Below are 72089 nucleotides of genomic sequence, written 5' to 3'. Positions count from 1 at the left end.
GCTAGAATTTATAGGGGAGAATATAAAGTCACTAGGGTATATAGTTTAGAGTTTAGAGTATATAGAGTTTAATAATACTATGTCCCCGGGTCTGAATGTAAGAAGCTTGGAAGTTGCCATTCCACCCTAATGAAAAGTGAAGAGATGAGCAGACTGAAAAAAAATGACTCTTTTTGGATCCATTAGGAAGGCGAGGACACAGAGAAAACCACTGGCCCCAAGTCTGGAGAGAGACAGTTGAACACAGAGTCATGGCTTACTACAGCAGAGACTCATGAGCAAAAACCACAGTGGGGACTAGTCAGAGGTAGGAACACCTGAAGTGTAATTAACAAATTGCTTTAGGTTTATTGCAGGCAATTCTGAGAGTTGCAAACTCCAGGGAGACCCAGTCATAAAGCTGTCCCCAAAATATTGTGAGATTTACCTCCAGGAGCTTGACCACGTTCCACCGTAAATATCTGAGAAAAATCTCCTATCTCCTTCCAGCAGAAGAGAAAAAGAAAATATGAAACACACAAGAGCACTCTGTTCTTTTTAACAAGGCCTGCCTTCAGTGGAAACTAGTTAACCAGAATCTAACCTGCTCAGGTGCTAACATACTTAGAAGAAGGTAAATACTCAAGTCTGGCCAGCTCTAACCTTCCACATATGAGAAAGAAGATACCCAACTGCAGCCCACTCTAGCGATGTCCCATCCAAGGGAGTGAAAACAAACAAACAAAAACAAAAACAAAAAACATAAACACACTGTGGGGACAGAGCCCAGAAAGCAGTTTCCAGGCTCTCGGCCTCATATAGAAAGGTGCTGGCTCAGGTAGTAAATGGCCATCAACCGTGATTGGATGGCCATCAGCTGTGGCTTGTTGGCTGTCAGCTGTAACCAGGGAGCCATTGCCCACTAATATAACTGCCGTGACTATGCTAGCAGAAAACGGGAGCTAGCAAGAAGATGGGGGCTGACCCTGCAAGCAGTGCAGTGAGGGTTGCTAACAGTGTGGATCCTGCTTCCTGTGTCTCCAACCCAGCTGCCAGCAAGAATATAGTGGTATGATTCCCCTACCTATTGCTCCGTGGGTGTTCCTTTTTGGCCTCACCATATCCTGTGTTCTTATGTGGGGAGCGGGACCAGAGACCCCACATAACACCCCTCACGACACATGGCGTAGTTGGCAGGATCCCCCACGTGATAAATGGCGCAGCGAGCAGGGTCTCCCACACGACACACACATGCACATACACACATAAAACTGAGAAACATTTGTGAAGTTCACAGTCCAGAGCCACAGGCTCACTAAGACACCGAGACCTAATCATAAGACTATAGAATGTTTCCTTTCCCCCAACACCACACACCACATTACTAAAGGTGTATTTACAACAGTCACCTTTTCCGGGTATATCATGCATGGCTATCAACAAAAAAAACTTACAAGGTATACCAAAAGGCCAAAAATAAAATAAAATAAAATAAATTAAAAAAAAATCAATTTAAAGAGTCAAAGCAAGTATCAGAGCCAGACATGGCAAGGATGTTGGAAATATCAGACTAGAAATTTAAAACAACAATGAATAATATGCCAATGATTCTAATGGATAAAGACACAGCAGGCAAGAACAGATGGGCAATATAAGCAGGGAGATGTAGATCCTAGTATAGGACAAAAAGAAATGCTAGAAAAGAAGGAAGAAATAGAAACCACTGTAGCAGAAATGAAGACTGCTTTTGATGGGATGTTTGTAAACTGGACACAACTTTGGAAAGAATCTCTGAGAGGATATATCAGTATCATCCTGAAAATCAAAAACCAAAGAAAACAATAACAAAATAATCATAACAGAATATGCAAGAATGTTGGGACAACTACCAAAGGTGTAATATGCATGTAAGAAGGGAAAGAAGAAGAGAAAGAAACAAAAGAAATATTTGAAACAATAATGACCAATAATTTCTCCAAATTAACAGCACACACCAAACTACAGATCCAATAATCTCAGAGACACCAGGCAGCATAAATATCAAAAAAAACAATGCCTAAACATATTATTTTCAGGCTATAGAAAAACCAAAGATAAAGAAAAAATCCCTGAAAGAAGCCAAAGAGGAAAACCCTACCTATAGAGAACCAAAGGTAAAAATTACATTCCATATGTAATTTTACTAATAATTGTCACCCCAATAAACTTTAATTAAAGGAAAAAAGTTGTAAAAAAAAAATACAATCTACTTCTCAGATACTACGCAAGCAGGAAATGAGTGAAGTAGGTGTTAGAACAACTGGACTTCCACGTGCAAAACTAAACAAAACAAAACAAAAAAAATGAATCTGGAGGCAGATCTTACTGCCTTCACAGAAATTAACTCCAAAAGGATCACAGAAGTAAATGTAAGATGCAAAATTATAAAATTCCCAGATCATGTCGGAGAAAACTTTGATGACTTTGGGTATGACAGTGGCTTTTGTGATACAACACCCAAGATATGGTCTATGAAAAAAAAATGATAAACTGAAATTTGTTAAAAGAGAAAGTTATCTGTGGAAAACAGTGTCAAGAAAATGAGAAGCCCATCTACTGACTAGGAGAAAATATTTATAAAAGACACATCTGATAAAGGACTGTTACCAAAATATAAATAGTTCTCTTATAACTCAACAATAAGATAGCAAATGCCCTGATTAAAATATGGACCGAAGTCCTTAACAGACACCTTACATACGAGGATATACAGATAGTCAATAAGCATACGAAAAAAATGTTCCTCATTATATGTTATTGGGACATACAAATTTAAACAATGAGATACTACTACACACCTATTAAAGTGGCCAAAATCCAAAACAGTGATATCACCAAAAGCAGATGAGGATGTGGAGCAACAGGAACTCTCATTCACTGCTGGAGGGAATGCAAAATGATACAGCCACTGTGGAAGACAGTTTAGCAGCTTCTTACTAAACTAAACATACTCTTACCATACGATCTAACAATCGTGTTCCTTGGTATTTATCCAAAGGAGTTAAAAACTTATATTCACCCAAAAACCTGCACATGAATGTCTATAGCAACTTTATTTATAATTGCCAAACTTGGAAGTGATCAGTATGACCTTTAGTGCCCTGTTTCCCCGAAAATAAGATCTAGCTGGACAATCAGCTCCAATGAGTCTTTTGGAGCAAAAACTAATATAAGACCTGGTATTATGTTATATCATATTATATTATTATATTATATGTATTATATTATGTAAGACTGGGTCTTATAATAAAATAAGACCAGGTCTTATGTTAATTTTTGCTCCAAAAGATGCATAGAGCTGATTGCCTGGCTAGACCTTATTTTCAGGGAAACATGGTAGGTAAATGAATGGATAAACAAATTGTGGTACGTTCAGATAATGGAACATTATTCAGTGGTAAAAAGAAATGAGCTATCAAGCTATGAAAAGATGTGGAGGAAACAATGAATGTTATTAAGTGACAAAAGAAAAAAACAACACTTCATAAATCTAAATGTCTCCATGTAATATAGAGACAGTTAAAAGATCTGCGAAATACTGAGGGTTGCTAGATGGGACAGGGGTGTGGATGAGGGAGAAGGTGAGGGGATTAGAAAGCACAAAGTGGTAGCTATAATATTGCCACGGGGATATGAAAGACAGTTTGGGGAATATAATCAATAACGTTGTAAAGATTTTGTAGGGTGTCAGATGGGCTCTTGTCTTATTAAGGAGACCACTTCATGGACAGCATAGGTGCTTGACCATTGCAGTGTACACTAAAAGCAGAAGCTGAGTAATATTGAATGCCAACTATAATTATATATACATATATATAATTTTATATATAAATAATATATATATTATATATTATATGTTATATATTATATATATTATATATAATTAGTATTATATATAGTATAATAGTATAATATATATACTATATTATATATAGTATAATATATAGTATAATATATAATATTATACTGTTATATATAATATATATAGTATATAATATATATTATATATATATAGTATAATAATATAATAATATATATTATATATAGTATAATATATATAATATTATACTGTTATATATAATATATAATATATATTATAATATATAATATAATATATATAGTATAATAGTATAATATATATTATATTATATATAATTATACATATATACATGTATATATATATACATATATATATATATACACATGGGATATGGAGTATAGCATAAGGAATAGAGTCAATGAAATTGTAACAGCTGTATACGAAGTCAGAGGGGTAGTAGATGGGGGGAGGAGGGTTATCACTTTGTGAGGGGTGTAATTGTCTAACTCTTACATTGTTTTGTACACCTGAAACTAAAAAAAATAAAGTTAAAGTACTAAAAAAAAGAAAAATCCATGACTGCCAGGGTTGGGGGTTAGGGAGAAAGGGCATGTTAATAGGCAGAGCACAAAAGATGTTTAGGGCAGTGAAAATACTCGGTATGATATAATAATAATGGATACATGTCATTATACTTTTGTCCAAACTCAAAATGTACAATACCAAGAGTAAGCACTAACATAAATTATGAACTTTGGGTGATAATGATGTACCTATGAAGGTTCATCAGTTTTAACAATTCATCCCTCTGGTGAGGGATGTGGACAATGAAAGAGACTGTGCATGTGTGGGGGCAAGGGGCAAATGGGAAATCTCTATACCTTCCCCTCAGTTTTGCTAGGGACCTTAAACGTCTCTAAAAAAATATAAAGTTTTCATTAAAAAATTAAAACAAAACAAAACAAAAAAACATTTTAAAAAATAGTGGAAAATAAAGACAGAAAGTTTAGGTTCCAGCATTTTGCAGAGCACATTAAAGATCAGGTTACTGTGTTTTATTCGGTTTTGCAGGGTTCTGACCTAGGAAGTCAATTGTCAAAGCACTAATTACAAAACACTGCATTCTTCTAGAAACAGTGTCTCATTTTCATACAGAATAAGAGAAGACTCACATAACTTTCTCATTTGGTAAGATAACTTAGAACCCCCACCCCCCAGGAGACAGATTCTGAGAAATGGAGCAAGTCAGCAGCTGGGAAAGTTCACTGTGAAAGCAGAACAGTTCATCAAAAGTAAATGTCCACACAGTGCCATGTGAAAGGAATTATTCCAAAGGACAGAAACTAACAGATTTACCCATAGGACAATCGAGTGGGAGGATATGGAAGCCAAGACAAGAACATTGTATAGAAAAGCATATGGTTAGCATAAGGAAAACTGATGTCAGAGCCAAAGCTCGCGTGCTCATATTTACCACGGGACTCGGAAGGGGATTGATAATACCAATGCCAATGCCTGGTTTTTGTCTAGAGAGGAGGAAATAGAAAGTTGATTATTATAACCAGATTCTTAACCCCTTCCAAATCCATAGACCACTGTCTCTCCTCCAACCCCATTTACTGACGAAAGTAAAGGGGTTTCTAATCCACTCCCTGACTGTGTAAGAAATCCACGATATGGCAGGAGACATTAGGCAATATTGAAAAGGGCCACTGAAAAATGAGAAATCCTTGATTAAGGACAGAGATTCAATAGGAATTATATACAAAATACCAAAAAGAGGAGCCAGAATCTTGGACTGAGAGATGTTGGATGGTATCAAGAAGTAAGCACAAGACCCCAAGGGCGGCTATTTAGACATGTTGAGGTTACTTAAACTAGACCACACAGGCTGCCTGTGTGCATCCGGAAGTACAGTAGGTGGAGGGGAATCAGGTGTTTAGATTTCATTGTTTTCTGTTTCTGTCCTACCAGACTTGGACAAGTTAAAGAGTTCCCAGGTTACGTGTAACCTAGGTAAATGTACATCTCCCCCTAAGACCTGATGGTGCAGGTGCAATGGCCATCATGCATCCAGAACTCTGATCAGTCAGGAGCAGAGTCCTATTGAGTCCTATTAATTCCTTGACCCATGTGGGTGACCACAGTGGCAAGAGCTACTGCCTCTAGAAGAGTTAACAGTACAGAGACAGGGGTATTGAGAATCACTCAGATTCCACTCTGGACACTGATGATGCAGAAGATAAATTTCCAAATCAGAGAACGGGATTCCATATTTCAGACTTTTTCAGGTCTAAAAGGACAAAACAATAATACCTGAAAAGTCGAACACAGAAAATAAAATATGCCATAGTTTATTTAGCATGACTGATCACATCAATGATATTTCCATATCTTATAATCTGAGGCAGAACCATTCATATGTGAAAGACTTTATAGGTTACATCTCTGCTCATACAATTGCACTTTGTGTGTAAAGTTAATGGAGCTCAGAGCTATTGAACCCCAAAGGAAAGGAAATATAGGAACGTTAACTGGAAATGATGTACCAAATAATATGCTTACTGTTGTACATAAATTAATTTATACTCCAAAAGCAGTAGCAAAATCACATATACCTTACATCATGTATGTGAACACTAGCATATTTTAATTTATATTATCTATTAGAAAGATTAAGATGAGTAAATAAGCTTATTGGCAAATTGTATTTATTTGTTAACGTAACAATATTTTCTAGAACTAAAGCCAAATAAATATGAAAAAGAAGGTTTTTGATGATGAAAATACTACACTTAAATGCGCATATTAGAAGAATATAAAATACACATGATTTCTAAGCAGGATATGATTTAAGTGCCTCTTTAAAAATCACCTTCCGTCTTCCTATAAATTGAATATTCTCTCCTGACATTTTAATACACTCCTATCTTCAGGTCTTGGAACATTCTTCATCCATTTCTAGATCAAGTGTTTTCCATCTTCAAAGCATTTATTCTGTCACCACTGAATACGGAATTAAAAGAGATTTTAGTTACTTGCCTTCCACAATATTCAAACTTATCACGTTCAGTGAAATATGGCTTAAAATTTATGAACAACTTAGTAAATTAGAAGGAATGACAAGACAAAGTTGAGATGATTGACATTTTTGCTTTAATTTTCTAGAAATCAACAAAATAAATACATTATTTTGACATGGACATCAGTAAGTTTAATCATTTATGTGCAATCTAAATGTATAGAAGTAATATAAGTATTAGTTTTTCTTAGAAAAGAAAACAAAACTAATTGATGTTTTTCTGAATAGGCTGTGATAAGGAAACATTGCTGTTTTCCATTTGACATAGCAAAGGACACTTTAGCTGGGGTACACACTTTCTTTACCTCGATTTTGTGGCAACCTCTTAAATGGCCCAGAAATTTGTAAGACCCTTTTTAATGTTATCTTTAAAGTTCTTTCTGAGAAGTAGCCAGAGTAAAGGCTCTTCATTTAGAGAAAATAAATGACTCTGTCATTATAATGCCATTCTAAACTAACGCAATGTGCAAGTTAAAAATGAAATATTTAAGAGGTTAAAAGTAATATTTTAGTTCTTGTTTGTTTTACATGCTAAGAGATATATATGCACTTTAAATGCAGGTATTTCAAATGAATGTTACATCAGATGAAAGTAAAATCTCCACAAAAGCATAATATTTGTGGGTTGGAGACTATAAGGATTATGAACTCAGAGACTCACATACAACTACGAATAGGCTCTAATAGGTTTAGTTCAGAAAGTATCCATTCTGATTTCCTATTTCTCCAACATTTTATGGTCTAAATTTTTCCCTCCCAAAGACAAAGTATAATCACTGAATTTCCATTTTAAGGTTTTAAAGCTGATTCTCATTAGTTACGATGCCATGATTTCAAATGTGAGGATAAGGGTACCTGCTCTGAAGAGATTACAGACTAACAAAAGAAGCTGTGACACAATTAATTTCAAGTCACTGTCAATTACATTGAACCATACACAGTTCCCAATATACCGTTTTACCTACAAATACTGTAAATATGTACGGTTCAACCTAGGATTTTGCCAAAATAGAGTGATTAAAGTGCTACAGAATCATACAAAGAAGTAGTAAAAAACCGTTGTTGGTCCCAAAAGTTATGTGAATGTTTAGTGTAATAAAATGCCATATTAAGCTATGAATATCAAAATTTTGATGGATGGAAGAAAGTTAAACATGTTTTAGAAGTTTCTTAGAATTATTTTTATTATAACATTCTGGTAGTTTAAAATGTAAATCTAGAAATTCTAGGATCTTTCTTAAATGTGTGCACTCATTTGAATTTTTTTTCCTCTGAAAACCTTATTCTATATCCATTTAGAGAAGCCAGTTCAGTGTTTCCTAATCAGAGTAAAGACCATAACAAACCAGTACTCCAGAACTTGCTAATGACTATTAAATATATAATTTAATAAGAATTCTAAAGAGATAGATTTTAGCTGATTAAGCAAAATCCTCCAAAAATATACCTCCACCACTGGAATGAGAAGTAATTATATAATTTAATTTTAACTGAATTATAATGAGTAATATCTATTGAATTATTTATTTTTACTTAATACTCTAGACATTCTTTCATCAGTCAACTCAAAAAATATAACTAAAAGTAATTATTACCCAGGTCAAAATGTATTTCTTAATATCTGAAGTATAAATCTTAATTCTTTCCATAGTTTTCCTTAGTTAAAAACAATTACCATTTCCAAATGCCATCATTGCCAGTAGCTGTAGCCCTCCATATATCAATTCTATAGTTCAAATTCTGACCATCAACTCTTTTTCCCTAGGTCATTCCTTTCTAGTACCCTGACTCCAACTATCCTTTATCCCCTGAAATGTATTAATTCTAACACTTTTTCAGTGTACCCATCTTATAGTTTGTGGTCAGCCAGTGGTCATAATTATTCCCTTGAGTCTCTTGTTCCTCTTTCCATCATACTATGAACATTGCATCAAGCTCTCTGCTTTCATAGCACCTCTACACTGAAGTTGAACGTAGAAGGGAAAAAGGTATTACCACAGAAACCAGTCTCACTTTGAATACATGACCACAAACCACAGTGCTGCCAGAAAAACATTCAATTTATCGCTAGTCCATTTACTCTGTCATTCTTTTAAATGACTATTTATAACCTTCTTTTCACTTGTACCATATTTCCTCTTCCATTTTCACTCTCAGATAAGGACTTTGTTTCCAAGTTCACTAAGAAATTTAACCAATAAGAAAAAATGTTCTTCAAATGCACACTACCGCATCACCCACCTACCAACATTCTCACCCATTTACTCCTATGAAAAGTCAATCCCTCCATTTTTGCACCATATCCCATCATCTTTTACGTCTTTTAACTTCTCCCTTACCAGACTGAAAAAGAACATAGATAAAGGGGACTACTTAGTAAGATAGAAGCAAAGTCTGCTAATCTTTAGAGAACGACAGATTTCCCAAAACTAGAAAGAAAATATTCTTTGAGAATTACAATTCCTATGTAAAGTTTACCAGCATCATTCCTCAGAGAACTTTGAAGAGGTCACGTAACTTCAGAGAGAAATTTCTATGTAGTGGCTATCCTCAGGCTCCAAATTATACTCAGGCTCCAAATTTCTATGTAGTGGCTATACTCAGGCTCCAAATTATACTCAGGCTCCAAATTTCTATGTAGTGGCTATACTCAGCCTCCAAGATTAGTATGTATATTTTGAAGTTTTCTCCTTCAAATGTATTCTATGATCTTAGGAAAATAAGCATCTCAGAAAAAAACTACGAGAAACTGAAAATTAGTGGCTTATCTCTCATTTTTCTGGTCATCTTCTAAGTCTTTTGGATTCTTATACAACTCTAAGTAGATGGAGAGACCACTTCAAATCCAAATTTGAAATTCTCACATCCCTAACAGGTGGAATTTCACAGTCAGATTTAATTTTATTTAGAAAAAATAATTTAAACCAATGTGACATTTCTTGAACTAAGAGGTGGTGATTTAAAATTTATACCTGGTACACATATGGGACAATTTCCAGGATTGTTGAAAATTTTCATGTACCACGTAATGACATCTCAGACAGAATAAAAACCTTAGAGTTAGAGCTAACTGATTTAAAACAACAGCCATGACCTGAAAGAATCTACAGTGTAAAGATGAATTGAACTCTCAAAAGTCACTGGAGAGTTGATGAATATAAGTAGACTGTAATGAGTGCAAGTTTGCAAAAATATGTCAAAATGCTTTAAAATCCTGGAGACGACCAGGATGACAACAGACAAAAATTTCAGAAAGGGAAAGAGTATGAATACTTTCTTGCTGGAGTTTTTTTGACAATATTCATTTCTGTACAATTCCTTATAAAGAAAGTTTAAAAATGATCTTTTGCCCTCCTGTTTCAGACAATGGATCTAAACAACTTGAATCTTCCAGATTTAACAGAAGGCACGCAATACTTAGTCTTGACTCACTCTGGTGAAAAGATTGCCTCTATTTCTCTAATTAGGGACTAACCAACAAGTTTTGGACAGGTGGTAAGGAGTTGTTTTGCCTATCTAAAAAAAGTCACTATCCCCATGTAAGAATGTATTTTAAAAATGAAATGGCTGCCTCAGAAATGGCTGAACACAGAAGGTGTTCAGGATAACCCAGAATATCGACCAGCTCAGCAAACGTTAATACACACACACAAGACAGTTTAAAGTCATTAACCATCCCAATTACCCTGGCCTTCTAAAATCAGTGACCCAAGACAGACTGATAAACTACATTGTACCACCATCTTGAACCAGCTAACCCCTAATCTCTTCCCCAATCCTTCCAGCAGCATCCAGGAAACCATTATCCATACGACCTTGGATGCTTTTGTGGGTAAGTAGAGCCCAGAGAATGCTGGGATTATTCAGAGATCCTAGTTCAGGGCCAAACTTTCCCCAAATTTTAGTTTGGTGTGGTTTTTCCATAAATACATATTTTCCAAATAAAAACAAATGCATCTTGTAAAACTGACTCACAATCTTGACAAGCACATGCGATAAAGAAGTTATAACTATTTTTGAGATTTTATGTACTATTTAGGATTGTATATATATATACCTCTGAGCCTGCCACAGGGACAAATATTGGGCCAAATCTTCTTACAGTTTCTCTAATCTGTTTTTATTTGTATCAACTATATGCTACTTTCTCATAAATGTCATCATTATATTTATTCAGTGTTATATCTGAATATTTTTTAAAATATAGAAAATGAAAAAATGTGCTATTTTAATAACTAAATATGTATTAACTATGCTGAATTTGCATGTTATGTACTGTGTAATGAACATTCAAGGTACAATCTGAAGGATGAGAGAGAAAAAAAAGAAGAGGAAAGAAATCTTTGAAGTAGCTTAAACAAACAAACAAAAATTCCTTTTCAAAGGATAAATGTTTTTACAGAAAGCAGTGAGGTCAACAGTTGAGTATTTCATTCATTAATTTCTTTATATATAATTTTTTTCATCCTATATTAAATAACTACTTATAAATTTCCCTTTGCTCTCCCCATGCTAAGGTAAGCCTTGAGAAGGTCATGATGAATACCATAGTAAGATAACTTATTTTGGGGTAAAATGGGGTGAAAGGTACAGCAGCACTGCAGATCTTGGTGAATGCTAGGTTGGCTGAAGGATTTAACCACTGTTTTGAACACTTAATTGGAGTTTAGTAGATCATTTTGATTTGATTATTTATCTAGATGACAGTGGAGAATTTTGGGAGAACATTGATATGGAAGGATATGAGGAGAATAAAAAAAAAGTAAAAAGTAAGTCCATTTTGTTAGTGTTTAATTGCAGAGGATATTACAAAAACAAGAGAACAAAATCCTAAACATGGAATAACGTAATGAACTCTTAATAATGATATCAGATAAAAATATGTTTATAAAGTTATAAGCAGGCAACTAAATAAATCATCTCATGTTTAACAAATTAGTATCTTTGAAAACACCAATTTCATTTTCAACTTGGCAAGGCAGTTTTACAGCTGTCAATGAATAACTGAGGAAAATCTCACCAACAAGAGTCATTGCTTGGAAAAGAGAAATTCCAGAGGAATAATAGAAGGCTTACTTAGAGAAAAAAATAATAATGTCACTGTCTTTAAACACATATTTAGATTTCTCAGTTGCATTTCTGTCTGCATGAATAAAATGACTGGTTCAAAGATTCCCATAAAGAGTTTATATAGATTCTTAATATTAAACAAACAAACAAACAAACAAACAAACATCTTTACTGTGTTTTCAGTGAGCAAAGGAAGCCAAGAAACCCAACTGAAAATATTTTATAATTACCTAAAATTTATATGATTGGAAGTCACATTTTCCAAAACTGTGCTCACATTTGATCATTACAATTTGTTAGATTTCAAGATCTTGGGAAAAGCAACAATACTGTTTTTTAAGCTTAATCTATGAAAGACCCCATAGCACTGTTAATATCACAGATTCTGCAGTCAGGTTGCCAGGATTCAAATTCTGGTGCTTCCACACTGACTTTATGATCTAGTAATTGTGCCTCAGTTTCTTATCTATAAACTGGGGGTGCTAATCATACTCCCCATGTCCTATGGTTGTTGGAAAGAGAAAATGTAAATATATTTAGCATAGTGCTTGTCAGTGTTAGATCTTACTACAAATGACCAACTCCTTCATGGTCCCACTCTGGAGAGAACATTGATGATCATTAAAATGATAATAACTAAAGAAATGGTAATTCAAAAGTGAAGGAGACAAAAAGAAGGGGAACAGATGGTGGAAAGAAACAATGGAAAATGGAAAAAGGGGAATGAGAACTAAGGAAGGGAGAGTTTATGTTTAAGAGGATGGAATAAGAAAAAGAGAGAAAAGAGAGCATAACATTTTCAGGAAAGAAAAAAGTGATGGAGACATTAATGACATAACACACTCAGCATTTACTCTAGCCCTTTCCATTAGAATTTGTATAGGCAGATCATGGCTACCCAGCACTTTAGATACAAAGTTCTAATTCAGCTAAAGTTCAATATAGTGATTGAACTAAATGCATAATACGATTAATTGCATAACTGACAACTAATGCTCAAAGTATAAGATAAATCATTCCTTTCCCCAGAAGTCAGGTGGACTATTTAATGGTGATTACTAGACAAGATTTTCTAACAATCTATATAAAGGAAAGCTATTGTTCCTGAGCTGTGTCATACATTTTAAAGGATTGTTCACTAATTTTCTTCTTTCACTCTACTCAAGTAGCGATTAGAAATCAATCCATGCCATAAAAGTCCCCAGAGGTAAAACCTGGATCATGAAGTTCTTCTATAGGTAGAGGTCATCAGTGATAGCTGAAGTATCCAAAGAAACATCATAAAGATATTCTGGAAGTTGAATTATAACATATAAAGCAGAATTAGGAAGGATTTTAGCTATTTCATTTTTAAGTTCTGTGGTGTGATAAGTCTGCTGCAGACATATGTGCTTTTACTAATACTGAGATTTATCAATGATGGCAAAGAATGACTAGAAGCTTCGGTTTGTGATCTATTAGTTCTTTCAACCAACTTCAAGCATCAATCGATAATTCAAGGTAATTCCAAATTAAGTCCTGAATGCCCTTTCAATGGTGTTAAGTGGAATATTATCTATGTATTACTCAGGCTCTATAGTTTCCAAGTCCTGTAACAAGGAAAAGCATTGAAGCATCCATCCTTCATAATATTAGCACAAACCTTGTTCTTCAGAATAACATTATCTCCTGGTTCATTGTAAAAAATGAAAACACCTGAATACAAAACACAAATATGTGCAAAATTTCAAATATTGCAAAAAGAACAAAATTTTATAACAGTGGTATAAGTGATGTTAGAGCAACTGCTAGAATCACAGGCAAAACTACAGACATGACGATCAGGCTGATTTAAACCAGTAAACAATTGAAGAAGAGAAAATCAACAAGGTGCTTCACATGATAATGCGGCGAATTTTAAAGCATAAAAAGTGGCTCTTGTAAAAATGGTGACACTCTAGCATATTTTTGTAAAATTGATCCTTTTTATGAAGATGTTGCAAAAGCCGAAGCTGAATGTAAGCTATCATGTGGTGCTCCCATACCACTGTTTTGACTAAATGTAAAAATATAATGCTTAAGCAATTCTATATTTAAAAATTAATTATTAATTTAACTTGTAGCCCAATTTTTTTCTAAATGTAGAATAAAGTTACTTATAATGTTAGTTTTATTTCTCAGGATAAAGCCTCATTCACGTATCACCCCTCTCCTCTAGAATTACTATGAAATTTTGGCCTTATTATAGGAGATACACTTTTGTCAGTGATTTTATGCTGTTTCCTTGTATAACAAGGACTAAATATATATATGTATTATGCTAAGAATTTTGGTTATGCTAAGAATTTCTGGCTTTACCTCCCTGACAGCTTCTTACATTTAATTCTGAACACAAGAGGGTTTCTTTTCTGCAAGATACTAGAGGAATTCAGAAATTCAGCAGATTACCTAGTATTCAGCTTTCCAGAGAATACAATAATGATTTAAAATAGGAAAACATAAAAAAAGTCCATGTACCTCATGTCAGAACAAAGAGCTGTTCTGTATTAAAGAAATGTGTTTCTAAAACATGATTTTTTTTTGCCCTGAACCTCCTAATGTGTGACGAATGCCAAGAAACCAATAAAAGAAAGTAGTGCCATTACGTTTATTACCCAATATGCCAATGATAAGGTGAATTTTGGAGTTAGTGGAGGAAATATGGCAATTTCTGAGGTGTAGAACATTAATATTAGACTGTTTAAATAACTATTCAAGCATGGAAATCATTGTATATATATGGGTGCTTAAATTCATGTTATGCATGCTCAAGTGTGAGTCCAAGACTACTGAAGATATCTGGGTGAGTATGGCTATAAGGAAAGTATTTTAATAATAGTGGTTTCTGTATCCTTTCCACTTATATTCTAGCATTCTATTTGTGATTGGAAGCTCTCTCTTTTAGTCTCTGAGGTAATGATATACTCTGGCTTTTTTTTTTTTTTAAGATCTGTTACTTTTCAAATTATTTAAAGTTGTTACTCCATGAATCAACGTTTTTTCTTTTTCTTTTTTTTTTTTTCTGACTAGAATCTCCTCATTTCAGTATACCATGTTTGGACAGTTTGTGCAGGGCCTGCTATAGTTGCAAGGCCACCTTTCTTTCAAATACTATTTGTTCAATAGCAACAAGGATAAAATGGCCTCAAAAGTGTTCAAAGCATCTAACAGATTAAGGTCACACATTCAACTCTGCCATCTCTTTAGAGAACTTGTGATCATCAGGCTTGGCCAAAATACCTTAATAATTCATCAGAACTCTTAAAGTGACTAAGAGTTAATGAACATTTAAGATGTCTCTGCTAGCACCGTGCTAAACACTTTGCAGCATACACAGCTACAGAGGAGAAAACAAATTAGCCTGGATGAGTTGTAAGGCAAGATGATTAACGGAAAATAAATTGTATCTATGCTTTTTGTCCAGTGTAAGAATTAGTTTCAACACACACCCAACAACAATTTGATCTACTCTTCTTTCCAAAAACAGTAGTAGAAACAGAACAAAAACAGAACGCGGAGACAGGGAGAGATAGACATAAAAATGGAAAGAGAACTCTGTTAGATACGTCTGTGGCCTACACAATTGTAGATAAAATGTGGATGAACAATTAAATTGTATTCTTATATCAGAATCTTTGGCAAACAACTGGAAAGTACTGCCTAAGGCATTTGGAGAATTAAATAAATGATTTTTAAAATTAAAATAAATGATTTTTAAAAATCAGCTCACATAGTTCAGGAATACCAGCTAAAAGTATCTGGAATCATGAATTAATGAGAAGTCAATGGTTGGATCCACCAATAGGATCAATCAGCTTTAACCATGTGTACTCTTTTTGGTTCTCAGCTTAGAAATTAAGTTTTAAGAAGAGAGAACCTATTTGTCTTTCTCCATCTGACTTATTTCACTTAGCATAATGTTCTCTATGTCCATGCATATAGTTGCAAATAGTAAGATTTCATTCTTCTTTATGGTTGACTAATACTCCATTGTATTACCAAAGACAATTACCATATGATCTCACTTGTGTGGAAACTAAAGAACAGAATAAATGAGCAAACTAATCAGAAACAGTCTCAGAGATATAGAGAAAAAAACTGGTGGTTGCTAGATGGGAGGGGGGTGGAGTGAGGAAGAAGGTGAGAGGATTAGAAAGCACAAATTGGTAGCCACAATATTGCCACAAGGATATCAAAGACAGATTGGGGAATATAATCAATAATGTAAAGATGTTGTAGGGTGTCAAATGAGCACTTGTCTTATTAGGGAGACCACTTCATAGATGGTGCATATGCCTGACCACTACACTGTACACCTGAAGCTGAATTATATTGAATGTCAATTATAATTTATATATATATATATATATATATATATATATATATATATATATATATATATATAGTAAGCATATACATGTGGAGTACAACATAGGGAATAGAATCAGTGGAACTGTAACAGCTATATACGATGTCAGAGGGGTAGTAGATTGGGGGAGGAGGGTTACCACTTTGTGAGGGGTATAAATGTCTATTACATTATTTTGTACACCTGAAACTAATTTAAAAAGAAGAAGAGAGACTGTAGCTAGCTTGGATCATGGGACTTTTGCCTGGAGAAGGGCAGGCCTCTTGATTAACATTCAAACTGCATCGTATCCAATGGATAAGTCTCCCAAAGCAAAATGACTGTCCTCTTATCAGTAGGAGGAGGGAAAGATGTTGAAAATGCAAACCAACAAATGTCAACAATATACTTCTGTACAAATTGAGACAGGCAGAAGAAAAAGTAAACAAATTCTGGATAATTTACGAAATCTGGTCAGAACTAGGGAAGAATAATCCTCTTAGACAAGAAAGAGAGATGGGGGGAAATAATTTCACTAATTTCTTAGAGAGAACAAATTAAAAATCCATTACTAAACAATTTTATTAATTTTGTAAAGTCAGATGTTAAAGGATCTTCTCCAGACATGTTTATATTTCTGGAGTTGGTTTATACCACGGATTAATGCAGCAAAAACTCCGATGCCTGATGCTGATAAACCAGATACATTAGATCACTTATAGCCTCTTTGTGTATCTCAGCTTCTTTCTGCCTGGCTGGGCTATCCGTGGTTTGTTCAACTGTGATCACCCAGCACTGTGACCTAAAGAAGATGAAAGAGCTCTCACATTACTCAACTAGGTAGAATTAGGGTGTGAACCCTTATGTTTTCTGTTTCCAAGTTCAATTGTTCCACTGAACGAAAAAGGCCTCCTCTTTACTGAGGTAGAAGAAAGTGACATGATCATAGAATAAACTCCAATAGAGGAATTCCATTGTCAATTTCCTCTGGCAAAGGAAGAAGCAATTAGAGGACGTGCTTGACAACCAGAATAGGAAACTCAAAATACAGCCCCAGTACAGCTGCTCTTTTTGTTGTTGTTTTGTTGTGTTTTGTGTGTGTGTGTGTGTGTGTGTGTGTGTGTGTGCTTTACTATTTGAATCCTAGCAACAACATTCTGCTAAATGTATGTTAATTGTACAGTTTGTGAGACCATCAAAGGAGACATTATGTTTCTGAGAGTATTGTTGGGTGGGTAGGCTGATCATATTAAATTGCTTTTCAAGCATAAACCTAATTTCAGTTTTCTAAAATATACTATTTCCTTCTTGTATTTAAAATTTCGAGATATTTTTGAATACACTAAGCAACACTATAGTCATTACTGTTCCTAGAACCCAGCAATTTACTCCTAGCAGAGTACTCTTAGTGCTGAACCATATTTCCATCTTCACACTAACAAGAGAACACTGGCCAGAAGCAAAGGGAGTACAAGGAAATAGCACATTGTTCCCAATGGAACACATAGCTCTAAATGTTAGAACTCAAAAGGCGCTTGTATTAGTGCTAAAAGAAATGTCAAGTTTTTTTTCACAAAAAGGTTTGCTAATTTTTTTTTTTTTTTTTTTTTTACAAAGACCATACTTTAAAATTAATATAGGGCTCGGATTCACAAAAAGCATTGCTTTGAGTCACAGGAATCCGGTTTACTGATCATCAGGAAACACAATGCCTGGGAGAGCATGGCCTCTGGACTCAGATAAATGGGCATACATCTCAGCTCTGCCCATTCATACTCACTGTGACTCTGGACATGCTACTGAACTTCCCAAAACCTCAGCTTTCTAATCTATATAATGGAAACCATAGGAAGATGTGTATGATGAAATATTTTATGCTTATAAAATGCTTAGCACACTGTCTGAAATACATTAAGCATCCACAAATCATTAGTTATTATTTGGTACATTGCTGAACCTGTCTGAGGTTATTATTTTATCTATCCATAAATCACAAATAGTAATCTATGTTTTCAGTGCTAGAGTGCTATTGGGGTCAAATGAGATAATATATACAAAATTCTTCTAAAATATGAAATACCATTTAAGCATAGATTATAATAGTGAAATCTTAAATAAAATAGTAAAATATTTTTTTTAATTAAAGTTTATGGGGGTGAACGTGGTTAGTAAAGTTACATGGATTTCAAATATACAATTCTGTAATACATCATCTATATATCACATTGTATGTATGCCACCCAGAGTCAGTTCTCCTTCCATCACCATATATTTGAAGTCTTAAAAGTAAACAAAGAGACCCCTGATCTTTCCTAAATTACCTCCTCTATAACAAAGACAGAAAATATTATTGTAACAGAAACAAAGAAAGAATACATAACAAATAGGTATGAAATTGGACCCCCTGTATTTGTGGTCTACCAATCTGAACTGTCACCAAGTCAGTAACCCATAAAATAAATCAACCCTTTTAACTATGAGAAATCAAGGACATAGTAGGTACATGTCTATCTTCAGAGTTTGGGAGAAAACACAGGTAAACCCTCCCTCCCAACAACAACTGAAATGATCAAAAATGAAATCAGTCTTTTTTAGAAAAGCCTGAAGCTATGAGATTGTATATGTGCTAAGTATATTACATTACAAGGATATGTATCATAATGATGTAAACAGAGTGTCTCTGAATCCAAGTTAGAATGGGACGTTTCTCAAAATGAAACAAGTTTGTACAATATCACTACTTAAAATGAAATCAATATGACATCCTCACAGAAGGGCTGTGTTTTACATGGAGGATAGAAAGTAGATGAAAAAAGATAAAGATAAATTGGTGTCAATGCAGCACTAATACATAGTAAACATGTCTCTGACCTGTGGGCAGTTATTGCATCAAGCTTCCCTAGGCTGATGGAAAGAGTCCTTCATAGTATCTCATTCTTTTGTAAATTCTTTCAAACTAACCTATTTCATTTACCTACCAGAAGTGACCAATAGAATTTTGATTAGTCAGGTATTGCTTAAGTGCCAAGTGAAAATAATTCATTCTTATCTATACATCTCACATGTATGTGTAGGTAGCTTATGAAGTTTATTAGTTATGGATCAACTTTGTGATAATTAAGTCACCTGGATTTTTATTGCAAATAACAAATGACTCACACCTGTGAGAAATGACCACAGGCAGCTGGGTTGCTTCTCTCTGTATATGTATATTTCTTTGCTGCAGTGTCTTAGTTCAACTAACTCCCTCATTGTATAGGTGCAAATAAATCCAACGCGCATGGACAGTTATTGTACCATTAGTAGTAGAAGAGTTAGAGATAAAGCAGAGGCTTGTTCTTTTCAATTACACCATTATATAAATAGCAAAAAAGAAAAAAAAAAGGAGGAAGGAAAGGAGGGGAGTGGAGGGAAGGAGGAAAAAGAGAATAGGAGAGAGAGAGAAAAAAAAAAGAAAACTGGGCTTTCACATTGAAATAAAATGTTTTTTTCCATGCCTTACTAAGAAAAAAGCAAATAGCTGACATTTCCATGGTCAAAGCAGTCATAATCTTCAATCCCTCTTCAGCTTTTATTTCAATCTTCTTGCATGATTTTGTGCTGGAGTACCATTTTTTTTTTTCAATATTTTATTCAAACTATATACAAATATATTTGAATAACTTGTTCCTTGGAAATGAATCATTCAGAACATTGAGATAAAGGCAAGAATACTGGCATTTCTTTTCTATAATGTCTCACACAGGTAGCGAGGCTGTTAGAAATATTCAGATAAGTAGAAGTAATAAATTGTAAAAAAAAAAAAAAAAAAAAGTAATGGATAAAGAGAAAAGGATGAAGTATGGGAAAATATCCTAACAGATATGCTTCACTTTTGTAGGTACATGTGGCAGACCAGACAGCCCTAGAGTGACTCCCAATGGCCCATGCCTTTATATAATTCCTTCCCTTTAAGTGCAGATGGGACGGTGATTCACTGCTAACCAATAAAATGTAGCAAAGGTGCCCTCCCATTATTATTGTATGTGTGTGTATAAATATAAACATAAATATAAATAATATAAATATAAATATAAATATATAGTATAAATAAAAATATAAAATAAATATAATCTGTTATACATAAATTATTATAAATTATAAATATTTATTAGTTGTACCACAGAACCTATAAAATAATAATTCTGTCTTATTTTAAGCTACCAATTTTGTGGTGTGTTATTACATAACCATAGAAAACTACTACAGTTCTTTTCAATGGCAGGTTAGCCTAGTAATTCTCATAAATTTTCCCTGAGGTTATAGGATGGAACCAAATACTCCCCAAATAAAAGCCTAGGTACACCGGTGTTAACTATTCAATTCTGAGCAAGTTCTATAGTATTGGTAAGCCTCAGTTTTCTCATGTACAAAAATGGCAACGATAATAACTACCTTACAGCTTTGGTGTGAGGACACCAAATAATAAATATAAAATGCATGGTGTGTAACAGGCATTCAAAAAATAGTAGCTTAATAAATAGTGTTAACTTGGCTTGTTGGTTTGGGCCATGAGAGCCGAACATATTCCACAGAATTACTTTCAGAGAGGATGTTGTTGTCTCCCTAGGCATGGTGGTGAACACTGAGACACATAGTTTGCACTCTCTCCCCCGGCTGGTGATTTTGCCTATTACGTGGGCAAGAGGCAGTTTGAGTTGAGAAGTAAGATTCAGGCCATGGAACTGAGCAAGTATCTGCAGGCTGCAAAGATTCAAACACATATTCTGAGTTTAATCACATTCTGCCCTAACCCACAAAATAACTGGTCACATATAGTAAAAGAAAATTGTGTTGCCAGTAAATATCTTTTTCCATGAGAAAAAAAAAAAAAATTACAATCACTTGAAGGCTTAGAGTCCTCAGTTTAGTCTGGTAAAATTATTTAGCAGATCTCAGCACTAATTATAGTAATTTAGTCTCTCCCACATAAGTAGGTTTCTGGGGGAACTTTAATTAAAGGAGAGTAAGGCTATACAAATACTTTGAATTCACTGTTTGTATCTTTTTTTCAGTTTTTCATATCTGTTTCCATTTGGTTTAGTTCAAGAGTAACTGGGTTTTAAACACTAAAGTGGGCTCTCATTATTGCTAAAAATCAAGAGGATTACTGTACAATAATAAATGTCATAAAGAACAGGCCATACCCTGGAGGAAATTTCTCCACGTGAGACTAATAAAAATCACAATTCTTCACCACCTGAAATTGCACATTACCAAGAGCAGGGTGGTACAAATATCAAAGTTCTGACTCAGGGGGGAAAAATCATTTTTTAATAGCCACATAAGAGAATGGAAGTAGGACTTTAATATATTGTAATTTCAGCCAATGTGTTATGATACACATATATATATGTACATGTATATATATATATATATATATATATATATATATATATATATATATGGTCTGGATTGATAAAACATTACAGCATATTACTTGAAGACGGAACCTTCCATTTCTATTTCACTAGTTTTCTCCTCTAAATACACGGCAAACATTTTCACCAAGGAAAACAGTCTCTGGGGGCAGAAGAAGTTATGAGTGCTATGAACTATTCCCTTTGTGCACTCTTAATTCTGAAAGCTACATGGCAGCTAGGATAACCAGAAATAACCTCATGTCCATATATTTAGTTTTACATCAGAAAGTGAAGACATTACTGGGCTGCAAAAAATTATTCATGAACTAACACCAACACAAACATTAACATTCTGAATCTTAAGGCCTCGGTCCACTAGGAAAACAATGAAAATGTTTTTGATTGCTCTTCTTATTAAAATTTACTAAGGGTTAAATGCTCTGTGTATTTTCAACAAAAAATTATTTTTCAACTGTTCTGAAAGTTAATATTAGCGAGTATGAGGAATTCAAAATACGTGTCAATAAAATCAATGGTATATTTCTTGTTTCCAGCTACATTCCCATAATTGTAAATGACAGAGCCACACATTTCAATGTACTTCATAATTAAAACTGTAATTACCACCAAATAGAAAATTATAAGAATAGATTTTATAAGCACAATAAATATCACTATACACATAAAGATCTTTAGAATAAAATCAGTAATTTTGTTTATCTTTTAGAGCTTAGAAAAGTATTACCAATATTAAAATATTAGGCACTTTCGACAGATGCTAAAGATTTCTGAAATTAATATATAGACATATAATTAAGTTAATTCATTTTGTTTATGTTAGCAAAAGGAAAAGATTCAAAGCCTAGTTTGTTTCATCAAAGCAAATTCATAAGGACTTCAAAGAATATTGGAAAACAATTGATAACGATTTGTTAAAGCTTTCTGTTTTAGTAGGCATCTTGGAATTCTCTCAAATATAAGTCTCACAGCAGTCTTCAAAAAGTATCAATCAAGATTAGGATGTAGTGAGAGGTTTATATGGAAAAAAAAAATTCTGCTACTAAGTTACACCCATGTCAAAAACAAGGATTTCTAAATGTTAGAGACTCAAAATGCCCAGAGTTCATGTTCATTAAGAAAATAACATTATCACAGTGCTTCAATGGTGCAAAAAAAGCTTATCTTTTTATGCTAGCCATATCTCTCTTTTTCCAGCAATGTATATATTAAGCAATAATCTATGTCTCAGGCTCTGCTTCAGAGTCTCACTCCTCTTCCAAAGATAACTATGGTCCAACCACAGTATCCTATTTGCAAGTCCCTGAATGTAACCTGTACTTGTCTGCTGCTGGCTTTCATCCCTGCCTTTCCTTAACCTAGAATATTTTTTTCAAATACCCTCTTTTCTCACATCCCTATCTGGCCTATATAAATGCTGTTCATTCTTCAAAATACATATAGCAAAAATTATATTTCCCCTCTGAAGTGTTCAGTCACCACAAGCAGGAATTAATCACACCTTCCTTGGAGCTCCTTAGAATTGTGTTTATACTTAACTTTTGACACCTGTCACTTCATGAATTTTGTTATGGTAATTTTGGAACACATTTTCTTCCCCACTAGATTGTAAAATTATTTAGGTCAGGAATAACACCTTAGTAAACATTGGTTGAATTTAATTTAAACCCTAATGTTCTGCATAAAATGCACAAAAATTAAAAGACTTGTTTGGCTCTTATTAACGTATAATAAGTTCTTCCCCAACTTCATCATTATTCCCAGCAGTCAGTGAACTCTAAGGTGCTGTTCATCAACATGGGTTCTTAATAAATGTTTTCGATGAGCTTTCCTTTAATTTGAGATTGCCTACACAGTACACAAAAGCTTTGGAACTTTTTTTATATCTTCCTGGAATCCTGATACCGTCATAGTAAATGGTTTTCTTCACTACCTCTCAATTAAAATAATTAAAATTTTAATAACCCTGTCTAGACCAGTGGTTATCACCTTTTCAGCAAACAGAGAACCTTTTACAATACCAAAAAAATGTCAAGAATCTCTACTTCATATTTTTGTCTGCTGCTGTTTTCCAGCACTGAGAACAATGCCCAGCTCTTTAGTGTTCTTCTAGCTGATTTCTTTTAGTCCCCTAGTCCAATGTTTCTTAGACCGCAGGGAAATCGTCAATCAATGTACACTACCACTTGTTCACTGTCCTTCCCTTCCACACCCTCCATGCTCTCACTTCCCTCCTCACTGAGCTCAGATTCTATGATGCATCATTCTATGTCTCTCTTCCACACACTCAACTCACTCCATCTCACTAGCCTGGCTAAATCAGAAGCCTGATTAAACCCAACTCTTCTCATATGCTATCTCTGCCTCTGAGCAGGTGAAAGTGGCCGCAGAAAGACACTTCTCACTCCTCACTTCTCTATGCTGATAACCTACATCTTGAAACCAGAGAGCCATCCTGCTCCATTGGTCTCAACAGATGAGCTGGCTTCATATTTCACTGAGATCTTGTACTTGCTCCCCGCAAATTTGCCAAATAACCTCCATGTTCAATCTCACCCTCAGCGTACCCCTCTGTTTCACTGGATGGATTATCTGTGCCTCAACCTAGGGCCTATAACACAAGAGAAAGTAGACTCAGAAAGGCTTAGGAACATGTCCATGTGAAGGGCCTAGCATTTGAATTTAGGCATTCTGGTGCTCATAAATTTCCAAAATAGATGTTTATTTGCTTGGATGGCATAATGATACACAGCATTAGAAGCAAAATTAGTTAGATGAGCTTGGGTTCAAATTATGACTGTATCATTTTACTGGTTCCTTGACCTTTGTCATATAATTTTTTTATTAATAACATTATTAATAACAAGTTCTCAAACTCTACATTATGTCATCTATAAAATGGAGGTAATAATGCCAGTGTTACAAATAAGTGCTAGGACATTAGTGAGCATGTAGTAGGTACCCCATAAATGTCTTCCTCTTCCATTTATATATAGAGGGTGAATGTTATTCTCATACTGCTTTATCTTTCCCACAGAGTAAAATATGTGGCAAAATGCCATAACTACACATTGTACATCAGAAAACAAAAAAAATAAACAGAAGAACATTGACTAAAAGATGCGTATTTGTATTTCTCTCATTGCATTTTGAAATTGTAAATTTTATTGGGAATTACTATCTTAACCCCATCTAAGCTATGAGAATAGATTGTAAAATAGTTAATTTTATAGGACAAGGTAGATACACCAGAAGTAGTGCACCAAGTAACTCATGATGGGAAGTCTGGAATTGCTTCCCTTATTTCCTATCATTGCTTCAAATGTCAACACAAGCTTACAATAGTTTGTGCCTCATGTTTACTTCACTGTTCTTACTTAATTGTATAGTCATGGTTTGCAAAGCAGCCTATTCCTCCCTCCCCGGTTAGTAATTACTATAAATGGCTCCTTCAAATCTTGGCAAAGATAAAAGATGGGAACAAAGGCCCCCCACAGTGACACTTGAAAAGTTGTCCATTTAAAAATGTTGTCAATCTTTCAAATCCTGATGCCAGAGTTACCATATTGTGACAGGCAACTTTAGAAGAGAGAATAAATCTTCCCAGCTACTATTCTTTCTGCAAGTTGCAGATGTAGTTCCTACTCAAATTACAGCCTTCATTCTTGCTTAATTTTCACTGTCCTAATAATTCATCACAGTAGGCTTCATCTCAATATGACAGCAAAAAAGGGGCACCTTTGCCGGTGCTCAACAAATTCATATTTGAGGGAAGAATTTATTCAGAATAAATGACAATAAAATACAAGCCCAGATTGCTATCTAATGTTAAAATATAGCTATATAGAGAAAATCAAAGAAGGCTGCTTCAGATAAAATCCTACATTATCTATGATTAGCATTTAATTTTTCAATTCCAGATAATTTACCATTACTAAAATGGCTATGATTGAAGCTGACCTCAGTGCACCTCTCACTCACTAAGAGCACAAACAAATATATAATTTAAATAAATAAATCAAATACCCTCCTACTGATAGAAGTTGAAAGTTAATGGTTAAATGACAGTGAATGATATTATATTTTTTTAAAAAAAATAGCCCATCCAGTCTGCACTCTAGTGTAATAAATGAAGAGATGAAGGCTAGGAACAATGAAAGAAAATTTAGAATATTAATTTGAATTCAACTTTCATTGATACATTTTTTTCCTTTAGCCTGAATAAATAAACTCTGTGTACAGGGACAAATGAAATAAAAGAAAATCAAAGATGTGAAAGAGGAAAAGCACAAGACTGAGAGCACACATTTCACTTCCTTTGGCATCTGTCAGACTTTCTAAGGACATGCCTTTGTATACAACTGTTAAGTGCAGACATGTCCCCCAAATGCTATTTCTTATATCAGGGTGGAGAGACCCTGAAAGCTGTGCATTTATTATTTCAATTGATGATTACTCTAAACATCATATATAAGCTTTGTTTTCCATTTGTCTAATGAAGGGGTAGCAAACACAAATAAATTCAGGTGCCAGACAAAAAATATAAATTTAGAATTCAGAACAGTAGGCACTTTGAGGAATAGAAAAGGGCATAATTTTTGAAAAAGCATTCAAATTAAAATATATATATTAAGCACACCAACAGATAAATCTCCCTTACTCACCAGCTTTTGACCCCTCATCTACATTACACTAATTTTGTCCTCTACTATGAAAGCTCAGAAGAGCATCACATTCAGGAGCAATTATAACCAGCAAAGAGCAGGAGGGGTCAATGATAGCTGTTGGGATTTTCTGCTGGTCATTTCTTAAGATGGAGTAAGTCTAAAGAGGCATGTACAAAGGCAGAGATGCCAAATGCAATGAAAACACAGACCTGTAAAGACATAAGTTAATCCTCAACTTACATAGGACGATAGCATTCTCATTTCAGCCTCTGAATAATAGATGTGGCAGTCACCTTTTGCTGATTATCACTGAGTTCCAATAGATTACTTCTGTGGCCTCAGGAGTTCCTAGAGTTCCTTAATTAAGATGGGTGCTCCAAGAATGCCTGTAAGTCCTCCAGAACTACTAAACAAACAAGTTGAACTAATTTTGGATAAACACAATAAACCACACATGGATATTCAAATATTAAAACTTGCTTACACAGGACCCAGTAGTTCAGACTGCTTTACCATTTCTAGCTGCAAGGGAAATTCACGATTTTCATCATTTGAAAGTGATCTCTCAGCACAATGTCAACTCATATATTTCCAAGTTCTTTCCCAGGATGTTGAAATCTGCCTAACTTGTTCATTGACTTGTGTATGTTGCCTTATTGTGCTTGTTCATAAATTATCAAACAGCTGGGAAGAGGCTGTAGATCTTGGCACAGCAAGGTATGTTCTCATAACTAGTTAGGAAAGGTTAAAAAAGTAATTCCTGCTAAAGGACTCCAGTATATAATAAATTAAATTTTAAAAAGAATAAATCTTGTTTAGGACTTGATTTCAACTTTCTGTTTCTTACAGTAGAAACGGGTACCTGCTTCACCCATGTGATCTGGTCATACTCAGTCATGACACACCAAGTTTTGACTAATTTAGGATTGCTTTGTAGCTCTAGAGTTGGGCAAATTTCACCCAAAACATTTCTTTTTTAAAGCATAAACTTTGGAAACAAAAAAAATCAAAAGCTAATCTCTGTGTTTATTATGAACCCGATCAGAAATAAATATCCATGTGTTTACTAGATTGCTTCTTCAATTTGTGGCCAGCTCAACTCAATATAAAATGAAGTAAAATAGAATCATTTTTTTGAAAAAAATCATTCTTTTGAAAAACATATATATATATATATGTTTAGATAAGAAGTAATGATGCAAACCTTTCTCCCTAAAAGGAGAAAAACATCAAGAAAACAAGAAAACAATATTCTAAATATAAGAATAAGACAGAGAAATAGACTTTTGGAATTATCTCAAATGATTCAATTAAAATTGCCTAAAGCCATCTGTACCACAGGAAAATATTTGGTCTTTGTCTCTGGTTCCTGGCACAGAATTCCTAAAACTCTTAGAATTTCATGAGTAACAAAGGTGATAGGTTTTTATTCTCTTGTTTGAATGAGGTGGCGCTTGCCTGGACTTCTAGGTAGCTTTAGGATGGAGCCTGGTCACCAGAAAGACCAGGCCTTGATTAGAAGTTTGGAACTTTCAGTCCACCCCCCAACTAAAAGGTGCACCCATTGAGATGCTAAGAGGGTAGTTCTCCCAAAAGGGACATAGAAATTCTGTGTACAAACATCCTTTCCTCACAACTCACCTATGAATCTCTTCTACTTGGCGGCTCCTGAGTTGTATCGTTTAGAAAAAAAACCAGAAAATATAAGTATCCTCCTGAGTTCTGTGACCTATGAAGGGGTTGTGGAAAGCCCCAGTCTATAGCCCATTTGTCATAAGTACAGGTGGCCCAGGACTTACAACTGGCATCTGAAGTGGGGGCATCTTGTAGCACTGAGCTCTAAATAATGGGGTCTGCTGTTAACTCCAGGGAGACATTATCAGAATTGAATTGAATTGTTTGACATCCAGTCAGTGTCACAGATTTGGAGAAGTAGTATTGGAAAAGACATACGTATTTGGTATCGGGAGGAAAAGGAAAACCTCTCATTTGGTATCAGATGTGGTATGAGTAAAAACAGATGAATTCAGTAAAGTGTTTCAAGTTTTAGTGCTCTGTCCATTTTCACCAAAGATGATAAAAAATGACTACAAGTTCCAGAGAACTCACTGTTTCCCTTTCACTTGCTTCCATAAAGTAAACTTATTTCTTTTTATTGAAAAGCAAAGCCCATCACTACCATCCCATAGCTTTCTGCTATGTTTGCTCTATCAAGATAGCATAGTTTATTAAACTAATTCTCCAGTAAAAATATATTTATGGAATCATATATTCTAATGTTTTGTAATGCACTTGGGACAGATAAATGAGTATGACTTATCCTACTGAATTGAAGTTTATTTTTATTTGTTTCTCAACCCTTGTTTCTTTATGTCACCTTTTTGTTATTTTTACTTACATTATTGTTCTTTTTGTTACCATTGTTCCTCTTTTTACTGTTTTTAATAATTCAGATATCCAATTGTTTAAAGGGTGGCTATCAGGAAGAAAGAAAAAGGGTTTTAAAGAAAATAATCAAATTGAAAAGGAAAGCTTTTAAAAATTTGTCTGGAGTTGAACTGATCAGGGATGAAATATTTTACACACATTATAGAATGCCATCAAAATTCTAGGTGTAGACTTACCTTTTTGACACCGAAAACCTGAAGATGATCCATGTTAATTGGTCTCCTCACTCCAAACCTCTCTCACAGGGTTCTGTATTGTGCTCTCTTGGCCTCATCTCTAAAACCTCTTAAGAGTAGCAATCAGTTAACTCAAAGTCCTAGGATGTTCCACTTCCACCTTGGCCCTAAATTCTCTAGGCCTCTTATATTTCAAGTGTGTAAAGTGGACAATACTCTATCCTTATTTACAACACATCTTCAAAAGGTCTGGTAATTAATAACCTCATAGATAATTCAGAATTCGTTTTAAAAGGCCACTGGGTTAAATGCACCATCCACAGCTACAGAGTAAGGCAAGGACCAATACAGTGCTGGATCTTTAGTGAGATTTTATTAAGACTTTTGGAGAGGAAGGAGTCATGACCTTATAAACTAAAAGGGCAAGTTATTTTATATATAAATAAAAGTTATACACACACACACACACACACACACACACACACACATATTTCAAACAACATCCTGAAGATGATGCCCTAATGGCTTCTTGAATGAATCACATAGACGTGGCTGAAGAAACAAGGGCCATACAGAAAGAAGGGCCACAGAGTATTTCAATTGCATATAACTTGACTAAGGTCCTAGATTCTGTGCAAGATATAAAGGGAATAAATACTGAAAAATACATGAAAAAAATAAGCATAAATCCATATATAAATGATTGAATACACAAATAAGTGAGAGATGAGATAATTTTCCTATACGGAAGAATTCCAAATTTTTTACATAGTCTCTGCCATCAAGGAGGTGAAACATAACTCCCCACTCCGGAAGCATGAACTACACGTAGTGACTTCCCTCCAAAGAGTGCAACATGGAAAGAGGGAAAGAGTAAATATACAGAGGAGAAACCTGACTAACACTCTCAGCCTGGTAATCAAGGGCAGCATCAATGGTAAAAAGTCCTGTTGACCGTAAGCAATCTTGATATTTTGTGATGAAAATGGTGCTTTAGCCTCTGTGGTGTTCTTCCCAACAACACACACTACTAATCATGAGAAAAACATCACACAAATCCCCACGAGGGACATCCTACAAAATGCCTGACTTGTTCTCCTCAAATCTATCAATGTCTTTATGAATGAGGAAAGTGAGAAATCGTCACACCTGTGACAGCTTTACTTAATAGTCATGCATCAATGTTAGCTCAGTTGTTACAAATATGCCACATTATAACGTTAGATGATAATAATGAAAACTAGTGTGGGGTATATGGGAATTCTGTACTATCCTCACAATTTTTTTCTGTAAAACTAAGTTATTCTAAAGTAAAAAGCAAATTCTAAAGTAAAGTCTTTACTTTTTTCTAAAGTAAAAAGTATTCTAAAGTAAAAAGCTTATTAAACTATAAAAATGCATAATCTTTGCTTCCAGGTAGCTAATGGTAAGGAATAGAAACATTGGAAAGAAATGTCTCTTCGTTGACCAGAGAAAACTATTTCCGCCATGGTCATGATTACAGAGAACATAATGTTATAGTGTAGACAATAAGGTATCTAAAAACTTGACAAAGCTGCTCATCTGATTTAGTACTATGCCAGGTCTCTGCTCATCCCCAGTGGTACACATTGGTCTAAACGCTGAATTGTTCTTATATCACTTACTCAAGAATTAAAATTTAAAAGATCAATTGCAATTCCTCGTCTTTCCAAGTTGTGCTCTCAGTTAAGAGAATGGAAACTTTATATACCATAATTTATTTTGGGTAGTTACATCATATCTTTAAGTTTGCTCTTGGGATTTTCTGGTCATAAACATTGCAAAAACAAAATGACTCTCTATATCCATTCAGTTGAGCTGTCATAAACAAAAAAAGTCTTCAAGTACAAAATGAGAAAAGTAATGTGTTGGGAAACCTATCATTCTCCCCTCCATTCATTTTCCCAAATTGGATTTAGTATCAATAAATTCAGTAACATGATATTTCTTGTAAAAGCAATAGTAGATTTCTACAATTGAAGAGGTTTTTACTGCAGTTTGGGTAACTTGTTAATGATGCTGCAACTTTACCCTAAATTTAAGTTACTGCAGCTTTTTTCTTTCCAAAAGTTTGCATGTGTCTTATTTCATTTGTAGTTCTGAGCCATACTAAGATTTATTCTTGGTCTCTATAATGGTAAATTGGATGCTAGCTGTATAAAATTCATTGATTAGTGTTATCCATTATGTTAGCTATGTAACAAATTACCCTAAAATTTAGCCGCTTCAATCAGAAACACTTATTATCTTGAAGCTTTTATGGGTCAGCAATTTAGCCACCGGGCAGCTGGGAAGTTCTGACTCAGAGTCTCTCATGAGGCTGACAGCAAGTGTTAAGCCAGGGCTGCATTCTACCTTAAGGCTTGATTGGGGAAGCTACTTCCAAGCTCCCCTCACATAGCTCTTGGCAGCACTCAGAAGCTCCATTTTCAAGCCCGCTTATGTGGGACTCTTCACAGCACTCCTTCAAAATAAGGCAGCTGGCTTCCCAAAGTGAGAGATCAAAGAGCAAGTGAGAGTGAGAGAGAAAGCTGAAAATAGAGCCATGATATCTCATAACATAATCTTGGAAGTGGCAACCCATCGTCTTTATTGAAATCGACTCAGTAAGTCCAGCCCACACTCAGGCGGAGGGCATTACACAAAGACAGAACCCTAGAAAGCAAGGATTATCAGGGGCCATCTTAAAAGCTGCTTACCACAGCTGACAACTAACATTTTCCACTTTCTTCTGAAAATGTTATAAAAGCAATAAGGAGAACACAACTAAAATGGAACCAAACGAAACATGCCAACTTCCGTTTATCACAAAACTGAGAAACAAATAAGGCATATATTGCAAAGTACCTATAAGAGCTACCAGAATCGGCAGTGATCTTCCAAAAACTACAAGGAAGTAGACTGGATACATGAAGAAAATGGTAGGGAATGTAGAGATTGCAGGAATAATGAGTATGACCATATAATTTATCACCCAAGCCAGAACAAATTTGCTGTAATTTTACTCATTGTGAGAAATTTATATTTAAAGTGCATGAGAGACCATAATTCATTTTTCATACTGGCAAAATTATCTAAATTTGATAAGTAGCATTTTTACACACCATTGGTAAAGTTCAAATTGGCTATGCCAATTGGCTATACAACTGCTATGTAGTGTATTATTTGAATATCTATTAAAATTATAAAGATATATACTCTCTGACTCAGTATTTCCACCTCTGAAAATTTACGTTTTGGATATCCTACACCAATATCATGTTATTTATTGCAACATTACCTGTAAAGCAAACGTTTGGAAACCATATCGATATCCACCAATAGATAACTAGTTAAGTAAAGTAAGAAAGATACCAACAATGAAATCTGAGGAAACTGTTACATAAGAAGAAAATATACAGAATGAGGGTGCTGTTTGTGTACTGATATGTGAAGATGTCCGAGATGTACTTTTTTAAGTAAAAAAAGCAAAGTCCAGATCAGTATTTATAGTATATTATATTTGTGCAAAAAAGAAAGATGCGTTAGTTTTATATTGTTGCCATAACAAATGAATGTGAATATAGCAATACAACACAACACACATTGTCTTTCAGTGTTGTAGCTCAAATCTGACTCAAGATTCACTAGGCTAACATCAAGGCATCAACAGGTTTCGTTCCTCTCTGGAGGCTCCAGAGGGAAGTCTGTTTTCTTGCTCATTCTGGTGGTTGGCAAAAGTCAATTTCCTGCACTTATAAGATTGGTGTCTTATATATGGCTGCCTGTCACCTGAAAGCCATTTCCAGATTCTGGAGGCTGCTGGGTTTCTATGCTCCTTCCTCTGTAATCAAAACCAGTAACGATAGGTGAAGTCCCTGTCACACTTTGCATCTCTGCTGCCTTCTCTTCCCTGGTTGCCTCTGTGATGACTTTTCTGCCTCCCTCTTCTGTTTCTAAGGGCCATGTAATTATATTGGGCACACCAGAATAATCCAGGATACTCTTCCTGTTTTAAAATTTGTAGCCTTACTTCTATCTTTAAAGACCCTTTGGTCTGGCTGGGTAAAATAACACACTTAGGCATCTAAGCATTAGAGTCTGGCCATCGCTGGGCTGGGAGGCATAGGAAATATTTATTCAAGTTTGTTATATAGACAACAAAACTATGGAAAGATACTTAAGAAAATAAGAACAATAGTAATGTGAGAGGGGCTGTTGGGAAATGAACAGATAGAAATGAGAAACGTGTTGGGCAAATCGATACATATATTTTCATATATGCTTAGAACCATGTGACTAAACTATTCATTTAAAAATTAAAGAAAAAGTAAATGAGCATCTAATGAAATGGTGAAAAATATGTAAACACACACTATTAAAGTTTTAACCTTCTCTCCCTGACTATATAATTAATTCTCATTCTAGGCCCCCAGAGCTGAGCAATCTGATTTATACTTTGCTTTAGAGAGACTGGCAAGGATCTCAGTGTGATCTGCATTATTACTTCCTGTGATCTCACAAAGGGACAGCCTCCACATTTTACAAAGTATCTCATTATCCTTTTCAATTGATTTTTTTTAAATGTTATTCATACTGGTTTTCTTTTCTTTTTTTTCTAAATTCCACAGGTCTGTTTTCTTTGGTTATCCAGAAAATACTCTGCCACTAAACTTTGTTAGAGAATTTAATTTACCAACCTCTTCAATTCAGGTAATATGTGAACAGTCTTAGGAATTAATACTCATTTTGCAATTTGCCTTTGATCTGAACCTCTTTAAATTGATTTCATTTTCCATGCTACATAGTGATTTAGATTCCTCTTGATTGCTATATCCATAATCATCTGGGTTCACACATTTTTAGTTGCTATAAAACTGTTACTGAAACACTCTTTTAAGCCTATTGTACAGGGCAGTATTTTAAAATGCACTTTCTTCTAAAAGCCTAAATTTGCCCTAATTTGATTCTTACAATCTCTCTACTGACCAACTCCATCATCCTTCAGTTTGATCAATTCCAGCAATACCTTACGTAAAAATGTGAAAATGCCTGTGTCTGCCCTTCAACTCATCAAATGAGTCTTCCGGATAAATTGGAAGCTGGGATGGTCTTGAGAGTCACAAAATTGAATCATCTACATACATGAATCACTTTACAATTTTATCATTCAAGATGAATGGATCATATTTACTGTGAATTTGGTAGTGATTTTATTACACTATGGAATTTGAGTAAGAATGGAATAGTTCTATCTCACTTTTATGCTGCTATTTCCAGAACACCCTGACAAATGTTTTGCTACATCTTAAGGAGCTGAACACCTAGCACAATGTGCAATAAGTAAATAGTACTAATGCAAACACACACACACACACACACACACACACACACACACACACACACACCTTTAAGTAGAAACTGTGCCAAATTGGGCTTTTAACAAAGTTATCAGTTTTGTATTTAAGCCACTGAAGACAAAACAGACAACCAACAATATGCATAAATTGAAAGGCTGTTACACAACACACACTTGAAAATATTATATTTACATGGCAACCAGCTTATTATATTTACATGAACAGCTGGCGCAGGTTCACTAAAATCTTAAAAACAGATGGACATGAAGAAAGAACTAGTAATTAACAAAGCTATATGTTGATTAAATCAGCATGTGGTTAATTTTAATGATTGCTGAACTTTATAAAGAATGGTGAGACTTTTCAAAAATCATCTCTCTTTAACTGACATGTCAATTGACCAGTGATAACTACTCTGTTCATTAACATGCTCCTTTAATATTGTTACCACAAAACCCTGACTGCATGAGGCATATTCATAGATGGTAAAATTCAAAACAAGATTTGATTGCCTCTGAAGCCCTCTGGTTCTTATATCTACAGAGGGGAGCTGAGCAGCAATGTTATTATCATTTGGGAATAATCACACACAGAGATGTATATTATTTGAGCACTGTTTCCATGTGCTGAATCATTTCAGTAGGCTCCTGCTGCCCTTCACCCATCCTTAAGTCACACTCACTGTGTACTGCTCTGAGCTCTCCAAATAGGTACCCTTTGGTTGCCAAGCAACCACAGATTTTCTGCAAGTGCCTATGCCATGTGTACTTAAACTGCAGTTGGCCTTTTTTCTTTAACTTTTCAAAGTTTAGAAAAATAAAAATATGACAGATAAGTAGAGCTATGTCTGTTTTGAAGGAGGGCACTGAGAAGTCAGACAGCCCTAAAAAGAGCAGAACCCCTTTTGAGATTATACATATGTATATGTATATATGTATATGTATATGTGTGTATATATATATATATATATATATGTATATGTATATGTTTTTCCATCCCTTTTAAAACGCCTTTAAAGATATATTATATTAACAAATTAGCTAATTCATCAAATAAGTGAAAATAAACTCTTTTTCCGAAGATAGCAGATATTTTACATCTAACACCAATTGAGTGGTGGTTTTCTCTCAAGCATTATAGATCTTCAATGTAGACATATATAATGTCCATTCTGCCAGTCAGCTTACAATCTACAAGCTCTAACTATGGTTCTGTTCTCCAGATGGAGTTTTTTTAGGGTGAATGACCTTGATTTCCAGGAACGGTTATTGAAAACTTGCTCACTAGTTGCTTTTAACACCAATTTAGGAAGAGAGGATGAATTTTAGAGAACAGATCAGTCATAGCTATGTCAGAGAATGAATTTTGTGGAAAGCTTTAAAGAAAAGACTGAGGACTTAATCAACATTCAAGAAACAATACATCTCACTATAAATTAAGTTTATCTTATTTAAAATCAAATTTCTATACACATTTTCCCCTTTATACATTTTTGTGTTTTCAGGACAAAAATACGAGATTTGAGTTTTATCTTTTATCTTCCTAATGGGGTTCAGGCAAGTATCCTAAAAGATGGCACTTGATATATTGATTATTTTAAGCTGAAGGAATTTGAGAAAACAGCAGAAGCAGAACAGTCACTCAGAGAGAGACCCCCCACCACCCTTCTTCCCTGAAACATGTCATAAAACCCTCATATAAGAGGTGCCCTTCCTATACCCAGAGAAAATGAGTACTCTTATCTCTAAAGACAAAGGAATACAAAGAATCCAAACAAACAGGCCTTCCACAATTTCCCCTCATTTACCACACTTGGCTCATATTCTTTGACCTATTACATTTCTCCACAACTGTCTGCTCTTCATCAAAACTAGCATTGCTAACACTCAGGTTTAACTGTTTTTATCTTCATTTCCTTTTGAACTCCCATGTCATGTAAAACTTAAATAAATATAGATGATGTATTACAGAATCGTACACCTGAAATCTAAGTAACTTTACTAACAATTGTCACCCCAATAAACTTTAATTATCAATCAATCAATCAATCAACCAATCAATCACTGAATAAGTATGTTTTTCTTTGGCTAATCTGTCTTCATCAGTTTCATTTTCAGACCCACCCAGGGATCCAAAGACAGTCAAGGAAACTTTGTCTTGCCCTGCAAGGTGAGTTAATTACTTTCCAGAAGTGTGAGTAAAGACTGGTTGGACTGAGAGTTATCACTGAGAGATTTGGACACTTAAGTAAAACTTATTTTTTCAGGAAGCTAAACTTTACTTTTCAGGAAGTAAACGATGAATTTCAAATCAGAAATATATCCTTATCAATCATCGTAGAAATTATTCTTCTTGTGTAACCCAAGACCAGGAGGACTCTGGAGCCATACCACCTAGGTCAGTGTCTTGGCTCCATCACATACTAGCTAAGTGACCTTGAACAAATCCCTTTCTTTGCTCTGCCTCAGTTTTCTCATCTGTAAAATGAACTTTTTTATCATCCTACTTTATGGATTTTGTAAGAATGAAATGAGATAATACATGTAAACTACGTACTTCCTGACATATTGCAAGCAATACAAATATATATTAACAATAATTATTCAACAAGGCTCCTTTAATTCTGTTCCTGAATTCTTTCAGCAGCCTAAAGTTTTGATTGCTAAGAATTTATGAGTGGAATTTTTTTTCTGTCTGTCTTACATTGGAGCCTTTGACACTGCCTCTTCCAGAAACCCAAAATAAATATTTATCCAATTAGGAGAGCTGAAACATTCTGGTTTTGGCACCCAACTTATAACCCATATTTTTTATGTTTAAGTGCAGTTTTTGTACTTTTATTTTTTTTTTTTGGTATTGTTTATTTGAGAATTGATGGGCTGATTCATATTTCATATGGTCATTTAAAGAATGCTGAAAATGTGGAATAATTAGGAATCATCCAGGGTACAAGGTAACTGGGAAAAGTCCCAGTTATGTGAGTTAACTTATGAGAATGAGAAGGAAAAAAGAGGGAACAGGTACAAATTGATGGGTAAATTTACCTCTTAGACTAACCTCAGAATGTTTTTCACTTCTTTTCTAATTTTGATTAAAATTCATTGACAACAAAATGTATAATTAGAATTCAACATTTTTGCTTTTTGTACATGTTTTTTAAAAGTTTTGAATTTTTAACTATTCTTTAAAATTATGTTGTTTGCCTTGGCAACTGAACCTAGACACATATTCTTCTCCCTTCATAAACATCTTTTCCTGTTTAATATTGGTAAATTTTCTGTTCTCTGTCATTTACCTATGTACTTTAGCTTTCTCATGCAAATTTTTCTCTAATTATATTTATTTCAATGTTTAAAGGTAAAGGAAGACTGAATTATCAATCTTAAAAAAAGAATCACTGATTTTTCAGTTCAAAATTACTGAGTCAATATCCAGATTTATTTTTTCAATTTTGTTTAATTTTTGCTTTCTTGAAAAGAGCGTGTATCTCTAAATAACTTTGGAGAATAAAAAATAAGTCACTCCCACGGCAGAAATAATTTTGATGTCTTTGTATTATCACTTAAATTTGAAGAGTAATTTTCAGAAATACTATGATCTAAAAGTATAATAAATTCCTGTCAGTACAGAATGCCTGAAATTCTAATTCTACTACTACATACACACACACACACACACACAAAACATTAACTCAAAGAAAGTTGAAATACATTTTTAAAAAATTGCTTTCATGTAGAACATTTCCTCTGATCACATGTAATTACCTTAGAAATTAACAACATACAGATAGAATGGGAAAGTTAGGAAATAAATTTTAATGACTTCTAAATTACAGAAAATACAGTAATGGGAATTTAAAAAAAAAAAAAAACCTTAGAATTTAATCATAATAAAACATTAAAACTTGGACACAAAATTAATGTATTTCTTACAGTGAAATGTAAACTCTAAAATGCATATTTCAGAAAAAAAGAAAGGCTAGAAATAATGCAGAAAGATTTTAATTTAAGATGTTAGAAAACAGACAAAATAATTTCAAACAGAAAATAATGAAATTGGACCTAATTTCACTGGGAATAAGAATCAACAAAGCCAGAATGCAGTTTTTGAAGTTCTGTAAAACAAATCTCTGAGAAGACTAGGGGGCCGGGGGTGGCGGGGAGGGGGGAAGAGAAAAATAAATAACCATAGTCTGAGAAAACATACATGGTAATAATATAATAATATTGACTTTAGCCAAACTACAAGTTTTATTTCCAGGTTAGAACACTGATGAGAATGACAACTCATAGCTATATCCATCAAACTGCCTTTATTTTATGACCAAATTACCAAACATAGAATGCCAAAAAGAGATAAGGATACAAGTAGATGCAGCTCATCCATGCTAATTCTTCCACAATATGACCAATGTACCTGAATGAGTGAGAAATCCACCAAGTGTGAGAAGACCAATCCAGAAAGCAGCTGCCTCTTATATTATTAGTTTGGCAGGATATCCAAGTCATTGCTTAAGGACTGACCTATTACTAGAGAAAGGAATTAATGTGCCATACCTACATACGTTGGTGTTATACTTTTATTTCATTTCAAGTTTACAGTGAGTATGGTCACATCTTACAACAACTATAAACACATTTGGGACAGTAAATTTGAAACTTGAAAGAAATGAAAATAACCTAGAAGATTATAACTTACCAAAACTGACTCAACAAGAAATTAAAGAGATCTATAACCATTAAGGAACTTGATGCAGTCGTTAAAAATTCACCATACCCAAGCAGTTTTACATGTAAATTTAACCAAACATTCAAGGAATTGACAATTCTGATATATACAAATTGTTGCAAAGAATAGAGAAAAAGAAACATATCTCCTTCATTTTACAGTCAACATAATCTTATTACCATATTCAGAATGAGTATAAAAGGGAAAAATTACAAACCAATTTCACCTATGTTTGTAAATACCAAATCCTAAATAAAATATCATAATATACAACAATGAACAATATAAAATACAACCATATAAAGATGTCATTTATAATAGTTATAGTAAATATAAGAATAAATGTAATATAAAATATATAAGACCAAGATAGAGAAAAATGTTTAAATTAGAGGAAAATTTTAAAAGATCTAAATAGATGTATAACTATAACACGCTCATTGATGAAAAGACTCAATATTATCAATATCTCAATTATTCCAATAAATGGTACCAATCAATGTATATATATATATGTATCCCAACAGAAGTTTTGGGGAAATTAGTATGTAGGTTTTAATATTTACATTGAGGAGCAAAGTATCAAGACTAGCCAAGGAACTGCTAAAAGACAGTGTGGAGTATCTTTCTGTATAAAACATGAAAATTTATTATAATGCTATTACAAATTGTGGTGTCAGCACAGTGATACCAAATAATAAATATACAACTAGATCAAAAGAGGTAACTCAAAAACAGTCCCACAGATGTATGGAACTTGATAAATGTAGTGGAAAAGGACAAGAAAGACTGAAAGATAGTTCGTAACCAGAATTCACAAAATTCATGTGAATGGTAAAACAATGAATTAATTAACAAGAAAACAAATGTATGATAGTTAACCAACAAGTGAAGTTGCTCAAAACAAGAAAAGTTAGGCAATGAATTATCTTTTTTTTTTGGCTGTGTGAATATCAATTCAATAAACCAGGTAAACTAAATCTCCACTTGACTTTTTGCAGTGTAAACAGTCTGAAGACCTTTTAAAGAAAGGAGGATGTTGTGAATAATTGACCTTTTCTCTGGAAAGGAAGTAGTGATATTTCCAAGCAGTACAGTCACATCAAGCAGGTCACACAAAAGGAAGGTTACCTTTTTTATTGAAAAGGGGGTAAAAAGCACCATGGAAAAAATCATTTTCTTGTCTAGATAATTGGAAATCATACAGAAAACAAGAGGCATGGAGCTTTTAAGGGACCATTATGCTTGTTTCCTGCGTTTCAGTACTATCTCATATCATATTAGCATAGCATTATGTGGAAATACACATCTGTCATCATCACCAAGATTTTAGTCCGTGAGCCTCTCTACCTTAACGACAAGGTCAGCTGAACTTCCTGGGGCGATTCCCTTCAATCGAGTTCAGCCACACAGTCAGTTTCAAGTATTATGAGCCTCATCATCTATTTTAAAAGACAAAACTGTATCCTGCAGCAGTCTGTAATAACAAAGAATGATTTTTTTTTCTGAATCTCTTAAACATGTTCTCAAGGAGTGAACATGCAAAACTGACCTTATCAGAGACGCAAAATACAGCTCCAATTAAAACTGAACTGGAGAGGGGATGTTGGAGGGGTGATCTCAAAATCAAATGTAAGCCTCAGAAGTAAGGAATGCTGTCATATGCTACAGCATCTTTATTCTCATTCAGCAATTATAAACCATTGTTAGATAAAAAAAAAACATTGTTAGAAATCATTTGAGTTAGCATGGATGCTACTGTTGAGATTAGATTAATTAAACTGATAAATCCAAAGCATGAATCAGAAACATCTAATAACATGAAAGAAGTCAAAATCTGAGATAGATAGTTCTGCCAAAAAGCTTTTCAAAGCCCCTATTGACCTAGTATGATTGGAAACCACAATGTTGAAGAAAAGGAAATAGACCAAATGCCAGGTAAGTATAAGTCTGTATAAATCTGGCATTTGCCAGAAATGAGGCATTGGAACCCAGAACAGCTTATCATGGTCAAAGCAGGATGTACAGTATATTTAGATGAGACAGATAGTTTCACTTTGACATTCAACCTAATAACAAATAACATTGTGTCTTATTGGCAAGTGCTCTGTGACTTCTTAATTGAATGTTATGTAAATGTCAGTAACTGACACTTTACTAGGAGCAATGATCTAAGGATCTGGAGACAGAATTTAATTTATATCTGCATCTTAGAAAGAATTCATGTTCTTTTGCAGTGAAGAATTCACTTTGAAAATATGAGATCCCAAGGTATATTCTAATAACATATTAATAAAAAAAAGAAAACAAAAGAATCACAGCTTGAGATTAAAGGTAAAGAAAGAGAGGAAGGCTAGAACGGAGGGATAAGCAATGGAGAAAGGAAGGAACAGTTGATTATTCTATAACTATTCTAGATAGTGGAAATATGCTTCATGGCCCATGAAGATATATGTAACCCAGGGGGATCTTCCTATTTTATAAAGTCAATATGAATCCAGAAACTGTTCATCTTGTTTTAAAACCCCAGTCTCATTTTAAAATCCCTGTCTCACAAACAAAATCAGAAATGAAAGAGCAGAAGTTAAAACATACCATAGAAATACAAGGGATCATACAAGAATACTATGGAAAACTATATGCCACCAAATTCAATAACCTAGAAGAAATAGACAAGTTCTTAGAAATATATTACTTCCCTATACTGAATCACAAAGAACGGGAAAATCTAAATAGACAGTCAACAGAAAGAAAATTGAAACTATTATTCAAAACTTCCCTGAAAGCAAAAGTTCAGGACCAGATGGCTTCACTAGTGAATTCTACCAAACATTCAAAGATGATTTAATACCTGTCCTTATCAAACTCTTCCAAAACATTGAAGAAGGGACATTACTTCCTAACTCATTTTATGAGATCAACTTTACCCTGATAATTAAACTTGGTAAAGACAACACACACACACACACACACACACACACACACACACACACACACACACAATAGACCAGTAGCTCTGACGAATATGGATGAAAAAATCCTAAACAAAATACTAACAAAACAAATACAATACTACATTAAAAAGATTATACATCACAAGAATGATGTGCAAGAATGACTCAACATATGCAAATTATCAATATTGATACACCACATAAACAAAATAAGATATAAAAATTATATGATCATATCAATAGATGCAGAAAAAGCATTTGACAAGATACAACATCCATTTATAATTAAAATGCTTAATAAAATGGGTATAGAAGAAAAGCAACTCAATATAATAAAAGCCATATATAGCAAACCCTCAGCTAATATTATACTTAAGGGTGAAAAACTGAAAGCTTTTCCTCTATGATAAGCAACAAGACAGGGATGGCCCCTCTCACCACTGTTATTCAACATAGTATTGGAAGTCTTATCCAGAGCAATCAGGCAAAGAAAATAAAAAGCATCCAGATTGGGATTGAAGAAGTGAAATTGTCACTTTTTGTAGATGACATGATTCTTTATATAGAAAACCTTAAAGATTCCACCAAAAAAACTATTAGAACAATAAACAAATACAGTAAAGTTGCAAGATATAAAATCAATGTAAAAAAAGTCCATTGCATTCCTATCTACTAACAATAAAATTTCAGAAAAAAGAAACAAAAAACACAACTCCTTTTGTAACTGCAATAAAAATAATAAAACAGGAATATACTTAACAAAAGATGTTACACTGAAAACTACAAGATATTATTAAAAGAAATTGAAGAAGACACAAAAATTGGAAAGATATCCCATGTTTATGGACTGGAAGAATCAACATATTTAAAATGACCATATTACCCAAAGCTATATATATATATATATTACCCAAAGCTATATATATATAAAATACAATCCCTATCAAAATCCAAATGATATTTTTTTAAATAAATAGAACAAAAATCATTAGATTCGTATGGAATCACAAAAGACTCTGAATAGCCAAAACAATCTTGAGGAAAAACAAGGCTGGAGGTGCCACATTCCCTGACTTCAAATTATGCTACAAAGCGGCAATAACCAAAACAGCATGGTATTGGCAGAAACACAGACACATAAACCAATGGAATAGAATTGAGAACCCAGAAAAAAAACCACACATATATGGACAGATAATTTTTGACAACGGACCTAAAAACATACAATGGAGAAAAGAATGTCTTTTCAATAAATGGTGCTGGGAAAATTGGAAAGCCACATGCAAAAAAATGAAACTGGACTACTATCTGTCACCATATACCGAAATTAACTCAAAATGAATCAAAGACCTAGATATAAGACCTGAAATAATAAATTGCATAAAAGAAAACATAGGTACTAAAGTTATAAACCTCAGGTTTATACAGGATTTTATGAATTTGACCTCAAAGTCAAGGGAAGTAAAATAAATGAATGGGACTATATAAAACTAAAAATCTTCTGCACAGCAAAAGAAACCATCAACAAAACAGAGGCAATAAATTGAATGGGAGAAAAATATTTGCAAACAACAGCTCTGATAAGGGACTAATATTTAAAATATATAAAGAACTCATATAACTCAACAACAAAAAACAAACAATCCAATTAAAAAATGGGCAGAGGACCTCAACAGACATTTTCCCAAGAGACACACAAATGGCCAACAGATAGATATATGAAAAGATGCTCAACTTCACTAACAATTAGGGAAATGCAAATCCAAACCATAATGAGATACCACCTCACACCCATTCGAATTGCTATTATCAACAAAAAAAAGTAATCACAAGTATTGGGAAGGATGTGGGGGAAAAAGGAACCCCCAAATGCTGCTGGTGAGAATTTTGTAAATTGGTACAGCCACTATGGAAAACAGTATGAAGATTCCTCAAAAATTTAAGAATAGAATTACATATGGACCCAGCAATCCCTCTCCTTTGTATCTAACCCAAAACTCTGAAATCATTTATCCATAAAGATATATGTACTTTTATGTTCATTGCAGCATTATTCACAGCAGCCAAGACATGGAAACAACCAAAGTGTCCTTCAATAGATAATTGGATGAAGAAGATGTGTTACATATATACGATGGAATATTACTTGGCATTAAGATGAAACACTGCCATTTGTGACAACATAGATGGATCTTAAGATTATCATGCTAAGCAAAATAAGTCAGACAGAATAAGTTGAGATATCATATGCTTTCACTCATATGTGGGATACAAAAGTGAAAGCAACAAACAAACACTACAAGCAAACAAACAAAAACTCATCAACACAGACAACAGTTTAGTGGTTAGCAGAGGGTAAGGGGGAGGGGCAACAGTAGAAGAGGGTAAATGGGGTCAAATATATGGTGACTGAAGGAGATTTGACTTTGGGTGTTGAGCGCACAATGCAATATGTAGATGTATTACATATTTGTACACTTGAAGCATATTTTATCAACTGATGCCAATCCAATAAATTTAATAAAAAAATAAAATACAAAAAAAAAATCTCAAATCTCAGTCTCTTTTGGAGGATCTTACAGGAAATAGATCTTACGTTGTCAAAGTTCACCTCTGAGAGCTGTCCTGTGGTTTTTGTACACTTTGAGAGTAAGCCATGGAATTATAGTTTTCTAGAGCCAGAAGGAAATTACAAAACCATATGTCCTTTGCCCAGTGTCACAGATCATAGAACTGGGCTGTTCATCTCTGGGCCTATCCAAAGTAGCACAATGGTCCTCATATATGATACAGCCACCTCTCTAAAAACCGTTTTCTCATTCTATCTATTACTGATTCTAACCTTGGGAAAGTCTTCCTATTATCCTTCAAGCCCTGCTAAAAATGAGGTACTTGGGGTCAAGAAAAAAAAAACCCACTAGTAATGCTCAGACTCCAGGAATAAATGATCTCCAAGATGCAATTAGCACAATCCTTCACCTGGGAGATGGCAAGAATTAAGAGAAAAGAAAAAAGTACCTACGTTCAAATGATGACTTTTAGAATAATTTTCTGTTCCGGCCACATTTTACTCTAATGACCAAGCTAATCTAGTCTTGATTAGCATGACCATGAAAATAATTATCATTTATATGCAATTTTAAATCTTAAAGCCTTTGTTAAAATGTTCTTTCCTGCTCCAGGACATGCAATATTGACTAGAGTAATGAATTCATTATGGTGTTTCTGACTTTTTTCCTGAACTCTATAAATGTATGTCTTATAACATATCCAAGTGCCAATATTAGGACATAGATTGTGTATTGAATCTTTAATGTGTCTTTCTGGTAATTAATATCTTAAAATTATATATATATATATATATATATATATATATATATATATATATATATATATAATTTTGCTATAATATGTGGAGAGACATTTCTGTAATGCATATATATTGTAAACTTTTTATACAGAAAATTGTATTCTTTCTGGTCTTCATTATTTCTTTACTTATGTCACTCTTTTGTGTCAAGAAGGGGAAAAATCACTTAAGTTAAGTAATCACTGGCTATTTTTGTCTCAAAATAGAAAAAAAAAAGTGTTTGTCTTCACCAAATAATTACATTAAATATACTCAGTTCTATTTTCTAAACAAATGGCTATATTTATGTCTTTTAATATCTTAGAATTATACCGTCAATAGATCCATTTGAAATATTGAAGCTATGAGCAGATTCTAATTTCATAAAATATATCCAATGAAAAAAAAGGACTGATTAAAAGAGAGCAACATGATATGATTTTAAAAGTGTTATATTCCAAAAGTTCTTCTTTCTGAAAACTTAAAAATAAAACTACATAGATTCTGGAGGTGGGGGCAAATCAACTGGTAAACATCTTCAGTCTTAATGAAGAAGATTTAAAGCCATTTCCACATCTACAAGCATAGCATTTCTTCTTGACTATAACTATCATAAATTTACAAGAGATAATTTATTACAATGATAAGAATGTGTCTAAGGAAAGCAGTCATATGTTTTTTGTCTAAATAATACAACTTTATGAAACTGTATGAGAATCGAGGACAAAATAACTAAGCTTCTGTATGTTCTAAATATTTTTGTCATTTTTTTTTTATTTTGCCTACTTAAAAAAAAAAAAAAAAGAGGAACAAAAAATTACCCTTACAGAATGCTCATCTAAGATACACAATGCTTTGCAATGCAAAGAATGCTAGCTGTCTGTTCTATTGTGCTTTTATGACTCTAAGGAAATATAGGTTAATGAGTGTTCTGAAATGGGGAAGACTCACTTGGGGATTGTTAGAAGAAATAATAGTTTCTAGTATTCCACCCAGGGGGTGTAGGTTTAATAGCTCTGGGGTGGAGTTTGGGAAACTATTTTTATTAAGCACTCCAGTTATTTTGGTGTAAGAGATCTACTGACCTGTATGTAGGATTTATGGGTTAGTTGAGAAATGATAAAGTTCAGAATATGTTGACATGGAAAATGAGCCTTCATTCTGTTATGTCTTACCTGCATTTATAGTATAGGGATGTCACTGTGACTCTATAAAACAAAATTTCTTCATCTGTAATATGAGTATATTTGGAGAATCAAATGAGACAAAGTTAACATAAAGCACAGTAAGTAGAAAAGTATGATATAAATGCAAATTCTGATTGAGTATCTTCCTAGCATACAGTAGGTTAAAATTAGTGAATATATTGATAGAGGAGGTGTAAATTATACATGTCAGCAAAACTATTGATACCTTCACTTAATTACTGATCTTTTATGAAAGGGCATTGCGTGATAATTAAAGACTTAAACTCCGGTGTCAAACATATTAGATCATATCTTAGCTCTTCTATTTCCTAGTTTGTAATATTTAATATATTACTTAATCTCTCAATGCCTTAGTTTTCTCATTTATAAAATGAGAATGCTAATAATATCTTACCCTATAAGATTATTGTAAAGATAAATTAAGGTAACACATGTGAAATAGTATTATATCTTCTGAAGTATATAAGTAAACTATTGTTATTATTAATGTTATTTTATTATGTATCAACTAATATTATAGATGCTGATAAACAAATTACATATTTTCCTGGATCTACAATCAAATACATATAAAGTTATAGAAAAATACACTTATATTGTTACAACTTTGACAATATTATAGCGGAAAGCTACAGCAAACTATAAGATTTCCAAAAAGTAGTACCTGACCTAGTTTGAGGTCTGCGTGAGGCAGGAAAATGGGAGTTTTCTTAGCTTTTGATACTTTAAAAAAGGATGATAAAGTGTGACCCAACCCATGAGGGATGTAGGCAGATCATAGGAGCGTTGCAAGTAAGAGAAGACAGTAGATACAATGGTCACGAGCAGCAATAGAGCCTGGAGATTATGCAATGTGAAAAGAAAGTCATAGGACCAACTGCAGAAAAAAAATAGAGAATAATGTAATATAAAACTATAGAAGTCAGCGAAGGAAAGAGCATGCAAGCTCTTGAGTTCCTATGAGTACTGTGCAATGATATTTCATAATGAAAAGAAAATATAAAAAGAAGCGACTTGATTAGTATTAAATTAAATATCAAGAACAGATGTGAGAAGTAGAAATAAATGAGGAAGGCATAACAAGTCTAAATCGGTATATGTCCAAAACCATACCTATAAAACAAATAAAAATTTTCAGCATGAAAAAGATAAATAGACAATCTGTAAACATAATGGGAGAATCTAATGTACCTCTCCCACAAACAGGTGAAAAAAATTAACATAGATCTGAAAAAAGGCAACTAGCAAATTTAATCTCATTGACATATATATTTTTAAAAATACTGAAAATGAAAAAAATGCATTTATTTATAAGTACACATAAATCATTAATAAAATTTACCTTTTTCAAGGTAATTAAGAAAATGTTAATAAAGTTCAAAAGATTTACTGATTATGTGGTAGCAAGTCCATACCATAAAAGTACCTAGAAAGGCCCTATTTTGAAATTGAACAATACAATTCTAAATACCATGAGTCAACGAATCATAAGAACATTTAACAATATTTTCACTGTAAAAATAATAAAATATGCCACACAAAAAATTGATGGAAAAGATGGTTTGTTTATGAAAATATTTATAGCCTAAAATGCACATATTTGAAAAGAAAGGCTTAAAAATCTGATCTCCAAGGAGCTACCTTAAGAAATTTGAAACATAATAGTAAACCCAAATAAAATAGAATAAAGAAATAACTATCAGAAATTAATAAAATAAAAATTTAATTATAAAATAGAGATCAGTCAAAAGTTGGTTGACAGAATAATAAGAAACAGATACTCAGAAAGGCTAATGAAGAGAAAAGAAAAAAGAAAAAAAAGTTACCCAATTTCATAAGTAAAAAGTATTTCACTACAGATCCTAGAGAAGTTAAAATGATAATAGGATATTAGGTACAATTTAATAAACTTGAAAATATGAATAAAATGGGCACATTCCTTGAAATTTACAAACTTACCACAACAAATAAGAAGAAATTGAAAATATGATTAATTACATATTCATTATCTATCTGTTTGTCTGTCAGTCTCGGCACTTTTCTGTATGTATATTGAAAGAGAGAGAAAAAGAGAAAGGAAGAAAGAAAAGTGCTAAGATTCCCAGGACTGACCAAGATACAGACAGAGGAAGCTAAAGTTGGCATCTTTGTGTGAATAAATGTCCAGCAGCAATCCAGACCAAGTAGATCCAGTATATAAGAGGACCTGCTATCTTTTAAAGAAAGCCCTTAAGTAAATTTATTAAGTCGATAGATGAGTTTGTTTCATTGTTGTAACAGTCAGAGTTACAGTCAGAGTAACAGTCTATCCAGAACAAGAGTCTATCCAGAACAATAAATAACTTTAGGTCTTTCAAACAGAGGATCTAAGTTATGAAATTGGTCACATAAATGATAGAAAAGCTGAGAAGCAAATCAAGGACAACCCAGGCATTAGCAATACCCGGAAATAGCGACTAGCCTGAAGACCAAAAGGACAATGAAAGAAGATGGTATTATCAGAGTCCACAGCCAGGCAGTGCAGGTAGTGGTAGGTATATGGAGGAGACCAACCTGCTGCCTAAGTAAGCAGAGAGAGAAGGGTGTAAATATCTTGTTTCCCCCCTCATCACATACCCTCAGTCTTCTGCCACAGCTTCCCTGGAAATCAGAGGGAAGTAAGACTTGTAAACGGTGGATCTTGTAATGTAAAGGAAAGCAGTGAGAGGGTAAAGCATGGATCTGAGAGCAAACAGGGAGTTGGCTGGCATAGTATCTAATTAAACTATAATGATGAAAGACCTAAAGCAACAATGCAGTACAGTCGAAAAGCTAGTCTGCTCTGGATCTGCCTATTGGTAGGCGTCCACATAGGAAAGTACAAGCAATAGTTCGTTAAAAACATAATGAATTGATTGAGAGGTAATGTGACAATAGCACAGGTGCTAGGTTTCCGTCCGGCTCTGCCACTTCCAAGCTATAGGACTTCTCCAAGTCTGACATTTTTAATTCATAAACTGTGAATAGTAATATTTGCTTTACTGAACAGGTGCAAATGATAAAAGATACAATGAATACATGTGATTAGCACAATGACTCAACTGACAACTCATAATAATGGTGGCTTATAATATCATTCGAAATTTTTAAAAAGTAATAAAAATGGTAGCTTAAAAAAACAAAACAGCTTTATAAAAATCTTACTTTAACCTTTTTTCTATATTTAACAGTATAATATTTTATTGTAATTCATTAAATGACATCAAATATAAGATATGTCATTATTTATGCTCCTCTGAGAAAGAAAAACCCTCAGCTACTATACATAACATTTCATTATCTTTCTCATTGAATCATATGTCATTGGAGGTTAAGCAGCTTCTGTTTCAAGTCAGCAGGAAGTTTTTGAAAAATTATATGTGATGCCATATAACATAGTCCTGTACAATGCATGAATGGGTCATACCAGCCTCTTGCTGCTTTGAAAATTTTCATCTGTTCCACGGGATCATCTATTTCTCCTGTCTTCAATTGTTTTGCATAATATGTGGTAGATAATCTTTTTGAGTGTATCTCAGGAACAAAATTGTACATCCTCATCAATTTACCAATCAACCTAAACTAAAAAGCTAACTTAAATGCTTCTGTAGAGCAAAAGAAATGATCAACAAAATGAAAAAGCCACGTATGGAATGAGAGAAAATATTTTCAAATCATATACTTGATAAGAAGTTAATATCCAAAATATGTAAACAACTCGTACAAATCATACCAAAACCAAACAAAAACCCCAAAACAAAAACAAAAAATCCGATTAAAAAAGGAGATCTGATTAGATATTTTCCCAAAGAAGACATATAAATGGCCAAAAGATACATAAAAAGGTGATTAACATTATTAATCATCAAGAAAATGCAAATCAGGCCGTCCCAGTGGCTCAGGCGTTTAGAGCTCCATGCTCCTAACTCGGAAGGCTGCCAGTTCTATTCCCACATGGGCCAGTGGGCTCTCAACCACAAGGTTTCCAGTTCAATTCCTCAAGTCCCGCAAGGGATGGTGGGCTCTGCCCCCTGCAATTAATATCGAACACGGCACCTTGAGCTGAGCTGCCGCTGAGCTCCCACATGGCTCAGTTGGCTGGAGCGCATCCTCTCAACCACAAGGTTGCTGGTTCAGCTCCCGCAAGGGATGATGGGCTGCACCTCCTGCAACTAGCAACAGCATCTGGACCTGGAGCTGAGCTGCATCCTCCACAACTAAAACTGAAAGGACAACAACTTGAAGCTGAACGGCATCCTCCACAACTAAGATTGAAAGGACAACAACTTGACTTGGAAAAAAGTCCTGGAAGTACACACTGTTCCCCAATAAAGTCCTGTTCCCCTTCCCCAATAAAATCTTAAAAAAAAAAAAAAGAAAAGAAAAGAAAATGCAAATCAAAATTACCTCACATCTGTTAAAATGGCTATTATCATAAAGAAGAAATGACAAGTGTTGGCAAGTATGTGGAGAAAAGAGAATCTTATGTACTGTTGGTGGGAATGTAAATTGGCACTGCCACAGTGAAAAACAGTATAGACACTCCTTGGGAAAAAAAAATAGAACTGCCATATAATCCAGCAATTACTTTGCTGAGTATCTGAAAGAAACAAAGTCACTATTTTGAAAAATATCTGCACCCTCATGTTCATTGCAGCATTATTTACAATAGCCAAGACATGGAAACAACCTAACTCTCCATGGATGGATGAATGGACAAAGATAGATAGATAGATAGATAGATAGATAGATAGATAGATAGATAGATAGATAGATAGATAGATATAGATAGATAGACAGACAGGCAGATACACACAATGGGATATTATTCAGTCCCCCAAAAGTAAATCCTTCTATTTGTGATAACGGATGGACCTTGAAGGCATTATGCTAACTAGACAGAGAAAGACAAATACTGTATGATCCCACTTATATGTGGAATCTTAAAAAAAGTTTTTTTCACACATACAGAGAATACTTTGGTGGTTGCCAGAGGTGGTGTTGGAGACAGGCCAACATGGGTGAAGGTGGTCAAAATGTTCAAACTTCCAGTTATAAGATGAATAAGTCCCAGGGATACAATGTACAGCCTGATGACTAGTTAACAATACATCAGGTCCCCAATTAATGTTGTTTCATTCCACATCACTTGGTTGTAACGTTGATGAGATGCCATAGGAACTTAACTCTTGCTTATACCAATTAGCCTATGGTAAAATTAGTTTCATTATGCATCATTTCGCTTAAAGTCACAGAACCTATCGACGATGTTAAGTGAGGACTCACTGCACTATATCGTATATCTGAAAGTTAGTAAGAGAGTAGATCTTAACAGTTATCATCACCAGAAAACAAAATTTGTAACTCTCTGTGGTAATGGATGTTAAGTAAACGTGTAGTAATCATATTGCAATGCATACCTATATCAGATCATTATGTTGTACGCCTAAAACTGATACAATGTTATATGTCAATTAGATCTCAATAAAAAAAAATTAAAAATAAAAGGAGATGTCATGGGACAAAAAGATTCTTCGTTTCTTGAGTATTGTAAAGGATTCATGTGTGGCTTTGCAAGAAAATCTAGAACTGTGGTCATTTCTTTAAAGACAAATATTTCTTTCGATCATATCCAATTAATGGCACACTGTACCCTTCCAGGAACTTTCCATATACTAACTAACTTTTTTGTTAAAATACTGAATCAAAGTGTAAACTTCTTAAAGTTATTTGAAATGTCAACTAAACTCCAAACAAGTTATTGTTAAAAATTGTTTAATTTAATTTATGTAATGACAGTATAAACAAATACAATCAAGTTAATAAACCATGGCATGTCTGTTATCTGGTCAACAGTAGTTGTAAAATAACAGGGATTATAAAATACATCCTGATATAAAATGTACTTCTTAGAATCTATAGAACATGATCGTATTTACTCAACTTCTAAGTCAAATTATGGGAGAGTGAAAATAATAGAAAATAAAGAAAAGGGGAATCAAGTACAGAATTTGCCATTGGAAAAATCAATTTTTAATATACAGAAAATAATAGAACCAATCTAAGTGTTTATCAAAACCCAGAAGATATTTTCAATATTTAACTATTGGATGTTTATAATCTATACCTTACCAGTGAAATAGAAGTTCTCTGTGTATTAAAAAAAAATTATAATCATACATTTTATATTTTTTTCTAAAATCAGCAATTCATTTCTGTCAAGTTTGGTTGAAAAACTGTATTTTACAGCATATCTGGGATGAATAATTGTTAAAACATTTTAAAGGAATCATTTAGGTCATTATAAGCTAAAGAATAGGAAACACGACACATGAGCACTATTTGCTCAGAAGTGAAAAGCCATGAAGATTTTAAAATTAAACTTAATGTGAGCATGAAAAAATATCATTATCAAAGCAAAGAATTATCTAAGATGTAAAATGTGTGGGGGAATATGACGACTCATGGAATTAATATTGTGTTTCTAACAGTACTTAATATAGCATCGAATTACATTTTTAAAATATCCTTTACAGTCCTAGTTCAACCATTCAACAGCCCTGAGAGATGAATCAACGCATTTATTTCTAGTTTATACAAGAAGAAAAGATTCAATAATTAGCTATTTTCAGGGGACCACAGATAGAGAGTAGTGGAGATAAAATTAACTAAGTAGCTTGTGGCTTTTATCTGAGTTTGGTTCATCCTGACTCTAGGGTGACACTAACCAGAAGTCGTTACACCTTCAAACGTAGCCAGCTGTAGCCACAGTCTGACAGATAGTAATGAGGGAAGATACATTAAATCAACCTGAAGCAGAGCATGAAAATTTGGGTTACGATTCATAAAGTAAAGTAAAACCTCAGTGGGGGTTCCAAGAAAAGGGATGTTAGCAGAGGCCCTGGCGTTTGATGTAGATTGTTGTATCTAAAGCCAGAAGCAAAATTGTAAAAAAATAAAAATAAAAAATAAAAAAATAAAAAACACCATAGCATCTGGGAGCATAAGAATCAGATAAAGATTTAATTCTTTCTGAATTTCCAGATATAGCTAAGAAGCTATTCATTTTCTAATCACTGAAAAGCCAGGATTGAATAGGACTAATAAGGAAGCTTTTATAGGATAGAGTTCTCAATTATATTGGGACTGATTGGACCATAGGGAAAATATACATTTTTCCTTCTTAGAAAATGTTAAGATCTCTAGAGCTGTATCCCCTCCATTTCCCCAAATCTTCCTTAGTTTGTTTCATTCTGTCCAGCTCTAATCTTCTCCAGTCATACAGGAGATCACACATAAATTAGAGCTGGACATACTAATGGATTAATGCATACAAATATGTGTTTATTTAACATATGAATGTTTGCTTCTTAATTAGATGGTGATTAATATACGTAGCGTCTGTTCTGGTCAAAGCCTTGTGAGGAAACAGAAATGAACACAGATAAGATTCTCTGGAGGACCATACAGACTAGTGAAGAAATCACATATATACATATCTAATCATAATAAAATAGAGTATGTGCTAAGTAGAAGTCGAAATATTATACTATAGCAATAAAAAAGGAATAATTATTAGAGAGATAATTAGAGAGATCAGTGTCAGTGACAGCTTTTCTGGGGGGATAGTATTTAAGTCCCCTTTGAAAGATTTCAATAAATAATGTAGGGGAGATAATTTCAAACCGAGACTGCACAAGTAAAAGCAAAAATCTTAGAAGTTGCATGCTATTTTTGGAAAATTAAAAGGAGTTTTCCACACATGGTGTAGTTTACAAGGAAGAATAATATGCTACAACTTGTTTGAGTTTCTGATGTGTTCGCTCGTTACTTTGGTTGCTTGCAGTGAGCTTTGTGTTACATATTCGGTTTGTTTTTAAATGTAGATTGTGGTTGAGGTTACTTGTCATTTGCCAAAATCTATTCTCTCGCGCGGCATGTTTTCTTTTTTTTTCTCATGATGGATCACAATATACCCCATCCCACATTCTCCTCCACCATGTGACACTGCCACACCTCAAACAAGGGGTGGAGTCTTATTTCCCTCCCAGTGACTATGGGCTGTCCTATGACTTGCTTGTATCCATAGAATGTGGTGGAGATAAGTCCACATGGCTTTTAATACAACGTCAGAAAAAGCCATGCAGCCTCTGCCTGGTTCTCCTAGAACAATCATTCTCAGAATATTCCTTCCTGGAACCTAGGTGACATTAGTGTCCTGGAATCTTGGACATTCACGAATGTCCAAGAAAGTGCTATGGACAAGCAATACATGTAGGTGTTCAGATTGACAGTATCACGTGATCCCAGCTTAAATTATCCAAGCCCAGGTGCCAGACATGTGCCTGAAAAAGGCATTTTAGAAATAGATCATCTTGCCTCAGCTGTTTCAGTCTCCCTCTCAAGTCACCTCCAGACATTTGAGTCTACCCACCTGAAGACATTATGGAGCGGAGGATAACTTTTCCTGCTGTATCTTTTCTGCTTTACTGACCTTCACCATCTGTCAGGATAATAAAATAATGTTTCATGCCACAAAGTTTGGAGTGCTTTATTATGAAGCAATGGTAACTAGAATACTTTTCTTTACTGAGTAAGAAAGTTACAGATATAATCATGGTTGTCCAATTAGTCTCTATATTTTATAGACTCCCTTGCAACTTAAGGGGGACATGAGATTATGTTCTAGATGATGGAATAGAAATAGAAATGATGTATGCACTTCTAGGCCTGTTCCACAATAGCCTGCAGTGAATTGCTATATACTCATGCACAGTTCTGTGACACAACTTAAACCATCAATTAAGAATAATGCCCTTTGACACAACAAAGAAATAAGATAGTGGGGACCAATGACTTTGAACAGTGCTTTACTTAGACTGAAATAAATATGTATTAATTGAGGAGATCTTTGTTGTAGCAGCCTAATCTTAAACTAAGATTATGTGACGTGCAATAAAAGATTCCTTCATTTTCTCCTCTAAAATGGAGACTAAAAGGCAATGCAAATGGTAACATGGAATTCTGAGATAATTGGCTTCAGCCAGATTGTTTGGACACTGTTTCCAGTGTTATATGGAAAGATGACAATGAGTGCAAAGGGATTGGAGAGATTAAACTTAAAATGCTACTTTCAAGAAAAGCCTTGATCTAAACTCAAACAATTTTGAAAATAAATTCAGTAAAAAGATGGAATAAGGACTTCCTATTTCCGGTAGCAATTATAATAGAACTTGCTGTCCACATTCAATCTGGACAAAATGAAGTAAAATTCCTTTTACTTTCTCCACCTAAGAAAAAGAGAAACAGAAGTAAAAACTCAATTTTAATAAAAAAAGAGGCATTTACAAATCTGTAAAATGATATATAAATGTTGAAAAGAGAAGGCTATTAAATAGTGAAGAAATGGAGAGTCAAGCCTACAAACAATGGGCTTGTAGTGCAGATGAAGTGGAAAGGAGGATTGGCTCCAACAAGAGCAAGGCACCTCGAAATCATGACAGGTTTTGGGAATTGGAAGAAAGAGTATCACAGAAAGTGGGGTTAAGATGAGGACTAAAAACAGGAGGATAATTTGGAAATTTATTTTAGGAATATTGAACCCCTTGCTCTGCACCCTGACCTCTAAAAACTAGAGGACTACCTAATTCTCATGCATACAGAGACATTTAACCAGGGACTCTTGGGACTCCAGCCTTTGTAACTTCAGTCCCCTTTTCCAGTATGCCATCAGTCAGATCTATAATCCCCAGGTTGAATATTGCAGAACATTGGAAGTGCCAAAAGCCAGGTATAGAATATTAGAAGGTTTTTTTCTCTAGAAAAACTGAATACCAAGAACAAAGATATATATATTATACATGTATATTTATTTTATATATGTAACATATTACATATATTATATATGTATATAAATATTACATATGTGTATACGTATATGTATTATATATATATATGAAATACATATTATAATACAGGGTGGCAAAAAATGTATACACATGACTTGTATTCGTCTTCTGTTATTGGTATATATTGAGTATTATAATTTTAGTACAGTTTTTTCTTTTCTTCAAATGCATATACATTCTTTTGGCACCCTCTGTGTGTGTGTGTGTGTGTGTGTGTGTATACACATATACACACATATATATGTATATATACATATACACACACATATATATGTATATATATCATATATATGTATATCATTCTGATTTAATGACCTACACAATCTGTGCACAACAGAAAATGATTTTTTATACCATAAGTTTGGAGTGCTTTATTATAAAGAAATAATAGTTTTATATACATAGTATATAATATATGTATGAAATAATATATATTATTATATATAATATACAATTATATATAAAGGAATATATATATAGGAATATATATATATATATATATATATATATCCATACATATGGTTTCTATTCAAAATCCAGGCAGTTATCTTATATATAGTGACTTCCACCAAGCAATCAACCTCACAATGTAAACAGATTCCAAGAAGCATTTTACTATCTCATTCTTAAGTATGAAAGAATAAAACCAAAGTTTACAACATATCTTATGTTTATGTTTGAAGAAAGCTACACAACATAAAATAAGTCAAAATATGACAAAAGGATTCTAAGGAAACAAAAAAAGTAAAACGTTATTAAATGATTACTTATTCTCATACAATGATGATAATGCATCCATAAAATAGAGGATGCTATAAAGAAGGAACAATTATAAAAGAAGAAATCTTTTAGAAATTAAAAATATAATAGCCCATTTTTTGACTGAAAAAATAATTAGAAAATAAAAGTAAATATAACACGAGACAAAAATATGGACAAAAGAGAAAGAAATAGAGGATCAATCCATGAGATTCAACATCTGACTAATATGAGCTGCAGTATGAGATATAAAAAAATGGAGAAAAATTTCCAAGAAAATATAAGAGCATTTCATAGACTGTTAAAATATGAGACTACATATTTAAAAGGTCCATTAATGCACCAGAAATAAATTTTAAAAGATTTAAAAGAAGGCAAACTATCATAAATTCCACAAGACCAAAGAAAAAGAGAAGAATCTATCACTTTGTAAGATAAAAAAAAAAAAAAAGTTACATATAAAGGATAAAGAATTACAATGACTTCAGAATTTCAAAAATGTTGACAACTATGAAACTCGCCTTCAAAATAGCATTATATAACTATGCAGAAGAGCAATAAATGAGAGACAATTTCAGACTGTTAATGTTTTAAAAATGCATTTTCCATATAATTGTCATCCGGTATTTCCTACATAGCTGAAGAGGAAGCAATCTAAGAAAAAAGAAATAGGATCCAGATAATAGAAGAACTAATACAGGAGAGATGAGAAAAAAAAATTTCCAGCACAATAGAGGAGGAAAGTTTTAGACAATAGTAGAGCTGAAAAACAAGCTTTTCTAGTGGGAGCAATAGGCCAGAGGCTCCAGGAAGAATGTCTACAAAGGAAAAAACAAACGAAAAAAATACGTAACTATTTTGACCACATATTTGGATGTAATTTATGGAACTGGAAATGAGTATGGGAAGTGTTGATCAAATGTTCTAAGAAAACTAAGTAAATTAAAATTAAATATTATTAAACCTTAGAAAATAAAATTTTGTGCTAAAAGATAATATGATCAGACCACATACCTTAACTCAGTTGTGAATAATATGTGCATAATTATAGTGAAAACACTATGTAGTTAACAAAACTTGAGACATAAATATATTAGGATAATGTGGAAAGAATGAGAGAGTCAGGGTTGACAGGCACAAAAAAGTGGTTTTATATTTTATTTTTGTTTTAAGTTTTTAAAGAACCACTAGATTTTTTAAAAATTATTTTACACTTAAATTATTTGCATTTAGTCTTTTAACTTAAAAATAAAAATTATTATAAAAATAGCTGACCTAAATATCCTATGAATGAATATTTACATATTTATCGCTTCCATTCCAAATCTTCAACAGATTTGGGTTCACACAAATACATACACACACATTACATTGTACAACTGGGAGGCAGACTTGATCATTGAAATGTCTCTGGAAGTTATAACACAGATGGATTCTAAAGCAGACTGCAAATTACCTTTCATTTTTTGAAGCTCCTCTTATCAAGAGTTGCCATCAATTTCTACACCCCTTCATTTTGGACTAGCCATACAACTTTTTCTGGCCAATTAAATAAAGTGGAAACAATGTTTTATGAAGCCTGGGCCTCAACAGGTTTTATGCACTTCTGCTTTTGCTCTTGGGACCCTGCCTTCCAGACTAGTTTGCTGAAGAATGAGAGGACATGGCAGAGAACAATCTCAATTGAGCTATCATAGACCAACCAGCCCCTGATGATGAAGCAGCTAACTCCAGATACATGAGTAATCCCAGCCAAGATCAGCCAAGTCAGCTACCGATCATGAGAATTGTACCCTGCTGACCCTAGTTTTGCAATAAGTAGAAAACGGTTATTTTAAGCCACTCAGTTTTGGCATGGTTTGCTACATATAAAATAATGAGAAATCCCAACAGAGATGATAAACCCTTGACATAACGTAGGTGAAATTGAGCATACCACAAATTGAGTTCCTTAGGATGACCGTAATGCAGCACCACTCCCCACACAAGAATGCAGGATATTGGCGAAGCCAAAAAGGAACACCCATGGAGCCAAGGATGGGGGGTTCATACCACTATATTCCCGCTGGCGGCTGGGTTGGAAACACATGAAGCAGGAGCCACATGATCTGCAATCTGCTGTCCGCTTCTCTGCCAACCAACCAACCCCTTGCTAACTGCAATCCGCACTTGCTAACCACAATCTGAGCTTGCTAGCTCAGCCACTGGCAGTTATGTTAGTGACTAATGGCTAACTGGTTACAGATGATGGCCATCTAATAATCGAGTCAGCACCTTTCCACGTGAGGCAGAGAGCCTGGAAACTGCTCTCTGGGACTCTGTCCCCACAGGTTACTATAACAAAAATGGCTTAAACAATAAACATTTATTTCTCACAGTTCTGAAGGCTGGGAAGTCGAAGAACAAGGTGCCAGAATGTTTGATGTCTGATGAGAGCCCTCTTTCTGGTTTGCAGAGGGCTGCCTGCTTGCTATACCCTCACATGGCAGAGAGAGACAGACAGAGAGAGAGAGAGAGAGAGAGAGAGAGAGAGAGAGAGAGAGAGAGAGAGAGAGAGAGAGATCGAGATCTGGTCTCTTCCTCTTCTTCTAAGAGTACTAATCACATAATGGGAGCTCCACCCTCTTGATCTCATTTAAATCCAATTTCCTCCCAAAGTCCCCATCGCCAAATACCATCACACTGGGAGTTAGGGATTCAAAATATGAATTTGGGGGGACACAAACATTTCGTCCATGGCTGAATTGTCATTTCAGTCCCAAGATTTTAGCGTTGCTAATACTTATATCTGCTTTCAAGATAGAGCCCAATGAACAGCCCACGAAACAACTATGGGAGTAATCACTGGGATCACATAAAGCAGCAGGGTATAAGATCGACCAGTGTTTCTGTAGACTAATTTTATCTAAAAATTTTACCTTTAAAGTCTCCAATATATGGTGATGGAAAGAGAACTGACTCTGGGTGGTGAACACACAGTGTGATATATAGATAATGCATTACAGAATTGTACATTTGAAATCTATGTAACTGTACTAACAATTGTCACCCCAATAAACTTTAATTAAAAAATTAAAAAAACAAAATAATACAAAATGTATCCAGCAAATATACACATGCATATTCATAGAAACATTATTAGTAATAGGGGGAAAATAGGAAAAGAGGAAGGAAAAAAGAAAAGAAGGAAGGAAACAAGGAAGGAAGGAAGGAAGGAAGGAAAGAAATAAAAGGAAAGTAATGTAAATGTAAATTAAAAATGTGTTAAGAAATATGTGTACTACATAAAAGGATGTCAATGATTTATTTGAGTTTAAAAAAGGAAGCAACAAAATTGATAATATACAGAATAGAATCTATTCTATAATAATGTAACTCAGTAAAAAAGGTGAAGGGATTAAGAAATACAAATTGGTAGTTACAAAATAGTCACGGAGATGTAAAGTACAGCATAGAGAATATAGTCAATAATGTTGCAACAACTATGTATAGAGCCAGGTGGGTACTAGACTAATTGGAGGATCACTGCATACATTATATAACTGTCTGACCACTGCGCTACACACCTAAAACTAATATCAAATAATATTGAATGTCAACTGTAACTGAAAAAAATAAATACTTTTTAAAAGTAAATAAATAAAAGATCATCCTGGAAAAAAAAAGAAATACATCAGTTTCTAATTAAAATGATATCTAAAACAATAAATAAATAAAAGGATGCTGATAATTTATTGGAGTTTAGAAAAGGAAACTATAAAATTGATAATATACCAAATGAAATCTATTCTGTAATAATGCAATTCAATTAAAAATAACTTAAAATTGTATGTGCATATAATTACTCAATGTCCTGTAGCCAAGAATTTAAAAAAGGACCATTGATTTAATAATAATGGGGAATGGGAGCAAAAAAAAGAAACTACCACATTAAAGGTACAAAAAATGTTTTACTAATTGAAACAGCATTAATTTAACAACTCAGTTAGGCATTATTTTCTTTTTCAGTATCATGACAAGGTTGAATCCATGAAATAATTCAGGTTCTGCTGATTCCTCCGAGTCACCTTGGGCCATCAGAAATCATACATAGAGGCATGCAAATTTTTTATAACCTCTGCTCAAAAATTCAAGTTTCTTTGCAAATTTAGGATTAATATTTTAATTTCAAGATCCATCAACAAAAAACTAGTACTAACTTAAAATAACACTTGACTAAATCATATTGTAGATGTTTTAAATTTTATTTTTTGTAGTGGCAATTTAAACCTCTTCTCTTAAAACTTAGGGCTTATGTGTATGTGAATAGAAAACAGTTGGAGGAATACATTCCTAGTTATTAACAGTAGCTAATCTGGAAGAATAGTAATGGAAAGGGCTAGGGTGTGGCTAGAGTTTCACTTTTTTAATATACTTTTAAAATTTATAATATATTTAATAATTAATATGCTTTATATTATTTAAATACACTTTTACAATATACTTGGAATAATTTTTACACAATTTTCCCGTGAACTTAAATTACCAAATAGAATAAAAGTAGTCTTCATATATGGAAGGGAGAAAGGAAAATGCAATTTGGAACATGTGCTAAGGTCAGAGACACTGGCGAGCATTAACATTTCTAAGAACTTTAAAATGGGAATTAAAAAAAAAATAACTAAATGATTTGTGGTGTGGAGACTCTTAAGACCTTAACCAAAAAAAACCCTGATTCCTCTTTTATGCCATTAAAAAAACTTAAACAAATAAAGTAAAATAAAAAGAAACATAATCGGTATCTAAAGATGTACTATACGAAATCTGGAGAAGAACATAGATGATAGGGTCATGTAGTAGCGGAATCGACAGGCTGAAAAGTTTGTAAATTGCCATATCCAGAAAGAATATTTTCACAATTCTTTTACTCCCTCAAACCTAACTCCTGTGGCTAGGAAAATTGAAGCAAAGTAATATGTCTCTGAAAGGCTCCTTCCACTCTGTGTTTTGCCCCCCTCGGGTCTTCAAAAATCTTCTCAATCCCATTAGCACTGGAAAAGTATAGGAGGCAGGCACTGATAGCTGTGTCTGAAAATGGTTCACATATAATTGGTCATGCCTCGGTTATATGGCCATGCCTCTTACAAGGGGATGGGAAATACAGTTCAGTTCTCAGTCCAGGAAGAAGGGAACACAACTATCAGTGAGCGCTGAGAATTTCTACCACATTAACCAAACGGAATATGACCCATAGGTTTTGATATTGGAGCTCTCAGAAGCCAGAATTTTCCCATTCTAGATTTATAACAAGTTCTTCTGTGGAATGACTGGGATGGAAATTATAGAATCTATCAAACATATGATGATCTCTACTCATTTTACCTTCAAGAGTATCATCTGCCATAAACTGTTTTTTAATGTTTGGGATTAAGTGAGCACATTAACATGAAAAGATGTTCAACATCACTAATTATTAGGGAAATGCAAATCAAAACCACAGTGAGTTATCACCTGACACCTGTTAGAGTGGCTATTATTAAAAAGGCAAGAAATAATAAGTGTTGGAGAGGATATGGAAGTGTTGGACACTTCCACCAAAGTGTCGTGCACTGTTGGTGGAATTGTAAATTTCTGAAGCCATTATGGAAAACAGTATGGAGTTTCCTTGAAAAATTAAGAATAGCAACTCCCATATAATCCTATTCTACTTCTGGGTATTTATTTGAAAAATACAAAAACAAGGATTTGAAAGGAGATATGCACCCATCTGTTCATAACAGCGTTATTTATAATAGCCAAAATATAGAGACAACTTACATGTCCATTGACAGATGAATGGATAAAGAAGATGTGATGTGTGTGTGTGTGTGTGTGTAATAGAATACTACTCAGCCATAAAAATGATAAAATGTACCCATTTGCAACAATGTGAATGGCCCTTGAGGGTATTATACTAAATGAAATTAATCAGCTTGAGAAAGACAAATACTGTATGATTTCACTCATATGTGAAAAAAAATACAAACAAAACAAAATTAAAAAAAAATAAAACTCATAGATGCAGACACAGATTTTTGGTTACCAGAGGGAAGGTCGTGGAAAGGTGGGTGAAATGAGTAAAGGGGGTCAACTACATGGTGATGGATGGAAACTTGACCTTTAGTGGTGAGAACAGTGTAGTGTATACAGATGTCAAACTATAATGTGTACACCTGAAACATATACTGTTATAAACCGATGTAACCTCAATTTTAAAAAATTGCAAAGATATTAATATAAGAAGAGAGCAAATTACAAGTAACACAGAAATGTAGTAATAAGACTTTACTATAAAGAATTTCTTCTGAGACAGTTATGATTATCTACAAATGGCAGACTAGCTTCAGTATACCGGTATACAATGATTTGTCAAGAACCACTCTCATTATAAAAACAAAAAACAAACAAACAAAAAAACAAAAAAAAAAACAGAGCTTGGATGTTTTCATTCTTAGGTACTAGCATTACAAAAGCCTTTCAAAGTGAACAGACACAGGCACTATACTAGCAGTATCATTACTAGTACAATATTCAGGCATTATATTAGTAAAAAGAACTAGGAAGAATGTGTGGTTTAATATATTGTTTGGGTCATATTTGTGACTTAAAACAAGGTTGCAAAATAAAGATAAAAGGAGATCAATGATAATGGAAAGATATATTTTTAATTGGGGCTAAGAAAGGTAGATATTTATCTCCTGCAAGCTTTTGAATGTTGTTTTTCCAAAACATTGTGGTAAAAGAAAAAAAATCTGGTAATTAGTGTGTCTTCTCTTACCTGGAAAATGGAGGTGCCCACATGGGAATGGGAGCTCTGTTATACAGCCCAGCAACAGTATTTTATACAGACCCAGACAACAATGGTCACTACAGGGTAAAAAAGACCACTACAGTGGTCTTTTATACAGACCACTACAGTGGTCACTACAGGGTAAGACCACTGGTAGAAGAAGATAAAGGGTGTCAAATACATTGTGATGGAAGGAGAACTAACTCTGAGTGGTAACACACAATGCAACATACAGATGATGTATTACAGAATTGTACTCTTGAAATGTTTATAAGTTTCCTAACCATTGTTACCCCAATAAATGTAATAAATAAAAATATGGAATAATAGCTGGCTGTCAAAGCAGAAATGTTAAAGGGAGTACTGAGGCTCATCATTGGGCTCCCAAAGTAAAAATTAAAAATAGGTTTGAAAATGAATCTTTGTTGAAAAAGAAAGGATTTTCTAAATTGTTTTGTTTCTTAGTCTATTTAGACTTCTATAATAAAATACCATAGACAGGGTGGCTTACAAACAAATGTATTTCTCACAGTTCTGGAGGCTAGGAAGTTCAAGATTAAGGTGCCATCAGATTCGGTGTCTGATCAGAGCCTATTTTCTGCTTCATAGACCGCCACCTTTTCACTGCACCCTCACATGGTGGAAGAGCCAAGGAAGTTCTCTGAGGTCTCTTTTATAATGGCACTAATCCTATTCATAAAGGTTCTGCCCTTGATACTGTAAGCAGAAAGAAAAGGGCCTTGGGGAGAAAGGGATGGAAAGGAAGAAGGAAGTAAATGGAGACAAACGAGAGAGGAGATGAGATCATTCTTAAGAAAAAGTGCAGCTACCAGACCTGCCAGAACTAGATTCCAGTTGTCGAAAACAGGTCCAGGACACCATCTTGCCCTTCAAGGTGAATTTTAGCTAATTATAATGGCTAAATTATTATTAGCGTTGCGGGCAGGGAACATCTCCACCCCTTGGGTAGCCATGACAGTTCTGATGAGAGTCAAATATGGACAAGACAATTTCTTCTCCCAATGGGAAGGATTGGTCAGTGAGGACCTGCCTGGGAGCCTTGAACCTTGAAATGAATGACTTGTTCAGATCAGCAGAGAAGTGAAGAGGGGATTCAAACTGAGTCTTCATTCAAAATTGAACTTTTTCCCATTGACATGGCCTGTAATGCATATTATTTTCTGTGCTATTTTTCTGTCCTTGCATAGGCTACATAATTTATGAAACACTTCTTTTGGATATTCTCTCTGAAAAGGACATTACACAATGCCTTCTATCCATTCTGGTAATAACTCTGCCTTCAGAATTATAAGTAGATGTGTAGTTGAGGGTATGATGTGGGTTCTTAAGACCTCCATTGCCCTGAAATAGGATCATAACACCTTCTACTTTAATATCATTCTTCATGCATCTTCTAAGTTAAAGAATTTCCATGAGTTAAAAGGAGATTACTCTTTTGACAGATTCACTTAAGCAATAAAACATTTTACCACCATTTTTTACCTAAAAGATATTGAGATCTAGAAGAACTGAGACATAATTAAGGTAAGTCAGGATTAACAGAGATACTACCATATGCAAGGTGCCTTTCCTGACATCAAGAAGTGCATAGTCTTGTAGAAGAGCCAAGACAACAATGGTCATAAATCACCGTGTGTCAGATACTGTGCCAGATACTGTACATGCAAAGTTCAATTAACCCTCAGAGCAGAGTTACAAGTGAGGGGTCATTATTTCTACTTTACAAAAAAGGAAACTAAGGAAAGAGAAGTTAAAATTACTATTCTATAATCACACAGCTAGGAAGTTATAAAGCCAGAATACAATGTGATCAATGTCAAGATAGCAGCAATAGATTGGATATGTTTATCTCTTACTTAAAGTAAGAGTAAGGAAAGCTTCAAAAAAAGGGACACCTGAGCAGGTGTTTGACAGACAAATCAAAGAGCTCACATAAATGTGACATAACACATAATGTGTCTTGCATATTAGACAAAAAATTTTTCTATGCATTCATATTAATGTTTCACCCTTAATCACTAAGGTGCCAAGGTAAAATTAAAATTAAATATAGAAGGAAAGGAAGGGCAATTTCTTGAGTAGGCACTACCATGCCCTTTGATCCACATACCCTAGTAAGAGATCCCGCAAGTCCGCAGAGGGGCCAGTGTTCTGATTAGCAGTGTAGAAATCCAGGCCTCATTCTCAGCACAGAAGTAGCACAGAGTCTAACCTATGAGTTGGACTATCCAAAGGTGCTACTTTGGTTGGACTATCCAAAGGTCCTACCTATCCAAAGGTGCTACTTTGATTTTCAAACACACACTTCTTCCAGCTCACACCGTGTATCAACGACATAGATATTGCTTTCCTCATTATATTGCTCTTATTCATTTTATAACTGTTTTGCCCACTTCACTACAAACTTCTACAGGCCAGGGAATTGCATCCCACAGCACCTACATACAGTCTCTAACTCCTAATAGGCACTCACTGTTTGATGGTTGAACGAGCTGGAAATAACTCCACTTTTCTAATAGCAACCATCATCCAAAACTAAAATGACAGCCTATTAACCTAGCTTGAAACACCAAATCACTTCCATTCTCCAGAGGATCTACTCACATTTCCACAGTGACACAAACCAGAATGTGGTGGTAGTTGCCAAAATGGCCAGATGTACTTCTCTATCCATTTCCTTAGGCTTTTTAGGCCATATGGCTCTCACCATTGCTATAATGAGACTTCAGGTTTAAGATTCACAAGTCCATCGTTTCCAGAATGCATAGCCCAGACACAGAGCCCAGGCTATTTGTTTCCAAGTTGACTTGGCACTAGATAATGATGTAATGAATTTATTATGTACAGCAGCAGGCATGGTATTTTTTAAAAGTAAAGTGGCAGAAGCAGAAGCCCATTGATAAAAAAAAAAAATCAAAACTTTGCCAATTTTCTCTAAATACCATCAGAGCGAACTATCATCAAATATGAGTTGTTTTCCCCATAAATAACAGTATGGAGCAAATTTATTACATTCTCAACTCCTTTGAGAAAACTAAAAATAACCTCAGAAATCTGATCTAATTATCCTGCATATACACAGCAACATATAAACATAGGAGTATGGCATCAGCTAATTGAACAGCTAAAACTACTGGAGAACTTGAAACAGAAGATTCCATGAATACATGAGCTAATAATGATGACATTAAAAGGATGTACTGATCTTTACAGTATAGATTGAAGCCCATATAACATTGCAAATGACAACAACTGCATTTTGATGTGCAGATAAAGGTCGAACATAAGGGAACTTTGCCTTCAAGCTTTTATTAATAATGTACCATAAATTCAAGGAATCCTCTTCAATTTTTCTGCAGAAACACAGATTTGCTTAATTTTCTGACATTGCACCTTTGATTACTACAGAAATGTCTCTACTCCTATCACACTCTACTAAACCTAATTATACAAGCATTTTCCAATTTATGCTTTTCAAAAGCACTGCCATTAAAAGTCTGGTTTTAGTTATAGCACTGCTCTGTATGAAAATATAGGTAGTAAATGTCTACAGTTCCATCGAATGTGAATAGTAGATATGAAGCTAAATAAAATAGCTTTGTAACTAACCACTGATTTCCTTTAAAAGATGCTATTAAATTTAGATAGTTAAAGCACTACCTATGCTGATGAAGTTGGGACACTGGCCAATACTGTCCAGGAAATTAAACATCGAAACCAAAGCACTGATTTAATGCAGACCATTGAGAGTAAATACTCAGTCTCTATCCTGGTATGAAATCTATACCTGGCATGTTATTGGATATTCTACTGTTAGATGTTTCCTTTTTTCAGCTAGACAAAGACATTTAACTATTTTTTTGAACGGAAAATATTGTTTATTTTGTAGGGAAAGGAAGCTAAACAATATATGCCAACAATACTTCACTGCACTTGACCTGTACTTATCTCTTTGTCTACATTTCTTTAAAAACATTAGAATTAAAAACAAACAAACAAACATACTACTTGCTCTACCAATGCCCCCAACACTGGAATTAAAAGCTGGTATTTGATTCTACTAGCAAAGAGGTATATTGAAAGTTCATCAACAAGACAGGATTGATTGAAAACAAAGGCTAGTCTGGAAGTATCTCAAGGCATCCACAGAATGAAAAAAAAATCTGGAGGAGATAAGAATGAATAAAAACTTAAAAATCATCATAATAAATTAGATGATCTAGTAACTACAAGCAAGGATTTGAAAGGTGAATTTGAATTGGCTAAAATCAGAGATAAGTTTTCAGACGAAAAATGGTTTCAAACTGTAGGACTGTCTTACACAAGTATTTCAATATATTGGAAATATGAGGAATTTTGAGATTTTGACCAGTCTCAGTAAGAAAAAAAGGTCATGATCAATTAATAATGTGAGGTAATATGTTAGCAGCATATTTGGCATCCTTAGTTTACTTCTAAACTTGTGATTGCATGATTTTTTTTTAATGTCATAGGAAACAATAATAAAAGGTAAATATATATGGGTACATAAAGATTGTGTCATTACTCAGTGCAGAGAAAAATGGACACAATCCAAATGTCTAACAGAAATAAAAATATTATTAAGATGATTTCATAATATGAACATGTACAAATGATAATGTTCACAGGAAAAATATGATTTAATTTTTTTAAATCATGTAAAGATTAAGAGGTACCTTAAGTTAACAGAAGTTATGATTGAAAAATGAGAACACAGATAATTTTAATTTTGTTCTTTTTAACTTCTATACTTTCCAAATACTCTAAAATTATTTTTGTAATAAAAGGTATATTTTAAAAGCTTTAAAATCTTCACAATCTAAAAAAACAAACAAACAAAAAAATAGAAATTGCTTTCTTCCCATACGGAGGCACCATTTTATCTAATTTTCTTTAATCTTGGTATATTCTTACTATTTCTTAGACATCTTTCTCTATGTAAAGGAATTCCCAATTTCCTATGTTTCCCAATTCTTTCAAAAAGAATCAATTCACCAAGCACAGATTTAGCTCATGGGCAGTATGGGATGAAGGATGTCACCCTGAACTCTAGGGGTAAACAACTCTGAGGAAATGAGGGATAGAGGAAAGGAAATTCTTCCTTTATCAAAAGTTTGCTCTTTCAAGAAACACATCAGGTTTTCACTGATATGTGGTATATAAACCAAAAACAACAAAGGAACAAGACAAACAAATGAGAAACAAAAACTCATAGACACAGACAATAGTTTAGTGGTTACCAGAGGGTAAGGGGGTGGGGGGTGGGAGATGAGGGTAAGGGGGATCAAATATATGGTGATGAAAGGAGAACTGACTCTGGGTGGTGAACACACAATGGGATTTATAGATGATGTAATACAGAATTGTACACCTGAAATCTATGTAATTTCACTAACAATTATCACCCCAATAAATTTTTAAAAATAAAAATAAAAGAAACACATCAGCTACAGTGTGGGGATGAAAAGTCAAATGATTCAAAAGTAATTTCTGAGTCTTTTTATGTGACAGAACCTGTGTAAGGCTCTATCTATTTAAAAGAGGGACCATGAGAAGGACTGTGATCCACTTACATCCTTCAGTTCCAAACAAGTCAAGATATATCTACTGAGCCCCAATTATGTGCCTGACATGCACACAAGGGGAAAACATCTTTCACTTGCTTAAAATGATCAGAAATAGCTATATTGTTATTGTAATTATGTAAATGCAACTGTGAGAGTTAAGGGCTCAGGGAACAATTCACAAAATTAAACATGAATAAACAATTTTCTGAATCTTCTTTGGTCTGACAATGAACAGCCCAATGGAATACAAGCTGTGGATATAATCTTGTTCCCAGGGTGTTTTTCTGTCATACACCAAAGACCCAAAACCTTATGAATCTGTGTTGGTACTATCCCATTTCAATTCAGCTAGCCTAGAGCTGTTACAAATCTAATTGTGTATGTGACCTGGCTAAAGAGGACAGCACAATAGAGCTGTAGCTATTTTGACAATGTCATTTCTCTAATAGATTTCAGTTACGCAGTTCCATCTATGATTTAGATATCAAGTTATTCATGATTTAGTAATGATTCACCTGTTTTTATGATGCCAGGGGAATAAAAGATGCCTTGGGATCCATTCATGCCCTCCAGCTCTGCTGTAGATACTTTTTATCACTCTCAGAAAGACTATATTCCACTTCATAAAAGTCCTGATTAAGAATCTTTCTTGAAGAATAAAGTTCAATTCAGATAAAACCAAAGGGTGATCCTTAGGAGAACGGTTTTTTGAAATGGACTGCAATTCAACTCTTCTCTGAGTTGAATAACTGAGGCGTAATGCCACTTTTCTATTTAATCAAGACTGCGAGACCTGACATAAATTGCCTTAATGCTCTAGCCCTTCCTAAATTTACAATCAAATATCTTGCTAGATTTCACTTCCCAGTTTATGTTCCAGCCACACTAAGCTTCTTTTTATCCCTTAAGTTCATGTACTCTCTTTGACATACTATTACTCCCGCTTTCTCTCTAGATAGTCATGATCTCTTATTTCTCTTCAACTCCCCTACACGATTCCAAAATTTCACTGAATAATTCTTACTTACCTACCAACACTCAACTTCCGTTGTAGAATGAATAACTGCCCCGATTCAAAAGGAAAATTTAGATATGTCCTAAGACCCATCATTCTTAGACTCAGTTAGACAATTTAGTTGATTAAATGTTCTTTCCTTATATTTCTTAATAATAATAAGCCGTAAACTTATCATCCACCCTGACATGGGCAAAGATAGAGCCAGAATTAACAGAAAATTTGGCACATGCTATTATAAAATTATAGAGTATATATACTAAAAAAGAGACGTTTTTGACCTTTCCATTTACTATGGTTGTCTCGTTGAGCAAAATTCTTCAGGGAAATTTAAAATCACTGCTATCGGTCACTTCCAGAGGGTAGTATAAGGTGCTACAAGGACTAGATCTCCAAGGAAACAACCATACTTGATGAAAATTATATTTAAAAAAAAATAAGTTCTCCAGAAATTATTCCAAAGGCACCCTGAAAATTAAGAGACATATGTCCAAGAAAATATACTAAATCTCAGTAAGAACAGCAAAAATCTATTGCACTTAAGCCATTATCGCCTCTTTCCCAGTAAGCATCATAAAAGCTCCAATCTTGATAGGTGCAACCAAAAAGATGGTGTTTCCTCTTTCCTGAGCTCACAGTGAAAGGCTACATTATTTTAATGGAATGGGCAAGCCACCAGCATTTCTCATAACCCCAACCTCCATGTAATTGAGGCTCAATTCAAGACAAGTGCAGACAAGGGATTTGGGGCTTGTTGCTCCACTCAGTTTGTATGTATAGGGCAGAAACAGTACTTCCTGTGTGACAGACAGAGAATACCGAGGCCCCAATCACTCTCATCTAAGCTCACTAGTAGAACAGAGGTTCTGTGCCAGTAAGGACAAGCCAAGGGGACCCAAGGCTACCACCTTTTCCCTGTGTGCTGCTCGTAAAGGAGGAATGTGATGCTGGGAAAAGTAGGACACACATACCCAGCTCTGGTGTAGTGGCTCAGAGTCTTTGCCCAGGGGGAGAAGTAGGCCATGAGAACAGAAAGCTCTGAAGCTCTGTCCAAAGAAACTGATTTTATTTGAAACAGTGTTGGAAAGTTAAAGCCTAAGTGTGTTCTCAATAACAATGGATATTTTGGTGCTGAGCAATTAAGAGGAGGCTGGTCAACAATACTTTATGCCAACTACTGGTACATCACTTACTTTACAAGAGAGAACGAGACAGCTAAGTAGAGTTTTCCTGGAGTCAACACCAATCTCAAACCTGCAAAGCAGTTTGACTTAAATTGGATCAGATTGTGGAGCCATTTATGCCC

Source organism: Rhinolophus hipposideros, assembly GCF_964194185.1.
Source record: "Rhinolophus hipposideros genome assembly, chromosome: 8".
Lineage (NCBI taxonomy): Eukaryota > Metazoa > Chordata > Mammalia > Chiroptera > Rhinolophidae > Rhinolophus > Rhinolophus hipposideros.
The sequence above is the reverse complement of the archived record's forward strand: the minus strand, read 5'-3'. Positions refer to the sequence as shown.